Source organism: Hydra vulgaris, chromosome 02 (assembly GCF_038396675.1).
Source record: "Hydra vulgaris chromosome 02, alternate assembly HydraT2T_AEP".
NCBI classification, from domain to species: domain Eukaryota; kingdom Metazoa; phylum Cnidaria; class Hydrozoa; order Anthoathecata; family Hydridae; genus Hydra; species Hydra vulgaris.
The window spans coordinates 28,304,440-28,376,528 of record NC_088921.1 but is presented as its reverse complement, the minus strand read 5'-3'; the positions used below and the strand labels follow the sequence as shown (position 1 = coordinate 28,376,528).

Genomic DNA, 72,089 nt, shown 5'->3' with positions numbered 1-72,089 from the left:
AAGCAGAATAAGTGCACAATCTTTTAGAATATTATGGATGTAAAGAGCAGATCATTAGTATATGCTGTGATACAACTGCATTTTTGACTAAAGCACCTACTGATATGGTGTTTTCAAGGAATGATTATGGTATAGTTTGTAAGCTTGCCTCCTTCTTTGGAGCAGAAATACAAGGTTTTAGGTTCCATCAACCTGGTGCTTGCCATATGGCAAGGTTTTTAGCAGATACATAGATATCTACATCCTGACTCTTTATATGACCAAAGATATCAGTAATATCATGACAGAAAAAGAAGTGCTGCAGTTGAAGGATGCAAGTTTGTTCGTTGCAATTTTCTTTGTTCCATGGTTGAAGAGTTTTTCAGAAAAGTTTGAAAAGTTTTTCAGAATTTCTGGCTCCCTACAATAATTTGAAAATATCCAGACATCCTATGCATTGAGAAAAATCAGTAAGAAGATTGGAAATGCTTTGCTTCTCAGCATAGGATGCCATATGTTGTGCTTAACTTCGCAAGTCTGTGTTTTGTCCTTTGGGGACAAAGAAGTTCCTTCTGAAACAAAGCTAAAAATGCTGTTAGCTCTGATTGAGTTTAAAGAGCCAATTGAATTTCAGTGTTGTAAACCATCAAATGTACAAACTGGAGAGACTGCAAAGCTACCTGAGCTGATTTCCGAGCAAAGCTACCTTCTCTTTAAACATTTTAAAATATCAAGAGCACGTATAAAAGAATGGCTCTTTTATACTTGCTCAGAGATGAAGATCACCTTCAAAATGTACTTTTTGTAGTTAAAAAGTCTAGAAAAAACTTGACTAAGAGTATGACCAAAAAGAAGCTTGGGAACTGTTTAAAAAGTTGTATTTTTTGAAAAATGTTTCACCACAGTAAAATCTTAAATTTGCTAATAAATATTTTTTTTTTTGTATTTTTTTTTTGGATTTTCATATTTATAAATATAAATTATTAAATAACTTAAATAATAACAAAAACAATTGGAAATGATTTATACACATCTAATTGTTTTGTTTTAATTTTCTAAAATTAAAAAAAAATTGTGTTTTCTATTTATGTTAAGCCAGCTTAACATTAAAACCGTAAAACTCAGATTTTACATCTAGGACTTCTTGTCAGAAATAAAACCGTCAAATTTTTTTAGGACTTATTTAGGTCACATAGAATGGTAATCAGTAGAGAGCTTTTCTTTTTTTTTTTTTTGGGGTCACCCTAATATATATATATATATATATATATATATATATATATATATATATATATATATATATACATATACATATACATATACATATACATATATATATGTATATATATATATGTATATACATATATATATACATATATATATATGCATATATATATATATATACATATACATATATATATATATATACATATACATATATATATATATATATATATATATATATATATACATATATATATACATATATATATATACATATATATATACATATACATATATATATATATATATATATATATATATATATATATATATATATATATATATATATATATATATATATATGTATCATTTTTTTATTACAAATAGAACAGCACTTGCTGGTGAACTGCAATACAGTATATGTATAATGAATCTTGGAGATCGAACATTATCAGATGATCGTTTAACACATTTAATGAGTGTGGCGCCACAACAAAGTATAATTTTACTTGAAGACATTGATGCTGCTTTTAGTAAACGAGATGATGATAAGATGACTGGGAATAAAGCTGCAGGTTACTACCCAAATTATGTAAGTTTATTGTTTGAATAAGTTCAAGTCTACTCTTTAAAGAAAAATACAACTTTTTGTTTGTTTAAATATAATAAATATTTAAAATATTTAAAAGTTCAATAATAAAACCCATAATGACACGTGAAATTTATGTCTGGGTATGAAGCTGATAAGGTTGATGTGTGTTACTTTTTAGAATGAAAAACCAGTTCAAGTCTTGACATATTCTATTTTACTGAGTCTATTTTACCAACACTCTTTAAAATAAAACTTATTTGAGGTTGTATTAAAACCTATTATATATAGTTTATAGTTTAATATTTGAAAGAGGTTACAAACATAAAATATATTAATTAATTAGACTGATAAAAAAAAGTTGATATGTAGAAAAATAGTTAATTTTATTTATTTTTATTTTAAGTTTAGCATTAATTTATTGTTAGGTGACATTTAGTGGTTTGTTAAACTGTCTTGATGGAGTAGTGTCAACAGAAGAGAGACTGGTATTTATGACAACTAATTACCTTGAACGACTTGACTCTGCACTTATACGGCCTGGTCGAATTGATTTAAAACAGATTATTGATAAAGCTTCTGTTTCACAATTGATACAAATGTTTTTACGTTTTTATCCACACATGAAGCATTCTGACGCGGTCTTGTTTAGCAAAACGGTCAGTGACACAAATCAAAGATATAGTGTAGCACAAATCCAAGGATATTTAATGCAGTTTAAACAAGATGCAGTGGCCGCATTTGATGATAACGTAAGTTACAATTCTTGTAAGAGTCAGACTCAGATTCAGTGTCACCGACCGTGTAAAAAATAAAACGTTAAAACCGCGGCCCGTGTAAAAAAAAGTTGAAATAAACCGAATGAAAGTGATGAAAATTTCCCGGTCTCAAAAAAAAAAAAAGGTGGCGCATGCGCGCAAAAAAAAGATCAGGTGTCAAAAAAATTTTTTATTTTATAAAAACTGTTACAGTTAAAAAATGTTACAATATTGATTTATTTTTTTCTCTGAAAATAGGATATTTTTCTTTGACAAAGTTTTCAAATGTCATGTTTGGATAATATTGTTTTCCGATGGTGACATAATGATTATAAATGTCGAGTTCTTCAAAAAATGATTTTTGATATTTTTCTGCAGACATCAAGACAAATATCAGTTCTTCACCAGTTAATTGGATTGTGTTTTTGACAGTACAATTGCGATTTCCACACATTGTATTAGTTAGCTAAAAAAAAATTTTTATTTATAAAAATAGTTGTACAAAAAAAAATGTTAATAAAAAAAGTACAATAAAAAATTTCAATTAAAAAAAGTTTATGATTTGTGAATAGAAAAGTTCGCTTTTATATATTCGTTTATAGAAGTTTTTTTCTTATTAATGTTTATTTTTTCTAGCTCGTCTTCCAAGCATTTCTCGAAGGCTAATCCTTTTAATTTCGCATTCATTTTTTTAAATTTTATATTTGGTGGTGGTAGCTCGAATGTGGAATCAGTGAGATCATCTTCCCAGTTTTCATTTGAATTCATTTTTTTTATTTATATCTAAAGAAAAAGAATGTTAGAAAAAAATAGAAATTGTTATAAAAAAGTAAAAAAATAAAGAATAAAAAAAAGACATTAATATACAATAAAAAAAAAAGACACAAATATGCAATAAAATATATATTTCTGTATAAAAAAGTTAATCATTTTTTTTCAAGTAGCACGCTTGACATACGCCACATTGTTTAATACAAAAGTATCTTCGGTTAATTGTATCTGAGTGGTTTAACGAATGTTTATTTATTGTAAAATAGTAGGCATACATGGCTGTAAAAAAACAAAAAAATAGAATTAATAAAAAATTTTAATGATAAAAATAAATACAGAAAAAAAATATACCTTTCATTTGTTTTTTCACTTTTTTGTTTGGCTTTCTTTTGCTGTAACCGTATTTCATTTTTTTTATTAGTTTGTCTATAAATATAAAATGATATCATTATAATGTACAAAATTATTTTCACGAATATAATAATATTGATCTATTGCCCATTGAATGTATTTTCTAATACAATTATAAAAAAAATCAAGTTGTTCATTTTTAATATAACGATTATTATAGTGCGATCTAAACATTTCGTATAAAGGATATATAATTTTTCTTTGTACCCAATAAAATGAATTATGATTTAATAAACAACTAATGTCGTAATCATAAGAAAAGTCACAAATATAAAAAGATTTGTTTTCATCATCATAAATATATAAATTTCCAAGCTGTTCTTTTAATAATTCAAATTCGATTTTAATTCTTCTATATGCCAATTTTCTTTTACACAAATCTTTTAACGTTTTCAAGTCTACATCCATGTTATTTTTTGTTTCGGATGTAAACCAATTCACAATGTGGATAATGTCGTATTCATAAAAGTGCTTACTTCTTTGCATTTTTTTTATTAGTTAACTAAAAAAAAAATTAAAAAAAATTAAAAATAGTGTTTTACAATTTGAAAATGAATAAAACAAGGTTCAATAGTATAAAAATATTGTTGTTGTGACCAATTTATATATTCCATGATTAAACGATATAATTTTCGTATTAAATGTATTTCCAGTTGTTTATTTGGATCAGCAAAATAAGATATTTCTGTGAAAAGTATATGAAATAATTTGTAAAGATATTCTCTTTGAAGATTAAAAAATAATAAACGATTATTAAAAATATTAAAATAGGAATCAAATTCAAAATCAACAATGGAATGAAAGCTGTAAAATAACAAACGAATATTATCTTTATCTTTCCATTTGCTATGTGGTAGTTTGGTTTTATCAAATAAAGAAATAATTTTCTTTTGCAACTCTTGAAATTCTAAATAAATTCGTCGATAAGCCAAAGTTCTTTTGCACAAATCTTTCAAGCTAAGTTGTGATTGAATTTCACGGGTAAATCTGTTAAAGTGATTCAAACTAAAACTGTCGAAAATAAATTGATAATAAGAAAAATGACGTTCTTCTGGACTAAACCAGATGACTGTTTGTTTTTCAAAGTTTTTAATATAAGAAAGAATGTTGAATTCTAAATAATGACTAGCTTTTCTTGTTTCTTTGTCTATTTCTATAAACTTTTTTTCTCGTGCCATTTGTTGATGAAGTCTTTGTAAAAAGTGACGAAGTGTAATTTCTTCTTTATCAAGTATTCTTCTAATATTTCCCCAGTTGCTTCCCATTATTTTTAATTAGTTGTCTAAAAAAAAAAAAAAAGTTTACAAATGGAGTTAATACAAGTAAAAAAAGTTATACAAGTAAAAAAAGTTAATACAAGTAAAAAAAGTTATACAAGTAAAAAATTTTTTTTCCTAAAAAAAAAAGAGTTAAATGAATTCTTGTGCACATTCAGGTGCTTTAGCTGGTTTTGGATTATATAAATGAAATAGTTCTTGTTGTTTTGCTTCTACAACTGCACTTGGATATGCATATACAGGTGGATTATTAACAACGCATTCTTCGTAACTAGGAAGACGTGGTATTTTATTTTTGTATTTGTTGAAAATATCATTTCGATGAATTGTTTTACATAATACAAGTAGATATTCCAATTTACTTTCTAATGATTCGTAAAGATGACCATGTTCACTTTGAATAGTATGATCTTTAAAGTATTCTATCATATCCAAACCATTTTTTAAAGTTTGTTTGATTCCTAATGGTATTCTGAGTAAGAATTTGATAGATTGCACGTTGTTGGTTGTTAGTTCCAAACTAATTTCTCTGAATATATCAATGGTATTCATTTTTTTTTATTAGTTAATCTAAAAAAAAATAAGGGTTAATAATGTTAGATAAAGTACAAAAAAAAACATTTTAAAAAATAGGATAAATACATTTTTTTACATAAAATATGTTATTGTATACTAATCGTAATAAATAAATTATTGTTAATAATAAATGGTTTTAGTTCTTCGTGTGAAATAAAATTCTTATAACCAACAGCCACATTATATTCAGTGGTAGGTTTATCAAATGAACTGTCGTCTAAAAGTTGAAGATAATTATTGTTGGTAGTAGTACGAGTAAAAAATTGTTCTTTATTTCTCAAGGTGATATTAACATTTTTGGTAAAAGGCCATTGTAAACCATCGTCCAAGTCACCTCTTAACAATTGAAAGTAAATGGCTAGATTGTTGATGACGGTACTTCGTGTATACACTTTTATTCGATAACGGTATCCTTCTGATGTGTAAATGGGTTCTGAATAAAATGTTTCATCTGATAACAGTCTGAGATTCATTTGATCGAGTTTGATCAATTGCGTGTCTTTAAAAACGTGTTGAATTACCTTGACTTCTTTAGGTTGTTGAATGGAATTTTTTAAAGCTAAGAATTCTGTGCTATTTTCTTCTGCAATATGATAAAGTTTTGTTATTTCTTGTTTGAGATGTTCTGTATCTTGTTGATTTGCTAAAACCAACATGTTGTCATAACAGAGACTTTTTAATTCTGCCATTTCTTGGTTCGTTTTTGCTAGAGTTTGTTGAAGTTTGTCGTTTTCTTCTTTTAGATTTTTAATTTCTTTTTCTTGAAGACTCTTCATTTTAATCATGATTTGATTCATAGAAAGATTCAAATAATTTAAATTTTTCTTTTCGTCTTGAACGACTTGGTTCAAATAACGATTTTGTTGCTCTTTATAATATTGAAAGCAGATGACAGAGTGCTCATAATAATCTTGATCATCGATTTTGGTATTACAAAAAAAACATATTTTTTGTATATCTAGAAATTCGTAATCACATTCGTGGTTTAACAAATCTTGTACCTTTTTTTTACAGGTGAAACATTCGTGGGAGTATTGTTCTGTAGAACAATCTGCTTGATGCTGTAAAAGTTCTTTTGCACTAAATTCTTTGTCGCAAAAACAGCAAGGATATATGTTGGCTGACATTTTTTTTATTAGTTGCTGAAAAAAAAACATTTATTTATATAAAAAAATATAAAAAAATATACATGTCTTTTTTAACATAAAAGAATTAATAAATAAACAAAATTGCTCAATAAAACATATAAAAGAATAAAAATATAAATAAGGTTCTTTTCAATAAATTCTTCTTCTTCTTCAAATATATTGTTAAAAGTTATATTTTCTATTTCTTTTTCTTCTTCGTTTAAATAATCACCAAACCCAGGAAACATATCTTCATAATCATCATTATTATTCATTTTTTTAGTTGTCTAAAAAAAAAGAAAAAAAATTACAAAATAAAGTGATCTCATTTTATTACAACAGTTCGTCTTATGATGCAATACGATGAAAAAAAATTACAAAATAAAGTGATCTCATTTTATTACAACAGTTCGTCTTATGCTGCAATACGATAAAAAGTTTATGATAAAAAGCAATTTCAAACCATGGTGTTCTTGTTGTCGAGTTTATTATTTAAAAAGTGATGCTTGTTATTTTATTTGACTAAAAAAAAGATATATTTATAAATAAAAAATTATAAATAAAGCTCTGGTAAGTTGTCCATTTTATTCATAACGTCTATAACGTATTGTTCCCAATCCATTTCATCTAAGATTTCATGCATTTCTTTTTCTATTTCTTCCACTTCTTTTTCCATTTCTTCTTCCAACATTTGTAATTTAAGTTCTTCAATATCATCTGATTCTTCTTCTTCCATTTCTTGTACTAATTGAACTAAATATTTTTCATAATCTTCCTCTGTTAATTCTTCCATTTCCATAAGTTCTTCCAAATCTTGTTCTTCTTCTTTTGTCAATAACAACTCGTGATAGCAAAGACTCTCTTTGTTAATATAATCTACATAACTAAAAAGAAAAAAAAGAAAAAAATATAAAAAAATTATAAAAAAAAAACAAAGAAAAAACAAATGACAAAACTTACCATCCACATTTTTTGACGTATTGTTTCATTTTTTTTAAATATATTAGTTTGCTAAAAAAAATAAAAAAATTACAAAAAAATTATAAAAAAATTATTGTAATATATAGTTTTCAATTATTTTCATAGTTTCTTCTATATTTTTTAATAGTTCTAAATTATTTTGTTTTGTTGTCATGTCAACTGACCATGTCCATAACGCATCATATAAAGCACGAGCTGCTTCGAATTCGGTTCCTTTTCTTTGATAAATTAAATTTAAAAGTCTCATCATTCTTTCGTTAGTATCACGATAATCAGTTTGTATGCATACGATATCACGGTTTTTGTAGTCCAGATATTCGGCTAACGTTTGCCAATGTGTTTGTAAATGTTGTGCTATTTTTAGTTTTAATCGTGTAAAATTCATTATTTTATGCTAAAAAATATAAAAACATTAAATATTAAATAAAACTAATTTACATTGTAATAAATTAAATAAAAGTTCTTGCTTGTCGGTTTCAATTTCCCATCTTGTTATTACATAATATAAATGATTTAAAGCTCTTTTTTTATCTTTGTGTTGCGTTAAATAAAGAATTAAAATTTTTTTAATTTTGTCAAAGTTTTTTATATAATTCACGTCAATTTTTTTAATAATGTGTCTTTTAAAGTGTAGATCAATCGCTAATTGTTTCCAATGGTGATTTAATTGTTTTGAAATTGTATTTATTATTTGTTTGTACATTTTTTTTCTATTGTATTAAAAAATGATGTAAAATTCTATTGTATTAAAAAATATTGTAATAAAAAATGTAAAAATTCAAATAAGCAAAAAAAATATAAAGAAAAAATTAATACTTTTTTAATTTTAAATTTAACAAAAACGACAAATATTAAAATAGTAATAACAAAAAAAATAGTAATGTATATATATATATAATAGTAATAACAAAATAGTAATAACAACTAAAAAAAAATTTTTTTCTATAAAAAAATATATACAAAAGCTCATAAAATTTCGCTTTCTGTATTTTCAGGATCTGGACTCTCTAAAAAAAAACAGACAAAGGGGATATTAAAAAATATTTATACTTTTTAATAAAATAAAAAAAAGGTTCAAGTTTAACTTACGAGGAGAGTAGTCCCAGTGAGAAGGACCTACTTCCCTATTGGGTTCTGGTGGTGTTTGTGGTGGCGAACGTGGTGATAGTGGTGATAGTGGCGATAGTAGTGATGGTGATGGTGGTGAACGTGGATAGGGATTATCTAAAAAAAGAAAATATTTTTTTAAAAAATGAATTTTTTTAATAAGAAAAAATAGTAAAGTTAAAAAAAACTTACGACGAGTGCGAGAAAATCTTGTTTCATCTACAAAATTTTGTCTGACAAAGTTTTTAAAGTCTCTAAGTTTTTGCATTTCTTTTTCTAGAAAAAAAATAGTATTTTAAAAAATAATAATTTTTCTTATAAAAATGAAAAAAAACCATAAAAAACAATTACCTCTTTTTGCGTCGTATGGAAATACTAGACTGATGGGTTTTTTTTTTTCATTTTGAATAATGAAAAATTGATCGTTGATAGTATCGCTAAACACTTCATATTTTATATTGTTTATTGTTATATATCTCATTATTAAAACTAAAAAAAATAGGTTTATTTAGAAATAAATACTCTTTATTTTATTGTAATAATTATAAATAGTTATAAATATCATTTTTTTTATAAAATGCCTAAAATAAGGTATACTCCTAGATCATTAAACACTGTCAATATGGCACGTACAAAAACAACAGTTCCTAGAACAAAAAAAGCAGTTCAAACACAAACAAGTAGAAAACAAAGTTCAACATCGACACAGACTGAAAATCAGTATTTACCGAGCAATTGTAAAAGAATATTATCGTGTTTACGAAGAACAAATAACAGATATAAAGATAATAAAACAAATCGTAAACTTGGAAGAGTTGGCAAAAGAATAAAACGTTGGGTTCATACTGCTGAATCCTATGTCGATATTAAACATCAATTAAAAGAAGCAAATATACGACGAAAAAATAGACAAAAATAATATATTTACAAATTGTAAACATTTCTTTTTATTAAATAATTTAGTTTTCTTATAGCATTGCGTCGTTTATATGACTTGCTTTTTTTCTAAAAAAATATATAAAAAAATCTTATGTGTAAAGAAAAGAAATAATGAAAAAGTGTAAAAAATATTAAAAAACAAACTTTTATTTTGTTGACCGGTGCTTCTGCAAATTCTAATGGAGCTTCGTCTATTTCTTTTTCAGAGGAGGTTTCTTTTTCTTTTGGAGGTTCAACAGTTTGATTTTTTACGACAAAGTCTATTTTGTCTGGGTCGTTTATAAAAATATTAAAATCCAATATTGCGTCTTCATCTTCTATTATTATAACCGAATCGTCATCGCTTATGATTTCTGGTTCTTCTTCTAAAGATAGTTCGTTTTCTTTAAAATTTATTTCTTTTCCGACGACTTCATCGTTAAAAAAATATTTTGTTTTTTTAATCGAACGTTTTGTTAATGTTTTTGTCATTTTTGATTTTGTTAACAAAAAAAACACGCTTTTTATGTATAAAATTTAATCTCTACAGATTAACGCGAAATAAAAGCTAAAGTGATGCAACTTTATTCAATGAAAAGAAAATGCTGTGTCATGTTAGTTAAATTTAGAAAGTTATAATAACGCTTTTATGAACAAGATTAAAAAGATTAAAATACGGAGTAAACAACTTTTTAAAAACACTGCGAAGAAAAAAACTCTGTGATAAGTGTTAAAACAACATGTTAAATAAATTCAAAACTTTATGAACCAATACGTCGACGTAGCATAGTGCATTCGCTCGCCGCACTATGTTTCAAACGCCATGCCATTAGACCGTCGTGGGTTCGATTCTCGTTGAGGGTAGTAGAAAGTATAGAAAGTTTAATGTAAAAACACTAACTCGAAAGAATTAGTGAGTGCGTCTAGAAAGTATAGAAAGTTCAATGTGAAAACACTAACTCGAAAGAATTAGTGAGTGCGTCTAGAAAGTATAGAAAGTTCAATGTGAAAACACTAACTCGAAAGAATTAGTGAGTGCGTCTAGAAAGTATAGAAAGTTCAATGTGAAAACACTAACTCGAAAGAATTAGTGAGTGCGTCTAGAAAGTATAGAAAGTTCAATGTGAAAACACTAACTCGAAAGAATTAGTGAGTGTGTCGAGTGAAAACACTAACTCGAAAGAATTAGTGATGTGAGAACGAGTGTGTGAGTAAGCAGGCTAAGGACTAAGTCAGGACTAAGTAAGTTAAGTAAGGACTAAGTAAGGTTAAGTAAGTAAGTAAGAAAAAATACGGCCGTATAAAAAAAAAATAAAGACTGTAAGAAAAAAACACAAGTAAGTAGGCCTACTAAGATAAAGTAAAGACAGAATAAGTAAGGTTGTGTCAGGGTGACACTATGTTTTTTATATTGTAAAAAAAAAAAAAAGATATAAAAAAATACAAGTCGAAAAAAAGTTAAAGTCAAAAAAAAGTTAAAGTCAAAAAAGTTAAAGTTAAAAAAAAAGACAAAAATGGCTGCAGATGATATTGATTTTTCCCGTATGATTGTAAGACGGAATTTATTTTCAACACCTTCTTATAAAAGCAATTTGAGACCTAAATATACATCTAAATTACCCAAATATACAGTAGATGGAAAATGGCCTTTTCATAGGGATGCTTTTTTTGAATTTTTTGATAGGACCTCTTTTGATGAAAACGAGTTAACTGATCCCAATAATACAGAACTAAGAACTCTAAGACGTAGAAGAGTTAAGAAAAATTTAAAAAAAATAAAGCGTCAATATTGTAGAAAAGCACTGATGTGTTATCGAAAAACAAAAAGCAAGTATATAAATAATAAACAAAATCGCGAAATGAATCGAGTAGGAAAACCGATATATCGTTTTGTTTTAACAAAAGTAGATCGCGATAAACACAGAAATATTTATTAAAAAATGAGACATAGAAGACATAGAGGGCATAGAAATGCTAAAAGATATATTTTTGTTCATCGAAAATCGAAACCTAATCCTAGACCTTATCATTCTTTAATTGGTAAAGGACGAAAACGTAGTTATAGAAAGCGTGGTAAAGGTTTTCTTGGCAACCTATTAGGAGGTATTCCTTTAATTGGTGATTTGTTTAAAACTATAGTTTAATCGGATTAAAAAACATGTATAAAATAGCTCAATTCTGTAAAAACGTTCATTTACAAAAGAAAATGAATTCAATAGTGTGTAAACACGCCAAAAGAAAAAGTCACATTAAAAAATATTGTGACAAATGTTTTGTGCAAAAATTTCGAGATTATGTTGAAGAAAATATTAAAGAGTGTCTTTGGTTATTGAAAGATAATGAAAAACAGAGTCAAAAGCTCAAAAATTTACGTACAGACACAAGTGCTTATGGCGATTATATTCTTACGTACGAATATGAAAACGGTGTTGTTGAAATTATCAGCGGAGATAAAGAAAATGGACACACAAAAACATCTACTTTTTTTGGTGGATTTATATTAGATTTTGATATTATAAATAAAATATATAGCATATCACATGTATATGACGGTGTTTTTTATATTGGTAATAAAATACCAAAAATATATTGATAAAAAAAATATTTGATAGTGTATTTTCTGTTTTTTTTTAAAAAAAGTACTATAAATTTGTTTGTTTTGAAATAAAAAAAATTCATTTGAAGAAAAAATATTCATTTGAAAATAAACAAAAAAAAAAAATGGAGTTTAAAACTTGTTTAAACGAATTTTATAACACAGTTATGAATGTAGAAGCTTCCAAGTTTGAAGCTAGCGATATTTTAAAACATGTTAAAGGCGATTTTAAATTAGTATTTCGTTTGGATGCAAGTAAACAAATCAAAGTAACTCGTGATAATAATAAAGCCCATATTGAATTTTTTTATGGTGAAATCAACCACATTTGTTCCACATTTGAAATGAATTATGAAGACTTTGTTGATGTTATTAAAGAGACATTTAATGTTTGGCAACTCGAAGAAGCAGACATAAAAGAATGAATGATTATTTAGAGAGCTTTGCAAAATTAACTCGAAGAAGCAGACATAAAAAAATGAATGATTATTTAGAGAGGTTTGCAAAATTAACGTTTGCAAAATTACAAGATTTTTATATTTCACTGTTTAAAACAAATAGTAAAGCAAAGGGTGATTTTTCATTGACGCATCATTACCAACGGGGAATAATTATTAAAGTAACACGTTTCAACGATGAATTTATTATTGAGTTTATATATGAAGAAGTTCCTTTTGAAACTTTTAAACTTCCTTTGAAACATTTTTTAGTTTATGTTGAGCATTGTCAACAAAAATGGCTTTTAAGCGAAAAAGATATTTGAGATCAAAAAGACGTAAAAGTCATAGAAAGAGAATACGCAGAAGAGGAAGAGGATTAGCCGATTTTATCACGCCTAAAAATGTAACTAACGCATTGCAAGTGGGTTCGCTGTTATACAGTATAAAAAAAGCGTGGAAAGGCAAAAAAACAAAAACGCCTCCTGTTCCTGTTGTTACAAAACCTGCCAACCCTTATATGCCTCCGGATAAAGTGTTTGAAGTATATTAAAAAAAAAGTTGTAAAATATTATATTAATTCATTAAATGAATAAATATGTACATATAACAAATTGTTTCTTTTTTCTTGTTCTCGTTTCTTTTTATATCGTTTTATTAGAATAGTTTTTTTTCCTTTGCAAGTTAAACAATTTATTTTATAAAGATGTATTTTTGCAGATCTTTTGGTAACAGTATTAAAAATCCATACTTCTTGATTTACAACGTGGATAGTGCAGTTTTTTAACAAATGTTGATTTTTTTTTTCTTTTAAAACAACGAAAAACAGTTCACCATATCCGTTGCACGTGGTGCATTTTTCTTCTACGATTTCTTCTAATAGCGTGTGTGCTGTTCTCTTCATTCTGTTTATATTAAATTCAGAGCAATCTGCCTTTTTATTTCTTTTTTAGTCATGACATCATCAATAGGTACATCTAAAAATTGATTGGCAGTCTTTAATCGCGTATAATTGTTTGCGTAAATTCTATCCATTTCATTTTGCATCATGTAATAAATGTTTTCCTCGTTCATCACAGCTGGAATGGCTTGAATATCCAATAGGGATAACTTACCCCACGTACCTTCATAATTTGTTCTTAAGAATCCTGCATCTTTTAAAAATCTTTTAGCAGCATTTTGAGCTAATAATTGTTTTTCGTAAATATCATAATGTAAAGGAATTTGTTTTGTTTTCATAGACAAAAGATCACGTTCCAGATTTTCCTGTTTTTTCATATAAAAATGCAACTGCATGTCTTTTTCAAACAGTTGTTTAGCAGTGTTATCAAGGTGTGGAAAGAGTTCGTGTTTAATAAACTGAAAAAATGAATAAAGATTTATTTGAACTAGTGAAGAGGCATGAAGCGTTGTTACTTCAAAAAAATAATGGTTTAACAGTCTGCACAACGAAGGTAAATATATTTGATCTGTATATAATACATTTTCGCTGCGAAAGACTAGAGCTACAAAATAAGCGGCAAATGCACCACATAAACTACTATCATTCCATTGAAAAGGAAATTTATTGTATGAAAAAAATACATTTTGATTACCAGTAATTTCGCTATATTTTAAAATAAATTTGGTAAACCAATAAAATTCACGATTTTCTGCTGTCCATTCTGTAGGAAAATGATTGGATTGTCGTATATAAGAATTAATTTCAATTTCGTTGTAGTTAATGTTAATCGTGTTGATTTGTATATTGCTATTCACTTCTTCTACTGCTTCAAACAAATATTTATTAAATCTTAAATGAATTGGAATTTGTTGCAATACACTTTCTTCACCTAAACTATCAAAACAAAAAAAATGACCCTTGTCTATTTTCATCAACACTCTCCAATGTTGACCTGCGTCTTTTGTAGTTTCATTGTTGTAAATGATAAAGGAACCATTTTTTTTCATTTGTTGAATAATATGAATGTGTGTTTTTGTTTGACTTAGTTCGTCAAAAGCATATATTCCTATAAAATAATTTTTAAATTCTGAATTTTTAAAAAAACGAGACAAAGAATCATCAGTAGCCATTTTTTTTTTATTCTTCTTTTTCTAAATTAAAAAAACTCGCAATAAATAGTGTTACAACAGCGTGTAATATATTAACAAATAAAGTTTTTTTATCGGCGGTTCCTTCCTTTATAATTCCTTCAATGTTTCTTTTAACAGACTTCTTTTTTAAAGCATCATCTAGTTTTTTTATCAAAGAAGTAATGGTAGGTATTACTTTTGAAGTAAACGTATCCACAAAACCGTCAGTTTGATCGCCTTCTGTTAGAATCATAGGTGGTTTGATTTTTCTTTCTAGCAGCAAAAGAGTAAGCTTGGTTTTATAGAGTTCTATTACATAAGGTTCGCCATAGGTTTCTTTCAAATCATCAAAGTAGTTGAGATGAACAGAACAAAGTTGAGGATTTTCGAGTAAATTATTAAATTCGCTGTTTTTAAAACATTTTTCAATACTGTAAGAATTTAATGTTATCCTTTTAGATTTGAGTACATTTTGTAAAAATTCAAACGAATTTTTATCTGTAAAATGTTCTTCTTCTACGTAATCCGAAGAAGGTGAAGAATTTCCAGACTTGTGTTCGTAATATTTATATCTTTTAGATACTTCATCGAGCGCGCACACTGCGCAATTGTTGTGAATTTTTTTAATGATGCTATCAACGCGATTCATTTTTTTTAATTAAAAATGTAAAAAAAAAATATTTTTAAAAAAATTTGTTTTTTTATACTTTTTTATTCGTTTTATTAAAAGAATACGCTTCTTTTTTTAATAAAAAAGCATTTTTTTTTCTAGTTGTGGTTGTTAGATTTGGAATTTATAACCAACACTGAACGACATCAGTGGGGAAAAAATTGTGTTAGAGAATTGTGTTTACGATCCATCGGTGATAAAACATATTTTCACACGCAAGTCATTCCGTGTGTTAATTATCACAAATTAGATGAAAAATATAAAAAAGTATTTTTTTACTGTCAAAACAACATACATGGGTTAGAGTACTATCCTAGTTTTAAATACACAAGTGAAATCATATTTTGCGCATCTGTGATCGATTATTTAAAAGAAAAATTTTCAAAATATGAACGAAACTTTGTATTTTATAAAGGTGGTTGCATGGAAAAAGATGTGTTAAATGCGATAAATGAGCTTAAAATACTCTCGTTTGATTTAAATCAGTGGTTCTTTCCAAAAATCTCTCTTTTGCCTATGTATGTCAATAACGAAGATAAATGCTTGGAACATTTTTCAAATGTCAAAGATAAAACAAATGCTTGTCATCACTGCCCTCGATATGAAACATTGATGTTTTCATTGTATTTGGAAGATTATGTAAACGGATTTACAATAAATGGCAACGTTTATGACGATGAATATTTTAATTTTATTAAATTTATAAAAGACAACATTCAATGTATTTACATATTAAAAAAAGACACTTGTGAATGTTTTGAAAATATATTTAAAATAAATAATCTTGTATATCAACTTTTTGATATGGAAAAAAATAAAAAATAAAAAAAAATTGTCTTGTTTATAATCCTTCTTCCGCAGTCACATAATATTTGGTGTAATGATTGTTTGTGTGAATAGGTTGTTTCGATACTATTTTGTCGTTTTCATAATTATAAACTTCGTCCTCTTTTCTGTATAAAATCTTTGAAATGTTAAAGTTTCTCTTAAAGAAAAAAAACCATTGAGCTGTGGGAAACATTTCTATTAAACTTTTTTCGTGAAAATTGCAACGTTCAAAGGCTTTGTAAATGTACACTTTATCTCCTTCTTGATGTACTTTTTTTTGTATAAAATATTCATAAATAGGAACGGGTGTGTATAAGGTATAATAACCATTATGAAAAACTTTATCGTCAAACGAAAAACAAGGGAGTGGGTCCATGCAAGCTGGAACAACATAATTTAACAGTTTACAATTTTTCTTCAACTGATCATATTCCCATTTGTTAGATAGATAAGGAAACAAAAAATAATACTTTAAAGTGGGTTTAAGTTTGCTTTTCCACGAAGTTTGTTTTTCCATGTTTTTTGATTTGTAATAAAGTTTATATACTTTAAGAAAGTCTTCTAGTTGTTTTTTTAATTCTTCGTGTTGTTTTTCTACACTTGTTTTGATAACATTTAAAAAATCATCGTTTATCAGACGACATACTTCGAGCATGTTTGTTCTCCATGATGGTGCTTGTTCTACAAAATTCATATAACGTCGTGATGGTTTTTCAAACAAATCAAGTCTATTTTCATAGTCTTTAGCTATAAAAATATAATATAAATCCTTAAATTTTTCTTCTTCCAAGTTTAATTCCAAGTTAAAATTTTTTAAATACTTAAAGATAATGTCTTGCCATTCTTCATACGTGTTATTTAAATGGTGAAATTCAAACAACATAGGATGTAATTCATTATCTGGATAAAAAAGTTGAACAGCTTTGATAAGACTTTCGTCGAGTTGTTTGCTAGTCATTTTCTCTTTCACAAATGAACTAGTGTTTTGTTTTTTTCACCCTTTATATAGGAAAAGAGAGAGATTAAAAAAACAAGTTTTTTGATATTAAACAGGTTTTTTAATTCAAAAAAATTACAAAAATTTTTATTTTAAAAAAAAATTATTCTTCTTCTTCTGGTACTTCTGGTACTTCTGGTACTTCTGGTTCGACTTTGGTTTTTTTTGTTTCAATTTCAGCAAGCTCGAGAGAAGCTCTTTTTAAATTTTGATTTAAATTTCGTGAAACGCCATTTTTAATTAACGAATTATGAAAAGAGGGTTCTATAGCCAACTGTCTTGCATATTCTGTAGTATAAATTTCGTCTTCTTCTTTGGCTAATCGTATACTAAAATTGCTAAAATCGATCGTTTTTAATATGCGAGTTTTAGGGTAAGCTACTTGCCTATAGGCTTTGTTTTGAGCTTCTTCCATAGCCATCATCAAACTTTCCAATACTTTTTTGGTCATTTTGTTATGATTGAATTTAAACACCGCATTATAAGTGAGTTCGCCTTTGTTCATTTTAAATGTGTTGTCGTCTTTAGTCAATTTCAATTCGCATCTCAACAAATAATTTGTTTTGTTGAGTTCGCACATTTCTCTATATCGCCATGGTAACAAGATTTCACAACCCTCATTTTTTTGTTTGTAAATCAATTCTTTTTTATTAAAGTTAAATTGGGCCAACGGTTTAAGAGGAACAGTAGAATATTGTTTTTCTTTCACATTTTTTTCTTCTTTAAATTCAATGAGCCACAAAGTTGCAGCTGCTAGATCTGCAAATTTAACATAGTTGTTATCATTGCAGTAAACAATTTCAAACTCTGTCATTTTTTGATGTTTGTTGTGTTGTGAATGAACTTTGAAATGGAAATGAACTCTTTTTATACTATTTCAGTTGAAAAGAGAGATTAAAAAAAAACAAGTACTAAACAAGTTTTTTAGAAAAATGTTAATCCCTTAATCAAGAGTCTAAAGTTCAATGTGTGGTACGATGAACTTTAAACTTTGTACTTTACACTTTTAATTCTGTTTTTAATGATAGAGATAATGTTGTTATGACTACTATTTTATATAAAAAGAGTGGAAAAACAACTTGAGGTTATCATCTTTTTGGACAAGACAGCGAGATAGATAAAATGGAAAATAAAGAGTTTAAATCACTTGAAATTACAGATATTCATGAATGGTCTTTTTATGAAACAAAAGAAAGTGCTTGTTTTGATTTGAGAAGCTCAAAGGATGTTATACTTCAACCCCATCAACGTGTTTTAGTAAATACTGGAGTGTATATAGATAAAATGGATTCAAATTTAGTAGGACAAATATATTCAAAATCAGGTATTGCTTTTAAACATGGTGTGGTAGTGTTCAATGCTCCAGGCATAATAGATGCCGATTATAAAGACGAAATTAAAGTCTTATTGATGAATCATTCTGAAGAAAATGTTGTGTTTAAACGTGGAGATGCCATCGCTCAAATGGGATTTGTAAAAATGTTTAAAGCTGAAAAAAATGTAATAGAATTTGATGGGTGTTTTTGTGGACAAGTAAAAATGTCAATGATTAAAGATGTAGAAAGAAAGGGTGGTTTTGGTTCCACTGGAAAATAATTTTTTTTTGTAAAATATTTTTTTGTAAAATTTTTTTATTTTTTAGATTAGTAAAAATTATGTCATTTCTTCTTTTTTTATTTTTTTATTTTTTTAGAAAAACTAATAAAAAATGGATTGTTGGCCTACACGCTTTACTTGGGATAGTATTTTTCAACATGATGAAAAACAATATGGGCGTTTATCAAGAATATTCGCTTATGTTAACATGTATCAAACAGACTCATTTAGTAATGTGCTCAAAGATGTTAATGATATGAAGAGTTTTTTTATGCAAGCAATTCAAGTTATGAGTTTAAATAAACTAGATTGTTATTTGGATATTTTTTCTAAAATTAAGCTTGATTGTGGTAGTAGAGAAAAATTATTTATGGATTCTATAAAAATGGAAAAGAATAGTAGTGTTTATAATTATATATTGAGTTTACAAACTATTGCAAAAATTTTTTCAGAATTGTTAACTTTTAGTTATAAACATATTGAATGTAATAACGATTTAAATTATGAATTTAAACATTTATCTGTATAATTTTTTTTATTTTTTTTAGATTTAGATTAATTAAAAAATGAATAATGAAAAATGGTCTGAAGATCGCATCAAATGGATTACCAAATGTTACAAACTACATCATTCTGAACGGAAATTGTGGGAGTTTTTGGAAGAATTATCACCTGTTTTTTATTTTCATTTTGTTATTGTTAAAGAATTTTTAACTAATGACGAACATCAAGATGGTATAGTGGGACAACTTGATAAAATAACAGAAATTATAGATAAAAATAACGAGCTCATCAAAAAATATCTCAATATACGTCAATTTTTAATAGAGATGTTCAATTTCATGATTGTCACTTGCAATGCTGCAATTGAAGAAGACGAATTTATTGTAAAAAAAGAAAAGGAAGAATTTGCAAGAAGAGATGAAGCCTTGTTCTCTTATATGAAAGTAAACGTGGACATGAAAAATTTTCATTACATTTCAAAGCACGAAGAAAGATTAATATTAAAAAAAACAATTAAAAATTGTTTTACGCTTCTTCTTATAAATATTTATATCGAGTAACTTGATTTTTTTTTATACTTTTAATAACTTTTGTATTTTTTTAGGTAAACTAATAAAAAATATGGATTTCTTTCGAGATTATAAATGTGGAAAATACATCTCTCATAAATATAGAAAGTTGGATAAACGTAACGCAGATGTTGCTGCTGAATATAAAATAGTAAAATGTTTTGTTGAATATGGTGATGATTTTAAAAATTTTCACGACAACAATGAAGCAGTAGACGAATTGAACCGTTTAATACGAAAAGATGCTGAAAAAGATGGTTTTATAAACAGATTGAGAACTTTGCAACTGTATTATCAAGCCATGTACAAATTATTTACGACAAATCAAAAAGAGATTGAATGGCTTAAAATAGAGGTAGAAGAAGATAAAGAAAAACAAAAAGAAAGAGATTTGGCTATGTTTGAGTATATTGAAAAAAATGTCCCTGAATTTCGCAAAGAAATAATGAAACATTTTTCTTTTGTCAACAAGACTGAAAAAACAATACGTATTCGCGAAGAATTACAACTTTCTTTTTTAAAAACAATGGAATATTTGAGTACCTTTTTTGATTAAATTTTTTTTCTCTTTAGATTACATAATAAAAAAATGGTAAAAATAATAGTTCGACCAACAAACAGCATTATGGCAACAACACCAACAATTTGTCAATACATAGAATTGTGTCATCATAAAGAATGTCAAAAGACTAAACTTATTTATGCAATGAATGTGGAAAAAAAAATTGTCATCAATAATATCATTTTTAAATAAATTTTATTGTCATTTTTTTAATCATTTTATTGTATTTTTTTAGATTACATAATAAAAAAATGGTTGTGGTTTGTGAATTTGAAATTGTTAAAAATAAAGATGGAAGGTTTGCTGTTATTGATCGCGACAACAATGCTTTTCGTTACGGCAATCTTCTTCTAGAATGTATAAGACAAACTTATTTGAATTCTATAAATGGATGGCACTGTTTGGAAAATGGTTTGGAAGATTATCATCTTAAAGAATTGTTTCAAGAAGATAGTTTGGAAGATTATCATCTTAAAGAATTGTTTCAAGAAGAAATGACTCAAGAAGAATTTGTCAATTTTGTAAAAGAAGTGCGAAAATTAAAACCTGAAAAACTGAAAAAATATTCTGAAGAAAAAATTTTTAAAATTGAAAAAGAACTTTTATTAGAAAGTTTTGGACATTTGTTCTTTCAAGGTTGGTGGTTAAATGAAGAGACTTTTGAAAAGTGTAAAAAAGTCTCAAAAAAAATTGGGAATTTCAACAACGTTACTTAAAGTGATTTGTAAAGAACGTAATTTTGTTTTGATGCTTTATGTAAAATTGCTGATTGTGAATGTTCACCTCAATGTGTATTTTGTAATTTAAATGCTTGTCACATTTATGTCGAACTAAGAAATATTTTTGGTTATTATTATTTTGGTAAAATTTTTTAATTATGTATTTTTTTTTTAGATTACATAATAAAACATGGAAAAAAAATATAAAGTTGGCTTGCAAAAAATTGGTATTGCCTGAAGTGTTGATGAAAAATAATTTTTGTTATTATAAGAGGATATTAATAGTTTGGCTTCGTGTGCTTGTAAATCGCATAATATGTGTCGAAAATGTAAAAGATTGTGTTGGAATATTAGAAAATAGTGATTGTGTGTTGAAATATGAACCACCTTTTTATATAGATAAATATGGATGGATATGGATGAATAATTAAATTTCGATATTAAATTTTTGTATATTAAATTTGAATTTTTTATATTAAATTTTTTTAGCATTACATAATAAAAATGGAAAAAAATATAAAAATAGCAAGTATAAAATTGGGATTCAGTGAAGCGATAACGAAAAAAACTTTCGTTATTATAAAGAAGAAATTTATAAGCTAGCTTCGTGTGCTTGTGAAAGAGATTTGTGTAAGAATTGTCTAATGATGGCGAGACATATTATAATGGCAGAAAAAAGAGACTCTCTAAGAAGGAAACGAGACTATGAAGAAATAATTGAATAATGTCATTTTGTATATAGAATTTTATTTAAAAACTTTGTAATATTTAATGTTTTATTTAATAATTTTTTCATATTAAATTTTATAGTATTTTGTTTATATTTTTAACATGTTATATTTTTTTTTTTGTTTTTTTATTTAAAAAAATTTTTTTATATTAAATTTTATAGCATTTTGTTTATATATTTTTTTTATTTAAAACTTTATATACATTTTTTTTGTATTTTTAGTTTTTATAATAAAAAATGGAAAATTATACATTGAGCTTGTTGGAATTGTCAGAAAAAACAAAAAAAAGTTTGAACTTTTTGGCTTTTTGTACTTGCGATATGAACAATAAAAAACAATATTGCGATATGATGTGTTATGATTGTAAAAAAATTGCTTTGGAATTGAGTGAAGAAAAAATAGACTATGAAACATTATATAAACATTTTTTAGATGTTATATTTAAATAATAAAAATTTTGTATATAGTTTTTATTTTTTTTGTATTTTGTCTAATAATTTTTTTGTATTTTGTTTAATAATAAAATTTTTGTATATAATTTTTATATTTTTTTTAGATTATTAAAAAAAATGGAAACTAACATAATGTTAAATGCAAAAAAAATGGGTTGTTCTGAAGAATTGATAGAATCAATTATTCAACATCGACGAGACCAAATTTCGAAATTAGTGAATTGTGAATGTAAAAGGTTATGTTCGAATTGTAAAACAATTAAAGATAAAATTACATTTACAGAACGTCATTTTTCTGATAGAAACAAACATTTTTTTATATTTTTGGACGATGACGAATTGTAAAACAATTAAAGATATAATTACATTTGTCGATATAATTATATTTATCTGATAGAAACAAACATTTTTTTATATTTTTGTAATTAATATATATATTTGTTTTTATATTTGTTTTTTATATAATCATTTTTTATATCAAATTTTGAATTCCATTTTTTATAATGAATTGTATACATTTTTTTGTATTTTTTTTAGATTACATAATAAAAAATGGAACAAGAGGAGATATCGTGGTGTAACTATTCTATTATATTAAAAGCTTCAAAAAAAATGGATTTATCTAAAAAGTTAATCTTAAAAGATTATAAAAAACAAAAGAAATTTTTAACCGAATGTCAATGTGACGAATACAAACCATCATTTCTTTGTATGTATTGTTGTTCTTGTGTGGATATAGCTTCAAAAAAAATGGATTTAACTAAAGAACAACTCTTGGAAATTTATAGAAATAAAGAGAAAAAGATTAAATTTTTGGCTGAATGTCAATGTGGAGAATACGATCCTGTGTTTGATTATCGTTTTCTTTGTTTATGTTGTAGTTATTGTGAGGATTCAATAAAAGAATTTTACACTATGATAATAAAAGCTTCTAGTAAACTTGCTTTATCGTCTGATTTATTAAACAAAATTTTTGGTCTTATTAATCATGAAATACGTGATTTAGTTAAATGTAATTGTGTTTTTGAACATTTGTGTGACAATTGTGTTTTTGAACATTTGTGTGACAATTGTACTTTTAATAAAAATTTGGTATATCGATGGTTTCGTTAAAGTAACTATTTTTTTTATTAATGTATTTTTTTTTCTTTATTTTTTTTAGATTACATAATAAAAAATGCAACTAACAGAAAATGATTTGGATTTTTTGATGGAAAAAATATACCAATTCAATCGAGCTCACCCAGCTACATTGGAAGAAATTCGAATACATGCGATTAGTTCTAAACAAATTTTATGTCGTCGATGTCAATGGTATGGTGAGTACAAGTGGGATGATTTTTTCATTCAAGAAATGAAACGAGTACCTCATATATTGATTTTGATGGTTTTTCAATATATTAAAAAACATTATCATATTTATTTGAATTTAAATTTTGAATGTTTTTATGATTTTTTTAAATTAAAATGTAAAGAAGATGTTTTAAACCATGTAAAAGAAAAATGTAAAGAAATTGAAAATTGTAAACATTATTTAAACGAATGTGAAGAGTGTGATGAGCATAGAGAATTTGATGGTGAAAGTTGTTCATTTATATATTGTGAAAAATGTTATAATTCTGTTTATTAATTGACAATTTTTTTTTAGATGAATAAAATAAATGAAAATAACAACTTGTTGGAATTATTAAACAAACATAATGAACAAATAAATGTATTGAACAAAGATGAAATGTCAGCTGTGAAATTTTTATTACTTGTTAATGGGAACAAAAACAATTTTTCAACTAAATTGGAAAAACTGATCAATAGAAACATTATATATATGATGTTTTTTATAAAATATGGTGTAATATTTTTATATTCGAAATAAATTTTTTTTTTTTTTAGATGAATAATATAAATGAAAATAAAAAAATGTTGGAAAAGATTGTAAATATGAATTCTTTGTTGAAAGAAATTCGCGAAACTTTAACTGACGAGGAGAAAGAAAATGGCAAAACTTTAACTGACGAGGAAATGGCATCTTTGAAATTTTTGTTAGACGAAAACGATAGTGACTTTTTATTTAAAATACGAACAAATTTAAATGTTAAACTAATTTTGTTATTCTTTTTTATCAAATATTCTTATATGTATTTTTTTCAGTAAATAAAAAAAAAAATATTTTTTTTTCAGCAAAATAATAAAAAAAAATGTTATCTTTGCAACAACAAAAAGCACTTCAATGGCTTGATGAAGGAAAGAATTTCTTTATTACTGGTGGTGCTGGATGCGGTAAAAGTTATATTGTCAACCAAATAGCTCAAAGCGAACAAATTTATAAAACAATACATATTACAGCGAGTACAGGAAAAGCATCTTATTTAATCAATGGTGTCACCATACATGCTTTTGCTGGTATAGAAACTGGTGTTAAAAGTGTCGATTATTATAAACGACATATGCATCAAGACATTAAAAAAACATGGTTGGAAACTGATGTTTTAATTATTGATGAAATTTCAATGATTAGCGCTTCAACATTTGATTTATTACATTCGATAGCTTGTGAAATTAGACAATGTTACGATGAATTATTTGGTGGTATACAAGTGATTGCTTGTGGTGATTTTTTTCAGTTGCCACCTGTTTCAGGTCAATTTGTTTTTAAATCACAAATATGGCTACACTACATGACAGAAGTGTTGGTTTTAACTCAATGTTTTAGACAAAAAGACGACGAACAATTTTTTGGAGCTTTAAATGAACTACGTGTTGGTCAAGTTTCAGACAAAACTATTGATTATTTTATGACACGTTGTTTTGAAAAAGATGAAAATTTAAACTCTAAATATACAAGATTGTTTTTTAGAAACATCGAAGTGGATGTTTATAACAATCAAAAAATGGAAACTATCAAACAAGAAGGGTATTGGTTTTATGCTAAAGATGTTATTAAAAATCGAAATATTCCATGCTCGTTTCAAATTCCGGCAGCTGTTTATCTTAAAATAGGTGCTATTGTGATGCTTGTAAGAAATATTAATGTGGAAGAAGGTTTGTGTAATGGTACTATTGGTACTGTTATTTTAATAGAAAGTAATGCAGTTTGGGTGATGATGAATAAAAAAGAAGTCAAAATTGAATGTGTCAAAGAAGAAATTTTAGATTGCTCTCATGCTGTCGTGGGCTCAAGATTTGGTTTGCCTTTAAAATTAGCATTTTCTTTTACGGTTCATAAAGCACAAGGAAGTACCATGAATAAAGCCGTTGTTCAATTTAATTCAAAGGCTTTTATTAATAGTCTTTATTATGTTTCTTTATCACGAGTTTGCAATTTGAACGATATATTTATAATTATTAATAATAAATTTGATTTACGAACACTATTTAAAAGTATTACTGTTGATTCTGATGTTTTGGAATTTTATAAAAAATACATGTAAATTTTTTTTTTTTAGATTCTTAAAAAAAATGAAATTTGAATATCAAACTGAGGAAACTCGTTTTAGTAATAACAGTATATACACGGAACATTTTTTTTACATTAAAGATCGTTATAAAGATGAAGATATTGTAGAAGAATCACAACTTTATTCAGAAACTCAAAGTCCAGATGAAATTGTTCATCATGTTGAACAAAAAACAATGCAAGGTTTTGAAACACAAATGAAAAACAGTATTCTTTTTGCTGACTTGTTTCAAAATTTCTTATTAGGTTATAATATTGTTACTTTGTGTTGTAAGTCTATTGAAAATGGTTATTGTAAAATAATGAAACGTTGTTACAATTCACCTGTTTATTTTATTAAACCTTTAGAAGGACCGACAAATTTGCGTTTTATTCAAGATGCCAATGTACGAGCTGTTTTTAATGTTTTAGAAAACGACAGCGGATGGAAGATAATACGATTATGTAATATTAAAATTAAAACTTTATCCAATTTAACAGAAAGATCCATGATGAAATTACGAGATTTTGAATTGTCTGGTTTTAAAAGAAAAACGCTCATGACAGATGAAGAAATTGAAAAAAAGAAAAAACTCAACAAAACTTATTATGAAAAAAAGAAAGAAACACTAAAAAGTAACCAAAAGAAAAAACACATGACAAATGAAGAAATGGAAAAAAAGAAAAAACTCAACAAAACTTATTATGAAAAAAAGAAAGAAACACTAAAACAACGAATAACAAATGAAGAAATGGAAAAAAAGAAAAAACTCAACAAAACTTATTATGAAAAAAAGAAAGAAACACTAAAACAACGAAGAAAAAGTAACCAAAAGAAACACAATAAAATATATTACGAAAAAAAACAACAAAAGAAGATAGAAATAGACGAATGGTTTGGCGAATGGTATAGACCTCATTCTTTAACACAATGGGAAAAAACACTAAAAAGTACTGTTTATACTATTCTGACTTATCAACAAAAAAAGAAAATGTTTTTAGATTATAGTATTTTATTTGAACCAGGATTATGTTTTTATTCTGCTTTTCTCGTGTCTTTGTTGATTCGTCAATGGAATGTGAGCACCGTTGAAGAATGGAATAGAAAAGTGTTGGAAAAAAACACTACAGATTTATATTCTGAAGAAAATATTTTACAACTTCTTTTTGAAGATCAAGAAGAGCAAAATGTTCTAGCATGGAAAGACGTTTTACAACAAATAAAAGAAAAATCTAAAAATACGTCATTTCAAACTTTGATTGATTTTTGTCATTGTTTTGCTTACGAAAACACTTTTGATCGTATTAACATTAAAATTTTTGCCGTTAACAAAAAAAACACCAAAATTCGTTTGTTGCATTCAAAATTAAAATCACAATATAAAAGTTCTCTTGCAGAATTGTTAAAAGTAGTTTACGAAAGCGCAAACATTACCAAAGACGATCAAGATTCTCAAAGAGTATTTATTAACGACGAAGAAAGAAATAAAGCCAATGAACGAAAAAAAACAATCAACACGATCAAAATTTGTATTTTTCAAAAAAATAATTCTTTTCACGCTATAAGCATGTTGAATGAAAAATTTTCTACAAAGTATTTTTGTTCTAACAACTCACGTGTTTTGTTTCAATGTTCTGATTGTGGACAAAAATTTACCACAGAGAAACACAAATGCGAAGGTTATTATAAACCGGACAAATTTACATACGGTGATTGCATTACTCACTATCGACCACAAAATTCGTTCATGTGTACAAGTAGAAACTTGTTTCCATTTTTAATGACTTTTGATTGCGAAACGAGTATTACAAAGTCTGAAGAAAATGCTACTTCCAAAGTGAAACCTTTATCTGAGTTGAATTATTATTGTCATTCCATTGTGATTCAATGCATTCATGAAAAATTAGCAAGAGAATGTTTTGGTTTAGACGAACAAGGTCAAGTCATTACTCAATGGATTTTTTATTATGAAAATACGGTTGAAAGTTTAGAAAGAAATCCTTTAACTTGTCTACCAGACTATTTTCAACCAGGAGTTTCTTTACTTCACAAGACACACAGACGTATCTTGTGGGAAAAACTAAATTGTGAAAATAATGAAAAATTAAAAATGGAATTGAGAGTTTACGATATCATTGCTTTAGCAGATACTTTGGTTCGATTTACATATGAAATATGTTTACCGCGTTTTGAAAATTTAAATATATCAAGTGAAGAAAGAGATTTAATATGGCGAGAAGAAAATCCTTGTTGTTCTATTTGTAGAACTCCTGTAGATAAAATACGTCAATCTGATGTTTATAAAAATAAATTTTCTCACATGACTCCTCAAGAAATGGAAAGATTAAATCATAATGAATTTCGCATTTATAACGACAAGCGAATTCAAGTTGTAAACATGGTGTTTCAAAGAGTAGGACGATTAGAATTGTTCATGTTACCTTGTCACGTTCAAAATTATTTAATCGACAACGATGCTGAAAAAATAAAACAAGATTTATTTCGAGTCTCCACTTTGTATTACATTTGTTGTAGATGGTGGGAAAAATTTCAACACTTACCTGCCACTAACGGATTATTGAGTGATTATGTGAGAATCACCACTGCTGAACTTGTAGATTATATGAAACAATTGTCTTTGCTTATCATGACCGAACACCAATTTGAAAACTATTTTAATCAAGAAGATATAGAGTTATTAGAAGATCCCTACTTTTTAATCAAAATCTTTCGCAAATGTATTAACGAAACGGGTGAACAATATACAGACAACCTTCATTTTTTGTTTCTCATGAGAAAATTCAAGCAACCCGTCTACGAATTATGGTATCACACCATGTTGGTTGCTTTTAATAAACAATTTGAAACCCAATTTAATTTAACTGATTTTATTGAAGATGAAAAAAATCGAGAAAAAGTTTTAAATAAATGCCAATTTTTTCTTAACGCTTTTGAAGATTATCTTGTTATTGATCACGATCATTTTTCAGGACAAGTGTACGGATTAGCTCACGATTATTGCAACAAAAATTTAGGTAGATATAGTCAGCATTTGTCTTGTCCTATATTTGCTCACAATGCTTCTTTTGATAATCGTATTATGATTGTAGAAGGTTTAAAAAAAATATTGGATATTCCGTTATACGGTCATTTGGCAGAATCTGAAACTACACCTTTTAATGCTTTTATAAAATACAGCAACATGGAAGATGTTTTTGTTATATCTAAAAATGTAAGCAAAGTCAATATTATTTGCATCGGTAAACATATTAAAATTGTAGATAGTTTGAAAATTTTAAACTGTTCCTTAGAACAGGCCAGTAGTATGTTGTCACAAAAAGCACAACATCAAATTGTCAACACCATGTTGCATTATTTACGACCTTTTCATCCCGAAGTAAATGATTTAGCCGACAATTTAGAGTTTAAAAACTGTTTTATTAAAAAAACATTATTTCCTTACTCGCAAATAACAGACGAACTCTTAAACATTGAATATAAAACATTTCCACCGATTGAATTATTTGCTCAAAACGATTTAATGAAGTCTAAAAACTTACAAGAAGAAATTAAAAAATTGAAAGAAGCTTACGAAGGTGTTAAAAAATTGTGGAACTTTTTGAATTTAAAAACTTTAAAATCCTTATTGCATATCTATACTGTACTCGATACGGTCGTATTAGGTTCTGTTATGATTGACTTTGACGAAAGAACATTTCAATTTACAAAGTTTCATATTCTAAATCATGTTAGCATTTTTAGTTATACCAGTAAACTCAATTCTACCATCAGTTTAATTCCAATCCAATATCCTGCGACCAACGAACATCAAAAAATGATTGAAAAGAGTATTCGAGGCGGTATGTCCACCAACGGTACGCAAAAGTTTGCCATTGATACAGATTACTTTGAACCTAAAATAAAAGAACTCAAATTAAACAGCGAATTGAGAGGTTGTTTAATTTTTATGGACGAAAACGGACAATACGGAGGAGCTCAATTAAAACCTTTACCTTTTCACATGAAATATTCTTTTGATTTGGAATGTATTACTTTAGACGATGTGATTCGAAAATATCATCGCGTTAATTTAAACGGTTTCTCGACGAGCGCTTTAGTGCATTGTCAAATTACTATGAAACCAGAGTATCAAGATCAAGTAGGAGGTTTTTCACCCATGGTAGAAAAAGAAATTATATCCTTTCAAGATTATTCTCCCACTGAAATTGTATCCAAACGTTATCTCAAAAACAATGGAACCTACGGTATAGAAAAAGACAAAACTATTAAATTGGTCATGAAATTAAGTTCGCATGAAACGTGTGAATTTTTAGACACTTTAATATGGTTGACTACGTGCTGTGGATGCATTGTTGAAAAAATTTACAAAGTGCTTCCTCTATGGCGTTATCCTTTAGCTCAAAAAATGGTAAAACGAAATATGGAAAAAAGAAAAGAAGCTATTAAAAAGGGCGACAAGGTAGTGGATGCTTCTTGCAAATTACAAATTAACGGTCATTACGGAACCTTGAGTCAACAAATTGCACAAAAACTAAATACTACTTTTATGAACCACGAAGAAAAAGCATTTCAAAATAGTATTGAAAATTTTCAAAACATTCGTCGTGTTTTAATTCAAGAAGGTCAAACCGATGAAAATATTAAAAAGTTATTCCCTTTTCATTTTCAAAATTTATTATATAACGGATCACAATTCATCGGTGTTGAACCTGAAAGATATAAATTGGACGTTTTTGAAAAAAAAGTATGTTTAGATGAATACGAAACGAGTGATTTTAGTTATGATGATTATTTTAAAGAAACTTTGTTTGGTTTAATGACAGATGTTAAAACCAAAAGTATTTTATTTCACGATCAAGACAATCATCATGAAATGAAAGACGCCTTTGAACTTTTAAAATCGAAAGATCATAAAAACGCTCTCATTTTAACAACCAGCGAAAAATGCAAACTCGTAAACACCTCTTTACGTATTGTAGCTTCACAAATTTTATCTTATGCCAAACTTAATGTAGGACGTTTTAGTTGGGAATTGGGACAAGTATTAAGAAATCATGGAGCTGAAAAACATTTAGTAGTAACAGATACTGATTCTGGTTGTTTTTTTATTACGCAAAAGAAACACAAAATGCTTTCCACAACGTTTCGAGAAAAGGTAGAAGAATGGATTTATTTTTCAAACTTTGGCAATCGTTGGATGGATTATTCCAATTATAAAACGACTCATCCTTTTTATTCCACTCTTTACGCCAAAGAAACGGATCATTTTCAAAACGAAATACCTCCTCCTTATTACATTGCACAAGCTTTTGCTATGGGACCTAAATGTTATAGCGTTCATAGCGTCAACGGAGACGAAGAAAAAAATTATTATAAAAATAGAGCTAAAGGAGTACCCAATTCTAAACTTTTATTTTCAAATTATGTCAACGGATTCGATACCTTTGCTGCCAAAAGATTGTGTAAACAAGTTCCTTTTTCAGTGATAAAAGAAAATCAACCTATCGAACAAAATAGAATGAGTGTCAATTACAAACAAGTGAAAATACAAACGCACACTATTGATTTTTTAAAAAGATTTACACAAAAAAATTATGTTTTTGATGACGGAGTCATGACCGAAATTCGTGATCATTATCTTTTGCAACCGATACGAGAAGCCAATTTAAAAGTGTTACCCGATATAGAAAAATTTTGTAGCGATGAACATATTCAAAATTTACTTGAAATTGAAAAAAATATTATAAAACAATCAGAACGTTATCAAACAATGGCCATGTTTAATCGAAAAGTTTTGATCCCTTTATTATACGATCTTAAAAAGAATATAAATTTGTAAAAAAAAATTTTTTTATGATTATAAAAAAAAAAATGGTGTTTTATTTTTTAGAACAAAAATGGACAGCGCAACAACTTGAAAACAAATTAAAAGAAATTGGTTTTAAAAATTTTTATTTAGTAGAAAATACAGAAAACGAAATTCATTATTTTAAAAATAAAAAAAACGGTTCTTATACTTCGCGTTTGATTCTCATTACTCTGAACGGACGACAATTAATTCATGAAGGATTTTTAAGTTGCTGTTTTGATTGTTTGGTTGAATATTTATGTTTCGAGTGTCACGTGGGATGTTATGAAGAAGATTGTGTTCATTGTGAAGAATACAATAGTATTCATTATAATTGTAATTGTCTTTTAGAAAATAAAAAAGATGGATAATATAGTATTAACAGAAGTGGCAAAACGATTAAATCGAGATTGGAAAACGTGTGGAAGATATTTGAAAGTGTGTGAACAAGAACTGGATCTTATTGATGCAGATTACAGATATATCGAAGAAAAAGCTTTTGAAATGTTAAAAATATGGAATCGTAATGGCACTAAAGAACAATTACTTTACGCAATGAACAACATACCAAGAATGGACATTAAAAAAATTATTTTGAACCGTATTTTGTAAAAATTTTTTTGATAAAAAAAGGATATAAATTAAAAAAAATGTTTGTTTTTTTATTCGTAGTTAAAAAAAAAAAATGGAAGAAAAAGAAGAAAAACCTCTTGAACAAAAAATAGAGACTGTAGAACAACCTATAGAAAAACTTATAGAAAAAAAAGATGGTAGATCTATTACCGAAATATTAAACGAAAAAGGTTTTCATGATTTCTATTTGAAAGGAACATCAAAAGAAACTGAACTCAAAGACGATGAAACCCATTCGCAAGTAAAATTTAATATTTTTAAACCTACTCAAGATGTCTATCCAGAAAATACAATTATTACAGGTCCTACAAACAGTGGAAAATCAACTATGGCTAGAGATTTATTACATTGTGGAAAATTTCCTGATGCCGAAATGTTATTTGTGATACAAATGAGAGAACCTAGCGATTGTCAACACAAAACATGGAAAAATATTATCGACTCTTCAAAAAATAATTTAGAAGCGTATCAGATTATAACAGTGAACAGTCCAGAAAATTTAGATTCGGTAATACAGAGAGCTATTGGTTTTTCCAAAGATAAATACGGTATTCAAAATAGCGATCACCGTTTATTAAAAACAATACTTTTATTTGATGACATTAGCGCTTTTTGTTTAAAAAGTCAACAATACACTAGCGCGTGTTCTAGCGGTTCTCATCACGGAGTAGGTACCATTACCGTTTTTCATTCCGTACCTTCTAAAGCCAGTCAATGTTGGAACAATTTAGTGTCTCATTACAAATGTATCATTTCTTTTGATAACAACAGCGAAATTGAAAAAATATTTAAAAACGATTTTCCTTCGACCGGCAAAATGCATCATCACGTTATCACCGATTTGTTAAATAAAGAAACTTCTAATCAACACGGACATTTGGCTTTGTTTAAAAGAAACTCTTCCGTTGCACGCTTAAGAACTCAAATTACGAGTAAAGAACAAAAAGTATTTATTCCAGTAGACGCTCAAGGTAAATTGGACTTTGATTATAAAGACATGAGCGTGAACAAAAAAATTGTTAGTTTTCAATCTTTTCCCTACGTAAAAGCGCCTAATCTAAAAAATCATTATTATCTCAAATCGCATCACAACAACTATAATCAAGAGAAGGAGAATAAACCCGGCGAAGAAGATAAAATGGATATAAATAAGGAAAAAGAAAATACGATAAAAAAAAGAAAATGGAGTGAAAGCGAGAGAGCAACACAGCTACTCGAAGAAATTAAAAGACAAAAACGATATGGATTGTGCGAATCTTCAGACGAATCTACAGACGAATCTTCAGACAGTGGACACGCCTCTGATTCTACATGATTGGGAAAGTGAAGAATTTTTACGAATTTTACAAAACGATTACGAATGTTGCAATCCTTCTAACAAAGCGAGTAAACGACAAGCCATGAGACAAAAGTTGGCTGTTCGAGGACAAATATTTATTCCCAAAATGAATAGAAGAAAAGACATTGACGAAAACGAAATTAAAATATGGATGAAAGAAATTTTGACGCGTTTTAACGCTGTAAAAATGTTAAAATGCGAACTTTTATCGGATCACGAACGACAACAAATAAAAAACGCTTTTCAAGAATACGTTTGTATAGAAATTAAACTTTTTGTCAAAGAATATTTGTATCCGTATCCAAAATTTAACGAAAACGGAAAAGTCATTATGAAAAAAGAAAAAATGAAAGATAAAAATCAAGCTATATCAGACTTTGTTTATCACAATTACGACGTTTTAAAAGAATATTTCAACTCTACTCGTTTTAAACTTTATCACGAAATTATAAATTATTACGCTAATAAATTAATCTCATTCGACACTATACAACCTACAAAAACTGTAATCGATTTATTAAGACAACAATTTGACGTTGATTATTGTCAAAAAGAATTGTATTTTCAAAATAATTTGTATTTTTATGAAACATGAATAGATATAGACCTTATCACGAGTCTCCTTTATTAACCTTACGTAAGGTATTAGCCAAAAATGCCTACAACATGGATGTTTTTAACAAAAAATTGTTACAAATTGACGAACAAGAAAACGAACAAAGTAACCTAGAATCTGGCGAAACAAACACATCCAATGTCTCTGAGCTTATCCAGAGATACGATTTGCCTTCTTCTCTCAATTATGCCGATCCCATCAATCTCGACAATCAAATTGCTGGCGAAGTAAGCTTTCAACAAAGTTTAAATGCTTTGTTACCTCTAGACACTATGCTCGATAGTGATATAGCTACAAGTTTAATCAGCGATCAAGAAAAATGGAAAACCTATCTCAACGTAGGAGGTGATGCTTACGCTTTTAAATCCATTTTAAATCTGAATAAACAAAGCGATTTTAATGATCAAATCGATCAAAGAAATATAAGCGAATCTTTGAGAAGCATGAGAAATTTAAAAAGATTTCCTATTCAAGACAACGCTCTTACCGCTACACCACCCACCTCTATTCAATCTACATTAAACACTTTACCGCGTTCTACTACTTTGAACACTATTCCATCGGCTAATAAAAAAATTTACACTTTGACACCTCTTAATAAATTTTTAATTTTTCACGAAACAGCCAATGCAAGTGAAATTCTAGAACAGCTTTATCGAAGCGAATCTGTAAAAAAAATTCCCAACTTGGCTAAACAGCTGGTGGACATGTGTAAAAATCAAGTCAATTATCGATTTGGTTCGCATCAAATTTCTTTACGCGTTTACAAACCGAGAAACGAAAAAGCTACTTTAAACAATTTAAAAATTTATATTTTATATCTAGCCAACGTCGTAGATGTAGAAGAATCTATAGCTAGTATTATTAACAATGTCACCAACTTTGCCTTTGAAAAAATAAACGATCCAAAACAATATTCCTATTATGCTAACGAATTTTTAACTTTACTCACTTCTTCTCATTCTGTAACAAACATGAGAATAGTAGCCGACTATTATCAAATAAGACAACTTACTTTTGCCAAATTATGGAGTTTTATTAGAAAATACAACATACCCTTCCGAAACGAAACTAAATTAACCTCCGAAGGTGTATATGCTAGTGCTCTAGCTCGAGATCCTTACACTGTTATGACTTCTAGTTTTATAGAAAGCGAATCTCTCAGCGATAAAAGTTTTGGTGGAAGTAGAGCTTTTGAAATATTAACACAAACAAAAGACATTATTCAACAAAGATGTATACACTATGGCGAAATGTTTCGAGGTGATAAATTTGAAATATTGAGAGAATACATTCAAGCCAACAGTTATTTATTACCTAATAAAGATATATTTGCTCAAATGTTAAACAACTATAACGAAAACGCGTTAGCTAGCAGAGCCATCGGAGAAACAATGGTCTATTTGACGTTCAAAACTTTTTTCAACACTGTGCCTTCTTTACCTTTTAGAGATGTAACAGATGTTGTCCTATTAAAAGAAGAAGTAGAACAAACTTGTGCAAAAGGAGGCATGTTGGGATTATTGCAACATATTAAATCCAATTCGAATCAATTTTACAGTACAGAAAATACAATCAAAGAAAAAAGTTTGCTCGAAATGTTAATGATAATGGGTGCAATGTATAATTCTCATCTTATTCGTTTAAATTCACTTTTAATGTCTTATAAAAAATGTTTTGAAATGGATTCTAATAATATTGTAAATTTTGCCAACGCTTTAAAACATGTTACCCATTTTAAAAAAAGAAATTTATTCACTCATCCTTTAACAAAGTCTTCCTTATTAGAAATTCCTACACCCAAAAAAGAACCACGAACACGAGCATCCGATCCTTATTTAGGTCCGATAGAAACTAAAAAAGAAGAAGAACCTGTTGAAACAAACACAACTACTGAACCTGAAACTGATCCCACATTATTAGGAGCTACTGCTTTACCTGAAACAACAGAAAGCGAACCAACAGCTGCTAGCGCTAGTACTGAAACTCCAATGTTAACTAGAAGTGGTCGTTTAGGATTAAGAACAAAAAAACCACCTACTAGATCATCGTCTACAAATATAGACGAAAGAAAAAGAAAAGCTCCGATAACAAAATATACCGACTTTTAAAAAAAATGGACAATGTTTTGAGAGATGCTATTGATAATCTTGTAGAAGATCAACTGACCAAATTATCGAGTCGTTTGTTTGCTTTGACTGACGTACCCAAAATTAAAAAAGTTTTATTACAATTGGACACTTTAAAAAAAAATCCAACCGATTTGAAATTTTATGATCAACTCAAAGCGCTTTTAGAAAATTCCATCTATGCCAAATGGAACGGACTCATCACCGCTTGGTCACACGTTACTTTGCTTTTTAAAAAAACAACCGATGTCAACGCTAAAAAACAAGCTCCTCGCAAACCTTATGTTTACGAAACACATCAATATTCGTACGATAGACCTCGACAATATTTTCAAGCTGATTTGGCCGACATGAACAGTTTTAATTTAAATTTTGCTTCTCATCGACCCGAATTTTGTTTAGTTGTGGTAGATGGAGTATCTAAAAAAGTCTATTTGAGAGTCACCAGTAAAAAAACAGCAGACAAAGTGCTGAGCAGTTTTAAACATATTTTTGAAGACATTAAAAGAGACGATAAAACGTTTATCTACTTGCAAACGGATCAAGGTGGTGAATTTTTTAACAACAAAATGGAAGAATGGTGTTATGAACAAAACATTGTTCATTTTAGTTCTAAAAATTATGGAAAAGCTTACTTGGCCGAATCCACCATAGGACGATTAAAACAACTTTATCAAAAATTAAAAAAACAAGGTGAACTTCAAAAAAAGAATTGGAGTTTTTATATCGAGGACATGGAACAAAAACTCAACGAAAAAGAACGAGTCACGAGTGGAATCGCTCCTGATGAATTGGATGCTGACGACGCCAAAGGTAAAGCTCTTCGTTTAGTCGATCAATACCGAGACGACAAAAGACGAGGACATCATTTTTCTTCCAACATGTTACATCGAGTAGAAAAAGAATACAAAAACGAAAAATTAAAAATATACAAACCTCTCTCCGTTGGAACCGAATGTTATTTGAAAAAATATAAAATAGATCCCAAAGACACTTTTAGCAAATCGACTACTCGCGATCAACCGTATTGGGACACGACCAAAAAAGTAATTATTATCAAAGTCTCTCAGCGCACTAACCCTTCAGTCGAAGGTTATTTACCCGTTTATATTTATAAAGTGGGAATAGTAGGCAATTTAAATAAGACATTTAAAGTAAAACGAGAAGATTTGTTACCTGTTAACGAAGAAGACAAAGACATTTATTATAAAAACTTTAACGAATATGTTAATACATTTTTAAAACCTTTGAAGAAAAAACAGCAAGAAAAAAAGAAAAAATGAACAATTTAACGTTTGACGATGTTTTAGATGTAAATAAATATGATTGTAGCACGTATTATTTTAGCGAAATTAAAAATAAAAATCAAGCTAGCGTGCATTATAATGTTTTGAACGATTTTAGTTTACCCTTGACACCTAACGATATTGACAAACCCACATTTAAAAATAACACCATTTTACATTTAGCCAGTATGGACGTACCTACAAATTTAACTCGAGTAGACGAAAGTCTATCTTTTTCTGAAAACGCTTACGGTTTAAGAATGGAATCCAAACCAGCTATAAAAAAAATGTTGTGCGATATTCAAAACGACATGATTGCTAATCCTACAAGACCCATAAAATATTTTTATCTTGTTACAAAAAGTGTTGTCTTGTACGCTAATCATATCCCTTTACCAGGTGACACGTTTCCTTGCTATGACATATTAGATATGGAAAACATGAGTAGCGATCATTTGAATTTTATGTGGTCCTTTTATGCAACAGGTGGAAGTAAACTCTTTGGTACTATGACACCCCATGGCGGACAAGATGATTTTTTTATTAGAAACTTGGAACTTTATAATTCCAGATTAAATAGAGTGCTCTATTTTTCAGACTTTTTTTCAACTTATTATAATAAAGATGCTAAAATTTCATCATTAAAATATTTTAATCCAAAATTATTATTTGATCCTGACACTGAACTTAGATACAAAACAGCTGTAGTCAATATGCCCATGATCAAGTTTAGTTTAGATGCAAACAACAATGTACAACAAAATTTATTCAACGTCAATACCGCCCCATTTGCTAACAGAACCAACTATAACTTATTGTGGTATTATAAAAAAAGTAACGAATATGCAAGCAACCCTTCTTTTTTACAACCTATTCGATCTAGTTCGACTTCAACCGTACAAGAAATAGGTTTGTCTTATTTTGGTTTTTTTTCAAACAGAACATCTGCAACTGCCTACGTTCTAGAAGATTTTACCAAATTACTACAATATAATTATAATAGTAGTAGATCATTATACGACAACATATACAACTTATCCTTAAACACTCACACTAGTAAAAATTTTGTAATATATGCAAAACATCCGCTTTTAACCGCAACAGAAATAGCAGCTATTTCACCCGAAAGACAGATTATTCTAAACGGTGTAGAAGATACTTTTGTTCGTCCGTTTATTCACATCATGCTGACACCCAATTATAAAAACCCCTCATTATCTTCGGGAAGCTTACTTTCGGATACCAGACCGTTAACTGCCGATGATAATATTCTTAGTGTTGATTTAGATATTTATATTCATAACATATTACCTATTGCAGAAAGTCAAAAATCAAAAACAAAACACATTGTACCGTGGCAAATTGCTTTTTTTTTATTAAAAATATTAACCAACACCAATACAATACCTTTTGAAGGCAACCTATATAACGTAGAAACTAATCTAAACGATTTCAACATACCTTATAATGTCAATATTCATATTAACGCCTTATGGAAAATTTGGAATGATTACGTTGATACTAAAAACCCCGCTACGCCCGGAGTTTATACTACTGAAAAAATGGTACTACCACAATTTGCAGATATTATTAAAGCTGCTTTTGCAAGTATTCGCGCACAAACGGCGAGCAGATTACTCTATGTCACATCATCCGAGTTGGGAGCTGAACCTGTAGAATTATTAACAAGTTTTTATCAAATATGGTTTCCTCTTTCATCTAGATCATCTAGAAAATATTTTCGTTATACTTTGAAAAATATACCTTTAGCTTCTTTACCATTACCTTTTTTTAACGTCGATCAAGTCATATGGCCTGAAAGAGAATTAAAAATGATGGATGTTTTTACCGAAAGTTTAAACGTAACAAACAATTTACTCAATCTCAATTTAAACAACTTGACCTTTGCCGATCATACTTATGCAGGACCCGATTTTAACATGTTTAGTAAATATCTTACAAATATACCCAAAGGTATACCTTCATGTATTCCCCAACCTATTGACGGAGTATCCAATTATTATACTTTTTTTTCTTTACCCTCCTTCCAAAGAAAATTATTATCACCCATTAAATTGAGCGTATTCCTTAAGAGAAACATGTTAGGTTTTAAAATGAGTCATAATTCCTATTCAGATTATGATATCAATTATGTTTCCCCAACCGGAATTATTGGCGAACCCGAAATAAAACCGAATTATTGGCGAACCTTTCAAGTGTTACCTTCCAACTTACCTGATGACATTGTCAAAATGTGGACAGGCGATAACGCTTTAATTGCTAAATATAACGCAGAAACTTTTATTGAAGTTTTAATCTATTGCGAACAAACCAAACCTCTATTTTCAAATAGCATCAAAGTACCTCTTGTCACTACAACTAGTTTTGAAAGAGCGACAACACCGACTCATAAAACATGGTTAAATAGTGTCAAAGCTATATTACAAGGAAATAATCTAACAGAATTGGTATTTTATTGCACTTCGCTCACCGGTCAATTTATTTATCAAAAAAAGAGCGACGGTACGATTATACAAACTTGGACAGACAGTTTGCCTTTAAAAAATATCATTTTAAAAATGTATCAACCTGTTGGAAACAATCCTGTACCTTATACTTTACTTTTACAAAGAGATCAATACAGTTTAACTCAACAAATCAATCCCTTTGTTATGCAAGTCGATCAAAATATGACCAACGCCATGTCGCTAGATTTTAAAATTCAAAAAAAAAGACTCGCTTTCTTAAGATGTGCTCTAGTTCAAATTAGTAATTTTAATAACACTGTTTCCAACTTTCCTTCGACTACAGACACTTATATTTTTATCAAATGCGATCAAGCTATAAATTGTGGAATGTATATGAACAAAATTTATGTTCCCGGTATTGTTGCTTTTTTCAATTTAACAGACTACACCAATTCGACTCAAGTGACCACCAATATTGATTTTACAAAAAATCGTAATCCTTCTATTCAAGGACAATTATCCACCTTTGATATCAACGATGTAGACGACTGGAAACAATCAAGATGGTCGTTTCTTAATTCAAAATCTGAACCGCTCACCTTTAATAATCTTAGTTCTACCGTTTTTTTTAATCCTACGTTAAAGATTCAAATGGTTCCGTTTTACAATTAACTAGTTTGATTAGTATAAAATAATGTCTTTTATTTTTTATTATGATTAAGAAAATATAAAAAGAAAAAAAAGTTGTTATTTATTTTTTTCTCTTACCTATTTACATAAAAAAAAATGAGTCTCTTGTGCGCCAAAGGAAGATATCATAAAAATTTAGTCAATTTAGAAGAAAAAATGATGCAAGAATCAAAAGTTAATCCTAAAGAACAATTCACTCAAATTAAAAATCACATGCAACAATTACAAAATCAACTAACTCAATATTCCACCAAATCCGAATTGCAAAACATGAAATCTGAATTGGATGAAATTAAAAAAATCAAAAATAAAAAAGAAGAAATACCAGAAGAAAAACCTCCCAAGAATAGGAAAAAAAAGGAACAAATCAAATCCAAACCTAAAAAACGAAAATATTCAGAATCTGAAACCGAAAGTTCAGAAGAAGAAGAAGAACTTGTTGAAAAAAAACCTAAAAGCAAATCTAGTCCTTTACACATTTGTTCGCAATGTTTTCAAGAAGTCAATGCTGTTGACAAGATAAACGGTTTATGTAGAAACTGTATTATTCAACAAAGAGCCATATTATCAAGTCCACTCATGCAGAATAACAACGACAAAAAGAAAAAAAAATTGAATAAAAAAAGTCTAATTGAACTTGGTTACACTCGTGCTTTAAAAGACGTTAAAAATAAAAAAATACCATTTAAAAAAACTACTTCAGAATCAGAAGATGAATAAATAGGAAAAAAATGTTTTATTTCTTTTTTTTCAAAAAAAAATGGGTTCGTTAGCTAAATATGTGAGAGACGGTGACGGCAATCGTTATACACCCAATACAAACGGTCATATTACTATTGAAGATGTTTTGGCACAAGCAGACCACGAAAATCGTTTATTGCAAGAAGCAACAAGTGGTAATATTAGTGCTGAATATAAAGCGATATTAAATGAAAAATATCCTGGATTTCAAACAGCTCAAGCTCAAGATGAAGTCATTGCTGTTAATAATCAAAAATTTTCTTACGATCTTACTTCTGACATGGCTAATTTAATTTCTTTTACCACTATACTCAACGAATGGACATATCTACCCGATTATTATATAGATTTTGATTTATTTCTTTATAAAAATGTCAACACGCAAACAAGATTTACACCTACAACAGACGATGAATTAGTCAACAAAGTCTGTCTTTGCTACAACTTTATTCAAGCCTTATTTAAATGTTTAAAATTTTATCCCAACTATCAAATAAATAATACTACTTGTTCGAACAACGCTATCATTAATCGTTCTTATGATCGATTTAAAACAATGCTAGTTAAAAAAAGTTATACAAAAGCGTTTAGAGAGTCGTGGATTAATCCTAGTTTAGGTTTAACAGAAGAAACTGAAAATACAACCCCTATTACTTTTACTGAAACCAAAACGCTTATACAAGCTGCAGACCCTAATGGCCTCATTAGACCACTTACTGGAACACCAGCTCCAGTAGCTCCTGGTTATCAAACAGCGCTAAGAGATAGATATAATGCTTTTATGACTGCAGAAAAAGGTTGTAAATTTAGAGTACCTTTGAGTTTAATATGTGAAATTTTTCAAATGAAAGAATATTTTGGAAAAAATAAACAAGTAAGATTTGAGTTTTATATTGAAAACGATATGAATCAACTATTAGAATGGGTTAGACCTATTACAGACGCACAAGTAACAGCTCTTGCTAATGTAGGAGTAGCTATAAAAAACCCAATGATTTATTGCAATACCTATAGACTCAAACCTAGTTTACCCTTGGAAAAATCTTTATATCTCAACAGTAAAAAAGACGAAATGTATACTTTACTACGTATCGCTCACTACGAACAAGTTGTCACCAATGTAGAAAATGTGACGGAAGTCACTGTTAATTTGGGAAGTATAAAGACAGCAGATCTTGTACCTCACAGCATTATATTTTCTGTTACTTCAAAAAAAGAAAGCGATCATTTAAGCAAAAGTTGTTTTACACCCGTTGAAATGGCTTGCAACATGATTAAAAAAATCACCCTTTATAATTACAGAAGAACATATGTTAATTCAGCAGGTGATACTACTGAATACGATTTGACAAAGCAAGACGATCAATTGTTCCTTTGGAAAAGTTATGTTTCCTTGTTTAAAGGAAATACACCCTCTACTTTTAATATTAACAATATTGCAGATTTTTATACTGCAGACGATGATAGCTTTTTAAGAACTCCTAAACTCTATTTTAGTACTACTAACACTACAGAACCTTTAGTCATCGATAGCACTAGCGATTTTAATTTTATCAACGATAAACCTCCTGCTACTATTGCTGGAAATAATTCGTTTCAAATCAATGTGCAATTTACAGAACAATTTAAAGGTGTACTTGTTATATTTATGCAATATCAAGCTCAAGTTATAGAACAAGGTTCAGGAAACGACACTCAAGTCACCTATATTCCTACCAAATTTAAATCGTCTTAATTTGTTATGAAAAACATTTGTCATTTTATTAAACAAACCCTATTTGTATTTATTATTTTATAAGTAAACGGCTATTTATTTCTAAAAAATTTTTCTTAAATCTAGTTGTTTTTTTTTATTTGTCGCGTTCATGGCTCGCAGACGTACAAGAGGTCACCGTCGTCGACATCATAAAACTCGTAGAGGGAAAGGAAAATTTATTACCAAAGTGAAAAATTTTGCTAAACGCCTTTTGAAATCAAACGTAGGAGGTTACGCTTTGGATTATCTTCAAAAGCAACGCAATGCGTAAAATAGGGTGTTGCACCGCTTGTAAAATAAAAAAAAAATCATATAAAAAAAGAGGAAGAGGGAGAGTTTATTTACCTCCTTTAAAAGGAGCTGGTAGAAAGCGATTTAAAAGACAAAGAAAATACAAGACACTTTAAGAAAAATTAAAAATTTACCCTTGGTATGAGGCTTAAAAAAACAAATGCAAAAAACTAAATTTGATCATGTTAAAAAAACACGACTTTACAATATATAATTACTTTAACCGTCCTCAAACATGTCGTAATGCATAGAAAAAGAGGAAGAGGAAGAGTTTATTTACCTCCGTTAAAAGGCGCAGGTAGAAAACGATTAAGAAGACATTTAAGAAAACGCATGCGTGGTCGATTTCTTCCATTCTTAGGTCCATTGTTATTATCATCACTGATAGCGCGATAAAAAAATGTTTAAAAGAAGACATAAAAAAAGACATAATAAAAGACATAATAAAAGACATAGAACAAGACGAATGCGTGGAAAATTTCTTTTTGGACCTCTTTTAGGAATGGCATCTAAAGCCATTATACCAGCATTTGCTAGCGCTCTTCTACCTACCATTGGTAAAGCTGTTTTGGGTGGAGCTATCTCTGGTGGAATTTCTTACGGAATTAATAGAATTGGAAAATAATATTTTTATAATATATATATTTTTACACTTTGTTTTTTATTATTTTAGTACAAATATAAAATCCCAACAGTGTTCCAAGTAATATAAAAACTCCTAGTAACGCTCCAAATAAATATCCTCCTGCTACAATAACAATAAATAAACTCGAAAGTGTTATTATCGACGCTACTTTCCATGCATTAATACACTTCAAAATTTCGAATATGATTCCCATGCGAGTCGTGTGTACCACCATTATCTATCGGAGGATCTTGTTTATAAGGTCGAACTACTGCTACGGTCGTTGGAGTTTGAAATTGTTGTAACGGTTTGTTTTTTGATTCCATTCGTTATGAACCCATTTCATTTTTTTTCACGCTTTATATACATTTGGTCACGCTTCATTAAATTTTTTTTGTCACCTGATCTTTTTGCGCATGCGCCACCTTTTTTTTTTGAGACCGGGAAATTTTCATCACTTTCATTTCCTAAATTCTCAGAATTAGTCAGAATTGAAGGTTCATTTTTTTACAAGGACCGCGGTTTCAACGTTTCAACGGACCTCGGTTTTAACGTTTTATTTCAACTTTTTTTACACGGTCGGTGACACTGAATCTGAGTCTGACTCTTACAAGAATTGTAACTTACGTTATCATCACGCATTAAATAATGTCCATACATTAAAAAATATATAAATTATGTTTAAATTGAGTTTAAGTTTTTAAACAAAAAAACTATTTTTATTTATTATTACAACTAATGAATTATTTTTCAATTTATATGTATTTACCAATTTTATATTAGTAAAAATATATTTTATATAAACTGCATTTTAATTTTTTTAAGTAAATAGTAATAATAATATTATAATCAATAATAAAATTATCTAAAAACAATCATTTTTATAATAAAAATACTTTGAATAATTTGATTTTGGTTATTAGATTATGCAACTTATAAGTTTTATTGCACAGTAGTTATTAATTTAGTAAACGTAAAAATAAAAGATGGATTCAAAATTGCTGCTTGAAGATACCAAGTTGTTCATTGAAGTTGAAAAATCTATGTGTAAACTGTTTGATGAAAATAATCGTCTCCAAAAACAGAGCTCCTTGCACTCAAATCAATCCACAGTGTTTGTAAATCATTGTGTTTTTAAGAAAATATACCTTTTAAGTTACATAAGAGCCTATGAAGGATTCTCTCAAGTTCTGATTTCTGAGCTTTCTCAGCTTTTTGATGCTAAACTGTATCGGAATGGAATTTTTCTAATAAGTAGTTAGTATTCCTACAATTTACTTTGTTTGTTTCATTTTATATGTTATATATATTTATTAGTTTTAAATATATTTTTATATATTATTAGTTCTAGTTTTTGTTTTTATTTCAAAATTAATTTTAGAATATCAACCAAAATGTTATAACCAGGATACACTTTCATCTTCTCCAATAAATAGTACAGCAGTCGATGAAAGCTTGTTAGAGGAAGAGGTTGACAAAGACATTGTTTATTTAAACAATAATAATGTTCTAGGCATAGAAATCTTGGCCAATATTGTCTGCACAACAATGTGTTTAGTCAATGAAGTAAAAATTGGTGGAAATGGCACCTCATTTGAATCAACAGGAATAAAGAAAAACATACTTATTGATATGAAGAGCCTCACTCCTATTCAGTTAAAAGATGCAAGATATTTTAGTGCTATATACTTTAAAAGCATGGTTTTAAATTCGTTGCCTGAAAAATCTGTTTTATTAATGAAGTGTTTACCAATTCAGCCATCGGTTATAGAAAATATGATTATATATACAGAAAATGTTAGTAATGAAAAGTTAGCCATTCATGTTGTTCAAGTTTCAGCCAATCCATCTCCTACTATTAAAAAAAAAGTGTTTGATTCATTTAGAACTAAAGAAACTAATTTTTTTGCAATGTACGATATTTTAGGTGATGTAAAATTTGAAAATAACAGTCTTTTAGATGAAACAAACACTTCTGTAGTAAATGAAGAAACATCGTTACAAATCATGATTTATTGGTCTGGCAGCGGTTATAGTGTTTCTAAGCCACCACCTCATTCAGCTAAGGCTGTTATTAAAGTTCAAGTTGTAGCTGGTGAATCACGATCAGCTGCATACAATGCATACATTGAATTAAAAGCTCTTGATACTGTTGTAAATAGAACTGAAAATCAAAATATGAACAACTCTATATCTGATAAAGTTCTTGAAAAGCTCTACATATTTAAAGATAGTGTTTCTGACTTTTCATATTATGGAAATACTGATGTCATAATCGGGAATGAAAAAACAGATGATCTAGAAAAACCAATGACACAGTTCCTCCATCAAGCATTTCAACGTAATGATCATGATTTTACAGACAAACTGTGGCTGTTTTTATATCAGTTGGAAAATAAAGATGATATGAGACAATGTATAAAAGAAATTGTTCAAGATATTATAAATGGATCATTGCAACCTGCCATCAGTCCTGCTAATGAAACGAAACTTGCTAAATTTATTCGTCAGATGTATTTAGCAGATTCAGATGAATCAAAACATTATGCAAAAGATAAACTTTTTGAGTTTTTGTCAAGCGAAACTGCCATATATAATCTTATGACTGAAATCGGAATTGAAAAATTGAGAAAAGATTACTTTAACTTTTTTTTAAGTAAAGAGTTGACAACCTTATATAATCTTCAAAAACTTTGTAAAGCTACATCCACCAATATGGATATTGCTTGTCTATGGAAGCTTCATCTATGTCTAGAAGCTGTAATAACACCTTCAATATACCTAGCTTTATCTCGGGACTGTGAATCATTGATTTTAAAAGCTGCTTTAGAATTCTATTGTAACAATAATGTTAGTTTCTCTAGTCCTGTATTTTATTTACCAATAATGCCTTTCCATGATGCTTCACCTGCTATACATCAAGCTTGCGAAGCTCGTCATCCTGTCATTTGGCAATGCGGCATTATTAATCAAAATAAAGTTGACTTATTAGAAACTACTATTTATCATGTAAAAAATAAACTTTTAATACCAGATGAAGAAACTGAAAACCTTTCTATGTTAGAAGACATTAAAATTGTCTCAGAACAAACTATGTATTTGCCTTTTAAAAAGTAACTACCAACAGTTATTAATTAAAATAATTTAAAATAATTAGTTAAATTAAACAGTTATGAGTATTTAATAAAAGCAATAGTTTATACAAAAAATAACATCATATTGTAAAAAAAAGTTTTGCAATTGACCTTTCAATATTATATGAAACTAATTATCGATTTTTACCAATTCATTTTTTTTTTAATTTATTATTTATGTTTAATAATGTAAGTGTTAAAATGTAAGTTTGTAAAGAAAAAACAAGTCATGTTTTTATTTTGGATCATTACTTGATAATTTGTGCTGCATAATAATACTTCAAATATTTAATTAATTTCAAATTGCATACTTAATAATACTTAAATTTTAGCTCAAATTAGGGATCCATTCTCATAAATTTGCTAAGTATTTGCTAAATAATTGAACTTAAAAATTAGCAAACAATTGTTGTCTTTCTTGAATAAATTTTAAGTTGTTCAAAAAATTTTATTTATAAGCTAATCAAGTAGAGAATATCAATTTTCTATATTATTGTAAAAACTATTGTAAAAAAAGTTTTATCAATTGGCTTTTCAATACTAAATGAAACAAAAGTTAATTTTCCGCAATTCATTTTTTAGATATTTTATTCATGTTTAATAACATTAGTGTTAAAATGTAAGTTTGTAAAAAAAAATCAAATCATGCATTAATTTGGTATCTTTATTTAATTTGATAATTTGTGCTGCATAAATTTCAATATAATCTAAATTTCAATTGCATACTTAATAAATGTTTTGCAAAAATTAGGAATCCCTTTTCCATTATTTTGCATAGCATTTGCTTAATAATTAGCAAAACAATTGTCTTTCTTGTTTGAATTTGAAATTATTCAAAATTTTTAGTTTATAAGCTAATCTAGTATAGAATTTCAGTTTTCTACATGCTTTAAATTTTAATTTCTATATTTTTTACAAATTTTTTTTATGTTAGAGTTAGAATTATAAATAGAGTATAATGGAGCCATATAGTAGTTTAAGAGTTAATAGACCTAAAATTAATGTTAACTTAAATGCAACATATGCCCCCTTTTGTACTTTAATGCAACCATATGAAAATATGATTGATGAACCTCAACAACTTTTGAGTCAAGAGTTTGGTGGTATGCAAGTTTTAAATTTTGAAGAAGTCTTTAATATTTCAGGTATTTAACATGTTTCTCTTGTTTAACTGTAAATTCTCTTGTTTAACTGTAACTTCTTGTTTCTCCATGCAACAGCCTTGTTCGTTTAACAGCCAAGTTAAAGAGTTGAGAGAGGGTTTTCACCACAATTAAGTAACCCCCTTGACTGTAGTGGCCGTCTTGGCCTTGTGGAGGTGAATTAACATTAAAAAAATTAAAGACAAACATTTTTTTTTAATCAATGAAAGTTTTTTATGATAATAATTTTTATTTTAGAAATTGATAAAGGTGTGCATTTAAATATGGACTCAAATAATAGGTTTATTATTATTCGGGATTATATAAGTAGTTTTTTAATATTTTTATTGTCATTTCTTATGTTGTTATGTTAATGATTCCTTAAGTTGCTATGTTAATAATTTCTTATGTTGCTATGTTAATTATTTCTTATGTTGCTATGTTAATTATTTCTTATGTTGCTATGTTAATTATTTCTTATGTTATGTTAGTCATTTCTTATGCTGTTATGTTAATGATTTCTTATGTTGCTATGTTAATGATTTCTTATGTTGCTATGTTAATGATTTCTTATGTTGCTATGTTAATGATTTCTTATGTTGCTATGTTAATGATTTTTTATGTTGTTATGTTAGTCATTTCTTATGTTGTTATGTTAATGATTCCTTATGTTGCTATGTTAATGATTTCTTATGTTGCCATATTAATGATTCCTATGTTGCTATGTTAATGATTTCTTATGTTGCTATGTTAATGATTTCTTATGTTGTCTACACTTTATTCATCTAGAATATTTCCATTTCAACAGATGCCATTTTTACTAGATGGACATAATGTATGTATTTTGTTTAGTTTCTGTTTATGTTACTTTTCTTTTAAAATGTTTATTTTTCTATTATTTTTATGTTGTTCTTTTTTTTATATTTTTCTTTAAATCATAATAATTAAAATAAATAAATAATAACAATAATAACAATAATAATAATAATAATAATAATAATAATAATAACAATAATGATACTAAAAATAGCAACAACAACAACAACGAAAAAAATGAAAAATACTTGTTTTCAACAGCAGAAAACTTTTGGGTGCTTCTTATAAAAATTTACTTGAATCACAATTTTTTTTTTTTTTGATTTTATGGTTTATTTTAAGATTTTCTCAGTTAAACACAAAAGTTTTAACAGTTTTAATTTGTATTTTTTTTGCAAGACAAACATCTGTATAAATGTGGACTTTATTTAAATTTGTTTTTTGATTTGATTTTTTTTAACTTTAGTAACAATAAGTTTATTATTTGTAAGCTGTCAAGATTTTGTTTTGAAGTTTACTTTTTTTTTCAAATAGTTATAAGGTAATCCAAGTACGTTTAGAGGTAAAAAATTGAAAAAATATATAAATTAATAAAATGCACTGATGTATTAATCTGTTTTTATGATAAGAGTTTATATTAGTTATTTTTAGTTTTTTTATTGACTTCAACTAAATTGATTAAAAGTTGACTAGTCGAAAGTCGAATTTAGTCAACTTCGAAAAACTGAACAGTTGGTTTAATTAACTATGGATTTCCTACTATATGACTAAAAGTCATATAGTAGGAAATCTATAGTTAGATTTAGTAGGAAAAATCTTAAAATCTTTATATCTTTTTATTCAATTTAATTTTTTCAATTTTTAACTTTTGTTTGTTCATTTAATAACGAAACTATTATAACTATTGCATAATGATTTTTTTTTACTCTCCTTAAGTTTGTTAAAATTCATAGCATGCTAGCAATATTTATACCTAATCAAACTTTCGGTTATGTATTTTATTAAATTTTTTTTTTGTTTTTTTTTGTTTATGCTTGTGATTTTCATAAATACTTTCATACATGGCCGTTCCAAGCTGGTTTGGGGCCCTGGGAACAAAATTAAACCGTGAAGCTCCAAAATCTTGATGTTATCTATACATTGTAAATATGATTTTATAGACTTTTTGATATTAACAAGTGTTTAAAGCGGTTCTTAAATCATTAGGGTCTGGAAATGAATTGTCTCATTGTCGGAGCATCCATGTCCATTTTGTTTTTCTCCATTATTTTTTTAATGATGTTAAAAAGTAGAAAACAAATAGATAACTATTTTTATTGCAATTTATTTTGAAATAAAAATCTTTCAACTAAATTGGCTTTAGTCAACTCAGTTGATTTTAAAAATATATTAGTCGATTTTATTTGACTTTTGAAACTAGTTGATTTAATCGACGAATTATTCAACAGTCATAACAACACTAGTTATTTCGCTAGTATTTATTCTCATTATCGCATTTTTTATGTAAACTGGTATCGAGGCTAATGCCAATATATTCAAATAAGCAATAAGTGGACTTAAGTAAATATATTGTTATAAAAAGTGGATGTATATAAATTATGAAAAAACTGTTTTGTTTTGTATTTAAAAAAGCTTCAAGATAAAAAAATTTCTTTCAAAGTGTTCGATTTGAACCTACAAAACATTAGAGTTATAGCGCTGAGAACAGTGCACTTAACCACTAAGCTAATGAAGGTATGTGTCCTATTGAAAAAAAAACTTTATAAACTTTTTATGACGTTTGTAGTTATTCAATAGTTTTCAAGAAGGTACTTTAAATAAGCGCAACTTTTGCATAGCAGGTTTAACTTATAAAAAAAAATTTGAAAACATTTTTTCGAGTGGAAAAAATTACATTTTTTAAATAGGATTATTATTTTTATGATTTTTATTTAATGATATATATTTATATATACTTATATTTATGATATATATTCTATTTTTATCTACTTTTTATTGTTCCCTAATAATATTTGTATAATTTTTCTAGAATTACAGAACCACAAAGAAAAAAATCTTTTATGTTATATTTGTTTAAATTTTAGATCTTTAGTTAAAATATTTTTTTATTTCTATGATTTTTTTTTAATTTTAATTAAGTACAATTTTAAAATGTTATAAATAAATTAACATTTATTTATAACTTTTTACTTCAACATCTACAGCAAACATCTTATGTTATACTGCAAAAGACTAAAAAGATTAAAGCATTGTTTTAATATAATTAATGATATACATCTACCAAAATATATTTTAGTTATAGTCATGTCTATACTCCTGGTTATGGGAAAAATTTGCAGCAAATATTTATAAAATTGGTTGTTTTAAGTGGGCTGTTCTCCCAGCTGTATGTTTATATTATATATACATACATACATATATATATATATATATATATATATATATATATATATATATATATATATATATATATATATATATATATATATAATACATAAAAGATATATTATATATATGTTTATATTATATATGCATCTTTTAAAGCTATAACTATAATAATGTTAAAAATAAAATAAAGAAAGAAAACCAAAACTTAAAGAATTTCTCTGAAATTGAAATGTTTGCATCCCAACATACTTTTATATATTTAACTGCTCAGTAAAAGTTCTTTAAACATTCATTAACATTTTAGTTGAGGTTTTTAATTTTAAAAATATTGCTGTGTATCAGCGGGTCGGGTGTTGGTACCTGTTTTTAGTTTTCAAAAAAAAATTTTTAATTAAAAAACCTCAACCAAAAGTTAAATGTTTTAAGAGTTTTGAGCTTTTAGTTATACAAATGCAACTATGTTGCAAATGTTATATGTTATGGAGCAAATGTTGTATGCAACTATGTTGTGTAACAAATATGTTTTGTTTAATCAACAGTTTAGCTATTTAAATTATCTTTGTAATTTATATATTGTTTAATTATATATTATATTTTACTTTATCTTTTGAATTATATTTTATTTATTTTATTAAACAAATTTTTATTTTTTATAAGTTATATTATTATTTATTAGTATGCATTAAACTTTTATCATATATCAAATAAATATTTACTGTTTCTTAAATTTAGTAAATATAGTATCTATAAATATACTAACTTCTGAAATTAAGTTTAATAAAAATCCAAGTGAGAAGTATTTTTGTTAATATGAAAATACTTCTTATTTGGAAGTAAATTAATGTAACATAAATTGCCTAAAAAACAAACGGTTTGTTATCAAGTATATTTAAACTTTATTATGATCTCTAGGGGCTCTATCATAAGATTAGGTTTGTATTGTTCCTAACATTTCTTCTTTAGTCCCCTTTCTGTTTATTGTGTATATATTTGTAATTAAATTTTATTTTATGTGAGATTTAAACTAAATCTATATATAAACAGCAAAATAAAATTTAAAAATTAAAAAAAAAGTTGTATTTTACAGAACGATTTTCCAAAGTAGTTTTATAGACAACTATTCCCTTGCTACTTCATATTAAAAAAATGTTGTAGAATACAATCATATTGTATTGCATATTTTATTATGAGCTGATAAGAAACTGACACATGCTTATGAAAGGTGTTAATTGTGCTGTCAACATTTTTTATATTACTCAATGTTGCATTGTAACAAGAATTAGACAAAAGAGCTGTGGTATTTCATATCAAATATACTCTTTAATGCAGTTTCAAATTTAGAAACAAAACAGAATTTTTATACATGATGTAGTAAAAGTATACTTATAAAAATATTATCCTGTATCGAATACATATTTGCAATGCTAAATTTAGTTATTAAAATCAAATCAAAAATCATCACAAGTTTTCCTTCACTTTTAATTAAACCAAAAATTGAATTACCCTTTTATGTTTAATGAAAGTTGTTTTTCAAATGAGCAACTGATCTACTTTTTTTTTTTTAGTAAGCTAGTATTGCATAGTTTATGGGTGATTCCTAATGATTCTCCAAGAAGATTGTAAAAAAAATTTTAACTTAACTCTAAAGAAAAACTTCAGTTTAAATTTCCAAATAAGTAGATTTTGCGGAATGAATTTTCATTCAGAGGGAAAAACATGTCATCTAGTTTCAATTTAAAAAAAAAATCAAAAAAGTAAAATAATTACTTTTGATTTTTTGAAATTAAAATTGAAAATAACTTTTTTTAAATAATATTATATGGTATTCAATTAAAAAAATATGACGGTTATTAAAACAGTTTTACTTTTTACTTGTGATTTTTTTAATTTTTTTATACTTGGCTTTTTATTATTTTTGTTGCTTGTGGTTGTTTTTTTTCTTTTTCCAACATGCTATACAATGCAGTTGCGCTTTTTATAATGCCCACTAGATTTTTGTATTACATTATGTGTGCATTGATCTGTTTTTAGGTAGAATTCCTAATGTTACAATTTATTTAAGAATTCTTTAATGTTAATCATTTTCTAATCTGCACTTTTTTATACAGATAGAGTTAACATAGTTGACATACAAAGCTTTTGTGACTTGTTCTCTACAGGTCCTCTTGTATAATAATAATAGATAATAAAGTTTATAGAATAGTTGATAATATTGAATTTAATTATTGTTTTCTATAAATTCTATTTTTAGCATTCTTTCCAGTCTGAAACATGGTCTCCCAAAAAATGTATGTTGAAAAAGTTTTTTAGTTTGTTTTTTTTTTCTTCAATAATTTGTAGATGAGTATTCTTTTTTTTTTTTTTATTTTTTCAAGTTCAACTACCTCCAAGCCCTATTTCTGTTAAAAGATTTGAAAAGATTGATGAAATAACAGAAGACTTAGATGTACCAATTGCTTTTGTTTTTATTTTTCCAGTTTTAGAATTTTGGAAGTTTAGACTTAGCTAGATTTATTTTTTAGGCTCAAACAACAGAAAAACACTTTATCGTGAGCCACTCGGGAGAAATAGATAGTGAGCTTTGTTTTGAAAAAGATAGTATTTTAAATCAAGCTATTTCGATTTGTGATAAAAAATTAGAGACTCAGGAAGATTATTGCAGATTCCCAATTGATAGTTTATTTTCTAGTCAGAATATTGTTTATAAATCTCAAGTAAAAAAGCCAAGTTTGTTTTTAACAGTTAGTAATGTGTCTGAAAATTCTGAAATGAAAAATGGTGAGATTTAATTATAAGATTAAATTTATAATTATGATAAAATATAGTATAAATACATACAGTTTTTCGGAAAAAGATTAAAAAATTTAAAAAAATGATTGCTGCCCTAATCCAAATCCTTAGTTGATTTAGTGGCACTCCTTTCCATTTCTTCCTAGAAAGCCAGTCAATTTATGTGCTGAAGGCGAAAAATTATTCTAGTGATATTAAAAATAAAATAGTTGAGTGTTTTAAAAACGGTAATAAACCAATTGATATTTCTCGAAATTTTCAAGTTCCAAAAGGTACAGTTTCAAAAATTATTAAAAAATTCAAAGAAAGGGGAACTGTGGAAGTGAAAATAAAACCTGGAAGACCAAGAAAAAGGATAAAGTTATAAAAAATACTTCTACAAAAGATCCTAGAAAGTCATCAAAGGATATAAAAGAAGAAATCTTGGAACAGCATGGAGTTTTATTATCAGACAGGACAGTTCGTAGAAGGTTAAATGATGCGGGCTTATTTGGAAGAGTGGCTGTCAAAAAACCGTTAATTTCTAAGAAAAATAAGATGGGTAGATTATTGTTTGCAAGAGAACATTTAAAATGGTCATAAGTTTCCATACTTATGACCAGGCCTAATTTAAAAATTTGATTTTTTTTTGTATATGTTAATAAAAAAAAAATGTTTTATTTTATTAAAAAGTTGTATTACGACTTCAATAAACATATGCATAATATGTAGTAAGTTTTGCATTTTTTATAAATAAATAAAAAGCATTTTGAAAAGTTTCCATACTTTTGGCCACCACTGTATATATATATATATATATATATATATATATATATATATATATATATATATATATATATATATATATATATATATATATATATATATATATATATATATATATATATATATATATATATATATATATATATATATATATATATATATATATGAAAGAGGTGTATATATATGTATATATATATCATATATGTATATATTTCATGTATGTATGTATGTGTATGTATATATATATATATATATATATATATATATATATATATATATATATATATTTATATATATATATATATATATATATATATATATATATATATATATATATATATATATACACATGGACTATAATAAGGCATTAAGACTGTAATAGTCTTAATGCCTTATTATAGTTCAGAACTTAATAAAATCTGACTTTTGGACTTTGATAAATTTATGCTAAATACTATGCTGGCTATTGATGAGACCAAATAATTTTCTTTTTGTCTCTAATGTATTTATATAACTGAAGGAGAACAAATGTAGAAAGGAAAAAACTGACTTCTTCTGAGAGATTTCCATTTTCTTTCTTAACTGTTGACTTTGTATTAATGGTTTGGTTTGGTTGATCCATTAAACTCAATTTTGACAAAAAAAAATTGAAAATTATTTAACAATAAGTTGATCTTTTTCAAATATACTTTTTTTTTCAACATATCGTCAAGGAAACTAATAACTAGCATTGGCTACTTGGATTATTGGAACACCAAATATTGTTCACATTACATAACACATGAATAATACTCTTTATACTAAAATGAGCTTAATATCTGTTGCAATAAAAAAAATTTCTTTAGTAAAAAATCTGTAGTGCATATGCGCGGTATTATCAAAAGTTACACAGCACTGACAATATCTACTTTAAAATTATATATATAGATTTTTTTAGTTTTGTCCGTCTATTGCCCCTCTATATTATAATGTTTGGATTAATAAAAAATCAAAAGATAAAAACTTGGTTCTCAATTGCTGGCTAACTTGGTTCTCGATTGCTGGTCAATTGTAGCATCTTAAAAACTTAATGTGTTTATTGCATTAAATACTAAGTTTTTGATTTGACTGTTTAAAGTTTAAAACTGACTATTAATGTAACTCTTAAAGTTTGAGCTTGAACACAATGACTCTTCCACATTATATTAACTCACTGCGTATGAATGAATTAGCAACTTTACTGGATCAATTCAGTCTACTTGTGTGAGGTGCCATGTTTGTTGTTGGAGCAGTACACTTGGTGTGGAGTTGGATGGTATAGCTTCATCTTACAACACTATAAAATGTGTTGATATGGTAACACTAAAGGTAGTAGCAACTGCTCAATACGATTTAGTCTTGACATCTACTAATTATCCATTGCTTCATTGGGATGAAAAGTTTTTTGATATTAGCAGCATAAACAAAGAATTTATTTTTCATACTGTAGTTCTTATTTCAGGGAAACAAATGAATCTATTACTTAGTATTCCAAAGATTGGTTATTGCATCGGGATATTGTACAAAGGTTAGTTATTGCACAAGGGTATTGCACAAAAATTAGTTATTGCACAAGGGTATTGCACAAAGATTCGTTATTGCACAAGGGTATTGCACAAAGATTCGTTATTGCACAGGGGTATTGCAAAAAGATTCATTATTGCACAAAGATTGTTTATTGTACAGGGGATGAATATTATAATGGCTGTTTACATACATTAGATCACTGGAAAATCAAGCAATTGATTTAATTACAAGTTTTTGCTACAAAAGATTAGAATAACAGGAATAAAAATTGGTTGTTTTTTTTTATTGGAAAGAGCTTCAAAAAAAAGCTATTTTAGATAGCTTATCTAATCTACCATTAAATGTTTTTTTTGCCAATGTGTTTATACCTGTTTTTGACAGCTGATATTGGTCTGTTTAAATGGTTTTATAGTATGTTGCTAATAAAGCTGATTTTAAGCCATCACCTGACAACCTCCTTTATGGAATGCCCAGTGTCCTATGTGCCAAATTTTCATAGTGTTACTACAGGGTACTGCTGCAGCTCTGTTTTTTTTTTCTTTTTTTTCTTTCTTAAAATGAAAGTTCAATCAAAATTCTATGAAGGCTTCAGTACATAAATTGACTGAATTTTCAAGTTTGGTCTAGTACTATTTTGACATAAAAAGCTTTTATTACGGCTATAAATAAAATTATATATATATTTTTTAATTTTTCTGAAAAAAAGTGTTAATTAAAAATTGTATTTTAAAACATAAATTGTGAAAAGTGTATGCGGACACTCCAGACCTTCACTAAATTCTGCCCATGAAAATTCTTTTTGGAAATTGAACTTCCATCTCAATAAATCAACTGATAATTTATGAGAAAATAAGTTTGAACAAAAATTTTTTTGTTCTGCATAACTTTAAAGGTCCCTGCCAGCCTGATTGGGGGTGGAAACACATGGCCCCTAAAAAGCCTGATAAGGATCTTAAAATTCAACCTAAAAAACTCATTTTTTTCTAAATGGTATATTTTACGTAAATATTAATCACAGATAAAGATCAGAAAATTAAAAATAGATTTATTGAAACTGATTGGTTGATTTAAACTGCAAATTAATTGATTTGAACTGCAGAAATAGTTGAATAAGCAAAATTTATTTTTAGTAAAAACTGATAACTAACTAATAACTGTTAACTAATACACTAGAAATATTATTTTGAAGTATTTTTTAAATAACTTTCATTAATTAACTTATAAATGTATTGTGAGATTATCAAATTTCAGATATTGAATACTGTGGAATAAGATTCCATTGTGTTGGGATGTTTATTAATATTTTGTCTCATTATATAATTGTTAAATTTTCAATTTTAAAATTTTTCTTTCAAATGCTATCTTCTGTAGTTTTACAGGAACTAGTTTTTTTGATAACGGATAATACTATGAAATAAGTTAAGAGTATCCATTTTAACCAATTTCTCATTTAGGTACCATTTGCGCTAATGCCATTTTTGAATTTTTAAGCTATTTTTGAATTTTGAACTCAGCTCCATAAATTTCAATAAACAACAGAATATAAAGTAAAAATCAATCACATTAATGTTCATATGTCTTTATCTTCCAATGGTGTAGGTCTGTTTGGAGGTTAACTATTGACAACTATCTTTCTTAGCTTAATAAAGACTTTTTACAATATTAAATCCTAGGTCCAAATTTTTGTTTCTTATTTAAATTAACAATCTTCCTGAAAATCTAACCAATAAAGATTTTATTTTGATAATATTAACTTTTTTTTTTTTCAGGAAAAAAAAATTAACTACTAACAAATCATTAAAATTTTTTAAGAATAAAGTGTCTGGTTTATTAGTTATGTGATTGCTGGCTGACTCCAAATGGAAAATATTAGCAAATAAAAAAAATCTTTGCTGAAATCTTGAACAAATCTTTATTAGTGCCCCTATGAACAGTAAGTGCTTTAGATATATCCCCCTCCCCCTTCTTTTTATTTTTTCTCTTTCCTGTCCTTCCCCTTAATGTGACACTAAAAACTCTATCTTCTAAAAACATATTTAATGATGTTTAATGAACTGTGGCTTGTTATTTAGTTTTCATACAAATTTTTACTTAAAAAAATCTATAGGTAAGCTTCATTGCATTATTTTTTGCTTAAAAGCTCTCCTTTTCACTAGTTTCTGTCAACTTTTTATCTTTGTGTATCTGTCAACTTTTTCTATCTTTGACTGTGATTAATCAAAATATAACAATTAGAAAAGAATGAGTTTTAATGTTTAATTTATGGGTTTTCAAACAATATAAAATTTTTGAATACTATAAAGTTTTGGCTTCAAATCTGGTCTACAGGGCTTCTAAAAGATATCAGAAACATTTTAAAAAGATATAATTGTGTTTAAAAAGTATAAGTAGATTTTTTTATAAAATTTGACATATTTAAGGATTTTGTTTTGTTTTTAAATTTTAATTTATCTTACAATTTAAAACTTATATTTTACAGAAAAAACAAATAAAGGTCTGAACAAAAGGGCAAAGTAAGTTTTATAAAGAATTTTTTTTTTTATATTTACTTATTTTACTTACTTATTTTTTTATATTAATCACTTAATCTTAATCACTTCTTTTTATGTTTGTATCATTTAACTTAAGCGAACAACGCAAAGAATTGTCTGACAATATCCGGTCATTAAATAGTTTACTACCATATGCAATCTGTCAAAATTCTCGAGTATCACGTGAAGTTACATTGCAAAAGGCTCATGAATACATTGTTTACTTAAACGAAGAGATAGAAATTGTCAAAAGTCAGTTTAATAAAGCTGAGTTTAAAAATAAAAGTGAGTTTTTTCCATAGTTTTATACACCAAACTTTGTTTGACTATACTTAATTTTAAATAAGCAAACTTCGTTTGACCACACTGAGTTATAAATTACACAGGTCAACAAAAAAAAAATATTTTGATGTTGAGCAAACAATTTATTTTTTGTATAGCATTTCTCATTTTGATTTCAAATGTGCAACTCAATTTTCACCATCACATCAAGTTGTAAAGATATTTGGGTTCAAATCTTTAGAATTTGGGGTAATTCCTAGAAATTCCTAGTATTGTCAAAAAATTATACAAAAATATGTCAACCTGGATCTCAAAAGAAGCATATTTTCATAGAGATTTTAGAAAACATAAATATATTTCCTTGAAATTTGTTGACAAAAAAATTATGTGAAAAAATGCTAAAGACAAAATGTTTTTCAGCAATAATACAAAAAGTACTTACTTTTATTACAAAAAAATAACATTTTTAAAATCTCTATGAAAATACACTTTTTTTGAGATCCAGGTTGACATACTTTTGTATAATTTTTTGTAAAAAATTATACAAAAGTATATCAACCAAATTCTAAATATTTGAACCCAAATATCTTTACAATTTGACATGATGGTGAAAATTGAGTTGCATATTTGCAATCAAAATGAGAAATGCTATGCAAAAAACAAATTGTTTGCTCGGCACCAGAAAGAAATTTTTTTTTGTTGACCTGTGTTATTGATCAATCTATGCTCAGAACTTGGTACAATAATTGTTTTACTGGTATTCTTCTAAGGTCTATTTTGGTTTTTATTTCTTATAGTTGAATCACTTGTCCAGCCTGTTGAATTAACTGCATTAGAACAATCTGACTTTGCTCCATATGTTAAACCCAGCACAACTAAGGCATTAGATATATTAAAAAAAAAAGAAAAAACACAAAAACATGGTGAAAAAACCCATGAATTCATTTATGCTGTTCAGTAAAGAAAATCGGTCTACGTTTTTCAAGTATACTTTTTTTGTTGTTGTTGTTACAGCAATTTCATTATTCTAAAATTTATTTTATAAATCTATTCTGAATTTAAATTTATTTAAAAAGTTAAATACATTTGGTAATATTTTTTTATTCAAAAAAATGTCTTTGAATCTAGAACTCATTTTCCTGGAGAAAAAAAATCACCTATATTATTTATTACTTAAAAACTTCTCCAGATTTAAAGAACTTAAGCATGGAATTATTACATTTTAAACTTGGAATTGTTTAAATTGTAATAAATTATTGTTAGTAATATTTTTTAATAAGCAAACTGCAATAACTAACAATGCCAAAACATTGTTAATTATTGCATTTTGCTTATTAAATGCATGTTTATACTTATGGTCTGAATTAATTTTTGTTGTTACAGCAAAACTATTGATGCTACTGTTGCTATAAGCAATTATAATGGCAATAATTCACTTGTTTTTTATATCTTTTTTACAAAGTTATTTCAAGTCATCTTGTGAATAATTTTTAAAATATAATCTTTAATTTTTTAGATATTTTCCAGGTCTAAGCAATCGAGAAGTCAGCAAACTGTTGGGAATAGCATGGCAATCTGTTGATGAAGCTCACAAAAATATTTACAGGTTGTTCTTTATTTCTTATCATATTTTATTACTTTATGTTTTTTTCTGATTTATGTTAATTTTTTTTTTTTGTAAATACAACCAGTACTAAATTGTTTTTCAAATTTTAATACCGATATATTTTGGTTTTACTCTTCATTCGATGCATATACAAAATATTTTTGAGGCATAAATATATTTTTAGTATGTAACCAGGTTTTATTTTTGGAATTCCGAATATTTATCTAAAATTTTATTTTTTTTCCTCCTACCCGAATAGTTTTCTGGACATTTTAAAAATATTTTTTTGTCATCAAATAATTAAGACAGTAAAGGTATCGTTCATCAATTAAGGTAGGCTAAACATTATTTGTACGTGTGTACAACTAATTTTTTCCTATTTGTACTCGTATATTTATTATTAATCATTTTGAGTATTTCATCTAGTTTGATTTAATTTAATAATTTTAAATATAAGTTATAAAATTATAAAATTAATAAGTTATTATTAATTTGTAAACTCTATTTAAATAAGTATTGAATTACTTTTATATAACAGGGATTATCTTTTTCCGGATATTTCCGGAGTTCCGGATAATTTTTTCGACTTTAAGTTTTTCCGGATATCCAAAACATTTTCCATATATGCAAGTTTTGGTATATATTTTTGTGATATATTTGTATTTTTAAGCTTTTTCACTCATCGCTCATAGAAAAATTTTACAGATTTTTAAAATATGACTTGGATGATCTACGATATATAGGAGTGCCTGCCAATACCTAAACCCTCAGTCAATGTATGTACACTCCACTATGCCTATACCCATTTAAGTCTGTCAAAGTATGTACACTCCACTGTGCCTATCCCTATTTAAGTCATATATTTATGTATACTCCGATTCGAAAAAATTAAAAAACAAAACAATTTCTCTATGGAGGATTGGAACGCGCAACCTTGCTAGCCCCACCTCTTATCTTTACCACTGTAACATCCACAGCACTATGCCGCTTTTTTATTAGTTTCAAAATTTAAAATATTTAAGCATTTTTCATGTGCAAATAATGTTAGTATTATGTGCATAATGTTAATATTATGTTTTATATTAAATAGTTAATTTATAGTAACACATTAATTAATATAACGATTTTTGCATACAAATGATAAATTTCTTTTCAAACACATGAGATATTTTTAGTTATACAAAATACATTTTTATTTCTTGATTTTTCCAGATATTTTTTAAAAATGTTTTCAAAAAAGAAATTTATCATTTTTTTTTTTTTTTTTTTTTGTGCAAGCAACCACTATTACTAGAACTACTCTACTAGAAAACAAAGAGCAGAGTTAAAGAGCAAGGAAAAAGTTTACTTTAAAATAGTGATTGCAATCCTGGGATCCTGGCCTTTTTTATGATCTTGAAATCCCGGCATTGTCTAATTTCAACCTGGGGATTCCCTATAAAATTGAACAAAACAAAGCGCAATGAAAGTATATATAAAAACTACAACAATTTGTGCGTCTCAATAAAATAATTTAAAAATAGTATAAAATTGCAGAAAATAATCGTATTTTTAGTTCAAAAAAGTTATCGAAAAAATGTTTGATTTAGAAAAAAAATAATTGAAAATCTTCGCATTATATCATGTTTTTTAGTTTTTCTATTTTGTTCTGTAATTCTGCAAAATAAAGCGTGTTTCTTAAAAGTTAAACTCCTAAAATTAAAAATTAAATAAGCATGACACGTGTGGATTCTACAATTAAAAGAAGCTCAGCTCTTTAGAACTATTTTTTACGGGATGAGAAAAGCCAGACAGCGATGTTTAAATTGTTCCACTGCGAGAAGATTTTAAAAATTGGAGGTGGTATAACAAAAGGACACATGTTGCTGTTGTAACATATACACATGTTGCTGTTGCATAATGTGAAGGTCGAAAGCCCAACCTAAACTAATATTACCGAAGAAGGAACATTAGATTAACCACCAAAAAAGAAATCTAGACTACTAACAATATACTTTTCCATTTATAAAGGAAAGAGAATACACTTCATGGTACACATTGCTCGTCTAATGGTATCTGACAGGCTTTCATTTAATGTGATTTGTTCTTCAACAGATTTGCGTGCCACTTTAACTGCTATGGTATTCAGAAATCTACCAATGTCAGTAAACAATTCATAATCATGTAGCAGAGTACAGCAAAAAAATAAGACTAGGTTTAGTTGATCAAATTAAAGCGCACATAAAAACGGAACTTGGGGTAGGAGAGAGATTTTTTTGTCTTTTGACAAATGATATAAATTGACTGCAAATGATGTTCTTAATAAAATGAAAGTAATTATCTTGGACTAAGTAAATTGATATTTACTTAGTCCAAGATAGTTCTATAGCTCTGTCACATGATAAAGTGACAATACTATCAGAGATTATTACAACTTAAGTTCCCATTAAAGCAATGGTTGAAGAACACCAAACTGATATGAGTAGACTTCTGCAATACCTGAAATAATCCATGTGTATAATAATCCATTAAATATTGAAGAGGAACTTGATTGTGTTATTAAAGAAGGACAATCACCAATGCAACCAGTTAGACAAAATACATTGTTATCAAAATTTCAAAAAGAAATTACACTATTTGAAAATGGTGGTACACGTGGCAATTATTTGAAAGAGCTTATTCATTTCCAATGACCTTAAAACAGACAAGTGTCTAGGCTGACAGGTATTTTCTTCCGCCGGGATGTTCAATACAAAAATTCATAACCATTTGGGCGATGAAACTTTGGATGTGTTGTGTATAACATAACATAATATTTCCTTATTTCTAATATAATTTCTTAACATTATTTGACAAGTAAAATTAACATGTTTTTCTTTCATGCATGTAACAATGCAAATTTTTGGTTAAAAATGTGCTGTTTTTATTCTATTTAAACTATGCAAATGTTATACAGATTTCAATCCTGGGATCCCAGGATCAATGTTTTTCAATTCCAAACATCAAATGAGAAAGACCTCTGGGGATTGCAATCCCTACTTTAAAAGTTGTAGGTTGTTTGAGTCAGGAAAACATAAATATAGAAAAAAGGTCTCCCATCTTTATATTTTCCTGACTCATCCAACATCATGTTATGAAGTGCAGGGGAAAAAAGTAGACAAATGAAAGTGCTTAGACCATGCAGTGACAGATAAAGTAATAAGATGTAACTTTGCTGAATGATAAGTCAAGTAAGAATGAGTTTTTGTTAATGGAACTAGAGGTGATGGCTCTTTTGAACAGCAACCATGATAGTATATGTAGAAAAAAGAAAGATATGAACTTTACAACGATGGGAGAGAGGTTAAAGCTTAGCAGATAAAACAGGTCCAATTACGGTTAAAATGCGCTTTAGACCTTGTCTAAAAAATGAAAGATTATCATTAGTAAAACCAGCCTAAATATAACAACAGTATTCCATATAGGGACAAATAATCTTTGTAGAGATAGAGAATGGAATCAGAAGTAAGATAATGGCAAGCACGATAAAGAGAAACAATCTTAGCAAATGCTAACTTCCCAATCAATTGTATACATGGTTTCCATGAAAGGTCAGTAGTAAACAATAATCTAAGAAGAAATAAAGAATAGAACTCCTTAAAAGGTTAGCCGTTCATCAATATAGAAATGTTGACAGTATTGCATTAGTTTTTTGCAGTAAATAACTGAGTTTTGTCAAAGTTTAAATTCACAAGCGACTGCAAGCCCACTCTGTTACAGAAGTGAGATCAGATTAAGTAAGCCTATCTGTTCTAAAAGCTTGAAAAGACAGGAATATTAAATTGAGTTGTCAGCAAATAGAGTCAGTTATGTATCCCAGAATTTACTGGAAATGAAAAATAGTGTTGGTCTTTGACGATGACTTTAATAAAGCATTTAAAAAGAAATGTTTCGATAATGTTAAAAATTTTCTTAGACACATAAACCGAGCTTATGGAGAAGACCAGCATGCCTAACATTCTCAAAAACTTCAGATGTGTCAAGATCAATAGCCTTTCCTGGCTGCCTCCATCCAATGTGCTGTAGAATTTTTCTTTTGCAGCAGTTAGCAAGTTAGTTGTAAAACAAGAAGTTCGAAATCCATATTGGTTGTCAGACAATAAAAAAAGTCTCTAGAGCCTAATTTCTGAGACAAAATATTTATGATTTAGTAAACTAGGAATAGTTAGCTAAGCATCAGACAGCACAGTTTTACATTAATTTTTTGCAATAATAAATAGGTGTTTGTTCTCAAGAGAGTTGTTCTTTTGAAAAAGATTAAAAAAATGATTACAAATAGTGTAGCAGCTGCACAACCATGGAGAAGGAATAAAAGCTTCAATACCTGCCTGGATCCAGGAGGCGCATTTATCAGTGAAAATAGAAAAAGCCAAGGACTGTCATAAAGTAAATCACAAAAAGAATCTTAGCTTTAGAGAATGAAGTAAGGGATGTGATAATAGGGCGAGTCTAAAGTAGAAGTAAGAAATGAAAGATTTATAGAGATCATTGTATGATCAGAACATGACTTGTTGATTTTCAAATTGAGTAAAACTATTTTTCTTAAAAAATTGATAGTTCTTGGTGTTCTTATGTTTGGTTAAAGTTTTATTCAAAAATTCTTGCTGTTGAAATCAACAAGGCATATCACGAGCCTTTATTCAGGATAACTTATTGGGTGTTAGTATCTTTCCCAATATGAATTGAAGCAATGATGCATTTTTTCTGTTGTTTGTTCACTATAAATTCATAGTGACATCTTATTCTGTTTGAAAAAATACTGCATGAAATTGAATCCAATCGGAAAGGATTGAAAGGAATTTGGAAAAGCATTAATTTTTCTCAAATTGAAATTGCAATTTGTTGCCAAAACAAGATGATACTAACTCAGCAAATTTTCACAAGGTTTCAATGATGGGAAAATCATTAAAAGCAATAGTTTGCAAAAAATCCAGATTTTTTAGCAGTTTAATACAGTCATTGCCTGCAAAAGACCCCCATGAAAGGGCTCTTGCTTTATGTGTAATGCTTGCAGCATCTGCTTTTGTCCAAACATTTTTGACAATATTAAAAAGATGATTCACGACACCTAGTGAAAAGTGACTGCAGAGAAACTAAAGTATGACTGTTTCGAAGAGCCAAAAGTTTTTAGTGTCCTACAGTTTGCAAGGTTTGATCCTTCAGCTTTAAACCATGTTAGCAGATCAAAAGAAAAATTACCTCTGTTAGGAAGGGAAAGAATGAACTTTATATTTTTCTTTGGTAAAAGAAAAATATTTGGTAATTTTTCTTTGGTAAAAGTCTTTGGTTCAGGATCATTATCAAGACTATTAGTTCTACTTTTGGTTTGAAAGACGAGTTTCCAATCTTCTTAATAAAAAAAAGTTCAGTCAGCCATTTTAGTCTTCCATCACTTATCAAATAAAATGGCTCAGAAAATGGATTTTGCTTTCTAGTGGAATCTGCAAGATTTTGCACATTGACACAATCAAAAAGATTATTTAACATTTGACATTACTCAGGCTTCAGCTGAACCAAATGTCTTCAAAGCAATGCTAGCAGATGAACTGAGTGCTTAAGCTGCTAATCTTACATTCATTTTTAAAAATGGGCTTAACCTAATATGTTCTGAGGAAAGATTTGGGTAAGTGTGAAGGCCTTAGATTAGATTAGTATAGATCTTCTAAAATAAATCTGATATGTGATTCCACAAAATGCGATTATCAGTATTCCACTCATATTTCCCATCACCTAAAGCAGAATGAAATAGGCAATTTAGAGCAGTTTTTATAAATGTGGAGGATCAGCTATGAAATATATATATTGATCAACTTCAGCGAGTTTATCTTTGATGTGATAGTAAATCTAATATTTTTATTATTATCTTGTATTTTCCGTCATATAAAAATGCTTGAAAAAAATTTACAATTGACGAGGCACAATTGCTTGTAGTAGCAACTACTTTTAGATAGAAAGCTCTAAAATACTGACAATCTTCCAAAATAAGGGGAATAACTGAATAGGTTAAATATTTGTTGTAGCAAATTTTGCAAAACTATATTTAAAAGGGTTTATAATAGCTCTCACAAGAAAAATAAGAACATGTGTTGCAATTTAATCAGCTTTATTCATAGTTGCATAGTTAATATTAGTGTCACCAAGATCAACAAATCCTAAAAGATCACCAGAATACTTATCCCATACCAAATTTTCTTGAATTTTCATTTTATCAAATAAAAGAGTAACAAACCGTTTTTGATCAGAAAAATCCTTTACTTTTAAACTCAATTCATTTACAATTTCATGGTTTAAACCTCAAATAATCATTGTGATAACAAATTCCCTGTTTTAAAGTATTTAAGAATTTTTGTTTCTCATCCCAAAATAGCTTCATAAATGGAGTGACTGTACTATCATTTTTTGATATGATTGAAACTAAGTCTTTGTGTAAGTCATCACTGACAAAATGTTATGATTTAATTTCTGTTGCATTTCTTTGATGTTATCTTTAAGCAATTTATTTTCTAAACGGTAACTTTGTAGGGTTTATTTTACACGTTCTGGTGAAGTTTTAGAAATTGAAGCTCTAAGTTTAACTAGAATAAGTAATTTATCACTATTTTTTTTAACAGATATTTTATTTTGAGACTGAAGACATTTGCATCCTCTACAAAATCTTCTTTTTTTTTTAAATAACAGCTTCATACGTAAGAGTTCGGGTATGTTCCGTTTGGTTTTAAAGTAAATAATAACTATATAAATCAAAATTTTTAGGTTTAGCATGAAGAAGATAGCCATGAGAACTAATTAATTTATCTGGGATACCTGGACATACTATATATGATAGCAAAATTGAAATCAGGTTACAAAAATTGTATTAAACATTGATCTTTTTAGATGCAAGTATATTTAATGATTATCTGGCAGAGCCTATTAAAATATACGAATAGTAAACGAGAGGCTATCTTCAATATAAAATTTGTACTTAGGAACAGTGTGAATATCGTCCATCTTACTCTATTTTAAAAAAGTGTAATTAATGTTTACATCCCTATCAAGTTTTGTAGACTAATACGTTTGACCGATTCCTTAAAAGATTTATGTGATTTAATGAAACTTTTTTATTTGGGGCCTAAGGTTTTCTTCGACTATTCTATGTTTAGTTTAATATTCAAAACTATTATTCTCCATTCTTTGTTGAAATCATATCGGTGGATGGTATTTTAAAAAGTGAAACACTGTTTTTTTGAGAAGTACCATACAAGCCAAAAATGGAAGAGTTAGCACCAGGCATTTGCAAAAAACAAGGATAAATGAATTTTTTTTTTGTAAATACTATTTTTAACGCGTCTATGTTTACAAAAAGTGTACACTCATTGGTAGACTGGGTTCTAAAAAAACGCTAACAATAAGATAAACAATAGCGCTCTTTAACTGGCCAGACTATGTATTTTATGAATATGATGGAATCTTTCATTTTATATTAAAAAGTTTCGTCGTTGATAAATACTGTAAAAATGCAAAATTTTAGAGGTGCTGTTAATTTAACATTTATGTGAGATTTCACACTAATTTTTTTTCTCAGACAACCAATCTATTAAAATATAATTTCAATTCTCACTTTAATGATGGTTTTAAACTGTAACCTCGTTTGACTTAATTTTTATTATTTAATATTAAATATTATATTTTTAGAGAAGTCTCGATTCTTCAACGTTTATAAATTTCAAATATTTAACGCTCTACGTTAACCGCACTTTAACAAAATCTTATGGATATTGATATAATTATGAAAATAATGCTTATAAAACCAAGATGAGATGTTAGTGGTGCTGAGATTTTATTGGTTTGCGATGGTTTGGTGTTTGAAATTGAGTTCTACTCCACAACCTTTAATTTTTTGAATTTCTTTCAGTAAACAAGTTGTTTCGTGAAAATCTAGCTTGAAAAATCTAATCTGATTAACAGTTAAAAAACTTGATATTTTATTGCATGTATTGTTTATGATTTTTCTTTATTTAAAACTGTCTTGTTAGATCTTAGAAAATTTAGCTAGTTTTTTTAATTTCTAATTTGTTATTTGAAGCAAAAAGAAAAAAAGAAAAAATTGTATATTTTAGAGCATGTTTGTAATTTCGCAATATAATTTTTATGTTTAGTTTTGGTTGAATTAAGTTCTTTGTTGCTTCATAATCTACACGTCATTTAACATTAATTTAAATTTACATAGACAATTTTCAACAAGTTCACTTATAAACCTAAAAATTTGGCATTAAATTGGTGCAATAATCTTTCATAATTATATATTTCATAACAGTAATTTAGTTAGGAGGGGGCGAATTTATTAAGCAATGAATGCTAAATGAAACAGATGTTTTAAACGGTGCGCTGGGTTTACATGGTTTTTTCCTTTCACAGAGAGTTTTCACAGTATGAGTTATTAAGTAAATATCTTTAGTTAAGTAAGCACTGTAACATTAAATTCAAAAAACGACTCTATTATAGTTGATGCAATATCTTTAATTTGAGCATAAAAAATTAGACAAAACAGTTTAAAGCTATTAATAAATCTACTAATAATGAGTTGTATCATAATTCCCGTAAAAAAAATTAGAATTTCCCAAACTATTCTCTCAGAAACCCGGCACGAATAAAGTATTTTTTGTGTGGTTACTAAGGTGCTTCTTACGGTCCTTAAGGTTTCTTCACAGGGCACCGTGGAAGAGTATTTAAATATAAAGCTCGCGCCTCCTTCCTTACCAATGTCGCTTATTGGGCTGGAGCATGCGTCAAACGTCGGACCTTTAGGTTCTGAGCTAGAACTCTAACTACTGCGCCACGACTGCATTTTTTACACTGATACAAACATGAAATACATTGTACAAAGATATATTTTGATCTACAACAAGATTTAAAGTCCTATACCCAAATTTTTATCGTAACCATTTTGGATTTGTTTGATCCAAGCCTCCAATGATAGTATTTTTTTTTAAACATCATTTGATACCATTGTGAAGTAAAAATAATAAAGTTTGCAGCATGACTGGAATTGACCTTATAGACCAACAAAAAATAACTCTACAATAACCGAAAAGTTTATTTATCTATAGTAATCACTAAAAGGTAGTCACTTTTTAAATTGAAAAGCACAGTGTTTTTTTTGGGGGTTTTTTTTTTGGTTATAGGAACACATAAAAATAATATAGTTAAAAAAATATACTGGATTCGACATTAGAATCTATTCACGCCAATACTTGGATATTTGTCCAAACTTGGTCAAAAAACGTAACTTTGAACAATCGGCGCAAATACTTCTAGAAGAAATAAAAAAAAGTCATATAAATATAACCTCTACGCCGCTCATTAGCCACTTCGCATAAAAACTGGATGTTAAAAAAAAATTGCGAGCTTGGCTAGTAGATAGCTTTAAAAAAAACATTTTTTTTATATCTGACGTTATTTTAATTGATTTTCTCATTTTAAGCATAATAAGATTGAAAAAAAGTTTTCTACTTTTTTTCATTCCTAAAAAAATGTTCAAAAAAAACGTTTCGAACATTTTTTAATTTTGAGGCATAGTAAGCTTTTTCTATAGGGGAAAGTCGGGTAACCCCAGACGGCGGGTAACTTTGAACACTTAATGTGCAGCTTAAACTATAGAAGCTATGTGATTTTAAATACTCTAAAAACATTATTTAAGCGAAAATATGGCATATGCAAAATATATATCATAATATGTCAAAGCGATTGGCTGGGAGTGCAAAATATTGTTTCCCATCACCAGAAGAGCGATGTATCATCATATTTGATTCACATACTAATATATCTAATTTTTAACTAATAACTTTTTATTGATAAAAGTTATTAGTTTTTATTGATACTATATTAAAAAAAAAAATGTTTAATACTTTAATTCACAAGTTTTTCATTAGTATTTGTAAATGAGTATAGTTTGTAAGATTCACTAGTATTTGTAAATAAGGTATGATCGGGTGGTATCGGACACATGTTTGGAGGGTGGTTCCGGACAACTTAAACAGTTTACATACTAAAAACGAGCAACTTTTTTTATATAAATGATAATAAATTTAATATAATACACAAACCTATCATAGTAATTCATTTAATTCCAATAAAAAAACCTTAGAATTGATAAAAGCGTTTTTAAAGGGTTTATTTTCATTAGTAAAAAGCTAATGTTTATATTTCAAAATGATGACATTATCAATCCCATTCCTTATATATCAGAAGCAATTTTTAAAGGCTTTTTTTTTTTTAATTCAAAAACTTGATCTTGTAGGAAAGAATGCACTTAAGTCACTCTAAAATATTTCCAAACACAGCAAAAATTATATTTGTTCTTTGTTTTACATCCAAGATGTACCAACAATCGTTCAGCAAAACAAGTTAAACTTATTTATTTGCATATTGAGCAATAAAACAATCTTGAATATTGTAAATTTGCAGTTCAAAAACTAAACCGCTAGACACCCTTATTTAAATGATGTCATAGGTTTATGCAATCGAAATGAACTAAATCTAAAGAACTAATGCAAAACAAAAAAGAGTAAAAGTTATTGTCTTAAAAGCATAACCTTTGAAGTTCCTAAAAGGATCTTCAAAGGTTAAACTATGCATTTGAGTTTTGGAACTCATTGGAGCAAAGGAAAATCTTTAAAAATATTTTTGAATTAAATATTCCAAGATAAACTTATTTCCTTTCAAAAATGTAACTTTATAATAATTTACCTTGTCTTATATACA

The 72,089-nt window shown here is 27.4% G+C and overlaps 6 protein-coding genes across 12 annotated transcripts in view; 5 read left to right on the top strand and 1 right to left on the bottom strand.

The window, feature by feature from the left end:
* LOC100209938 (mitochondrial chaperone BCS1) overlaps positions 1-2,607 on the top strand; it is an 8,799-nt gene extending 6,192 nt beyond the window's left edge. Inside the window, exons 3-4 of the mRNA XM_065789441.1 lie at positions 1,591-1,795; positions 2,221-2,607. Of these exons, the coding sequence (XP_065645513.1) occupies positions 1,591-1,795; positions 2,221-2,607 (592 nt within the window). The remainder of the gene's footprint in view (positions 1-1,590; positions 1,796-2,220) is intronic.
* A 172-nt stretch (positions 2,608-2,779) lies between these two features.
* LOC136076861 (proline-, glutamic acid- and leucine-rich protein 1-like) lies at positions 2,780-11,111 on the bottom strand. Of its 5 annotated transcripts, none has more exons than XM_065790483.1 (5): positions 9,152-11,111; positions 8,783-9,076; positions 7,673-8,700; positions 3,673-7,596; positions 2,780-3,600 (listed from the first exon to the last, which is right to left on the bottom strand). In XM_065790483.1, the coding sequence occupies exons 1-3, from the start codon at positions 9,279-9,281 to the stop codon at positions 8,660-8,662; spliced, it is 465 nt and encodes a 154-aa protein (XP_065646555.1). In that variant the 5' UTR covers positions 9,282-11,111; the 3' UTR covers positions 2,780-3,600; positions 3,673-7,596; positions 7,673-8,659. The 5 variants fall into 5 exon arrangements, with proteins under 5 accessions (XP_065646555.1, XP_065646557.1, XP_065646558.1 ...); XM_065790485.1 differs by having other exon boundaries at positions 7,673-8,917; positions 8,993-9,076; positions 9,152-11,089; XM_065790486.1 differs by lacking the exons at positions 8,783-9,076; positions 9,152-11,111 and having other exon boundaries at positions 7,673-8,471.
* A 7,330-nt stretch (positions 11,112-18,441) lies between these two features.
* LOC136075985 (deoxyuridine 5'-triphosphate nucleotidohydrolase-like) lies at positions 18,442-18,915 on the top strand. The gene has a single exon (XM_065789440.1). The coding sequence runs from the start codon at positions 18,442-18,444 to the stop codon at positions 18,913-18,915; it is 474 nt and encodes a 157-aa protein (XP_065645512.1).
* A 5,732-nt stretch (positions 18,916-24,647) lies between these two features.
* LOC136075984 (ATP-dependent DNA helicase PIF1-like) lies at positions 24,648-25,880 on the top strand. Its single transcript, XM_065789439.1, has one exon. It carries the CDS (start codon positions 24,648-24,650, stop codon positions 25,878-25,880), a length of 1,233 nt encoding a protein of 410 aa, XP_065645511.1.
* Positions 25,881-45,251: 19,371 nt separating this feature from the next.
* On the top strand, positions 45,252-47,701 carry LOC100206412 (protein zwilch homolog). Its single transcript, XM_065790480.1, has 2 exons — positions 45,252-45,586; positions 45,711-47,701. Exons 1-2 carry the CDS (start codon positions 45,316-45,318, stop codon positions 47,444-47,446), a joined length of 2,007 nt encoding a protein of 668 aa, XP_065646552.1. The 5' UTR covers positions 45,252-45,315; the 3' UTR covers positions 47,447-47,701.
* Positions 47,702-48,360: 659 nt separating this feature from the next.
* Positions 48,361-69,493, top strand: LOC105845833 (uncharacterized). 3 transcript variants are annotated; one of them, XM_065790478.1, is made up of 11 exons: positions 48,361-48,608; positions 48,864-48,906; positions 49,395-49,440; positions 54,061-54,097; positions 54,185-54,255; positions 54,332-54,587; positions 59,389-59,422; positions 59,538-59,725; positions 60,520-60,707; positions 61,250-61,328; positions 69,021-69,493. In XM_065790478.1, the coding sequence occupies exons 1-9, from the start codon at positions 48,422-48,424 to the stop codon at positions 60,681-60,683; spliced, it is 1,026 nt and encodes a 341-aa protein (XP_065646550.1). In that variant the 5' UTR covers positions 48,361-48,421; the 3' UTR covers positions 60,684-60,707; positions 61,250-61,328; positions 69,021-69,493. The 3 variants fall into 3 exon arrangements, with proteins under 3 accessions (XP_065646550.1, XP_065646549.1, XP_065646551.1); XM_065790477.1 differs by having other exon boundaries at positions 48,362-48,608; positions 61,239-61,328; XM_065790479.1 differs by lacking the exon at positions 48,361-48,608 and adding an exon at positions 48,643-48,781 and having other exon boundaries at positions 61,239-61,328.
* Positions 69,494-72,089: the final 2,596 nt, after the last annotated feature.

What these genes read in the sequence shown, in the direction of transcription:
- LOC100206412 (XM_065790480.1), top strand. Translation starts at nt 45,316, where the DNA reads ATGGATTCAAAATTGCTGCTTGAAGATACCAAGTTGTTCATTGAAGTT. An exon ending in TGGAATTTTTCTAATAAGTA is followed by an intron (nt 45,587 to 45,710) that starts GTTAGTATTCCT and finishes AATTAATTTTAG; the next exon opens with AATATCAACCAAAATGTTAT.
- LOC136075984 (XM_065789439.1), top strand. Translation starts at nt 24,648, where the DNA reads ATGTTATCTTTGCAACAACAAAAAGCACTTCAATGGCTTGATGAAGGA.
- LOC136075985 (XM_065789440.1), top strand. Translation starts at nt 18,442, where the DNA reads ATGGAAAATAAAGAGTTTAAATCACTTGAAATTACAGATATTCATGAA.
- LOC136076861 (XM_065790481.1), bottom strand. Translation starts at nt 6,742, where the DNA reads ATGTTTTTTTTTCAGCAACTAATAAAAAAAATGTCAGCCAACATATAT.
- LOC105845833 (XM_065790478.1), top strand. Translation starts at nt 48,422, where the DNA reads ATGGAGCCATATAGTAGTTTAAGAGTTAATAGACCTAAAATTAATGTT. An exon ending in AAATTCTGAAATGAAAAATG is followed by an intron (nt 54,588 to 59,388) that starts GTGAGATTTAAT and finishes TATATTTTACAG; the next exon opens with AAAAAACAAATAAAGGTCTG. An exon ending in AGCTGAGTTTAAAAATAAAA is followed by an intron (nt 59,726 to 60,519) that starts GTGAGTTTTTTC and finishes TATTTCTTATAG; the next exon opens with TTGAATCACTTGTCCAGCCT.